The sequence below is a fragment of the Podarcis pityusensis genome (genome assembly GCF_964106645.2).
Source record: "Podarcis pityusensis genome assembly, chromosome: 17".
Classification (NCBI taxonomy): domain Eukaryota; kingdom Metazoa; phylum Chordata; class Lepidosauria; order Squamata; family Lacertidae; genus Podarcis; species Podarcis pityusensis.
The window spans coordinates 20121430-20180541 of NC_138042.1; the positions used below are offsets into that span (position 1 = coordinate 20121430).

Here is a 59112-nt window from a genome sequence, read left to right on the forward strand (position 1 = left end):
CCCCTTGCAACTCTACAATCCCCCCACACCCTACAACTCCCTCGTTCAGGTGTCTTGCCATCTTCAAAGGAGTCCTCTACCATTTCAGAGCTCCTGCAAGGAGATCCAGCTTGCACTGAAAACGTGAGCATGTACAAAATTTCCATGCTCGCTGCAAAGGAATCTCCTGCAGCTATTAGAAATAAGACATGATGAAACACACAACCCAACCAGAATTGTATTAAATCCGTTTTATTTCAGACAATAGTTTTCAAAACAAGTTTGCCGTGATCCGTCTAGGTATAGTGCACATAGTCCTCTTCTCTGATCCAACAGGAGAAATTGTGTGTGCTCAGCCCAGATTAAAAAATAATAATCGGCCTATCAGCTTTTTGAGAGGCAGAGCAATGGTCTAGAATCTAGACACCCCCCCCCCAAATGTCTTTGTTGTCAAGCAGCTTGACTGGTGAGATTTTAGCAAAGGCTCCCTGCATACACACTGTTAGATCAGAGCATCACAAGTCGGTAACATGATTACAAATAGATATTTCTGTTCTCTGAAGCACTGCTTCACCACACCAAACTATTTTTCAATGAAAAACGTGCTCTGTGCTCTTCTGGCTTTTTCAATGCCATCGAAAGTGAGGGGTCCTTTTGGCATTTCCACCAACGCGTTCTCTGCGTCAAGTATATGCTCTGCTTCACCTGGGGAGAAAAATACGGACATGTGTATATACGTTTGTATATTGTGAGAGCAAAATGATCACAAATCTGCCATTAACTAAGTGTTGTTTGTTTATATTAGATTTATATACTGCTCTCCATTGTAAGATCCCAGGGCGGTTCACAGAATAAAATACAGGATACACCAGACCATAAGACGCACCTAGTTTTTGGAGGAGGAAAACAAGAAAAAAAATATTCTGAATCTCAGAAGCCAGAACAGCAAGGGGGATCGCTGCTTTCGATCCCCCTTGCTGTTCTGGCTTCTGAGATTCAGAATATTTTTTTTCTTGTTTTCCTCCTCTTGCTGTTCTGGCTTCTGGGATAGCTGCGCAGCCTGCATTCGATCCATAAGACGCACACACATTTCCCCTTACTTTTTAGGAGGGAAAAAGTGAGTCTTATAGAGCAAAAAATACGGTAAATAATCAAAACAAAACAGCAAAACAATACCCCACTTCTCACAGACACATTTAAAAGGCTGTAGGATATTAATCAGCCCAAGAACTGGTTGAAGAGGAATGCTTTCGCCTGGCACCTAAAAATATATAATGAAGGCGTGAACCTTCCTGGGGAGAGAATTCCACAAACGGGGAGCCGCTGCAGAGAATATACAATACCTACCTTTCATTCTTTGCAGAAGTGATCCATAACCCATATCATACTGGTAGGCAAGCACAAAACTTAAAGGAACAATTGGAAGGAATAATCCAGGCTTTTTTCTTTTAATCGCCCTGTTTATTAAAAAAAAAAAAGTAAGTAATATCCTAAAGCTTCAAACAAAATAACACATTGAATCATAGCATCATAGAATTGTAGAGTTGGAAAGGGACCGTGAGGGTCATCTAGTCTAACCCCCTTGCAACGTGGGAATCTTTTGTCCAAGGTGGGACTTGAACCCACAACCCGGAGATTAAGAGTCTCATGCACAACCAACTGAGCTCTCCCATTTTGGATATCCTAATGGGATATCTTAATATCTTTTTGTAAACCTCTTATCGAGTTTTGTTTCCTTTTACAATGAAGTGGCATATACATTTAATTAGATAAATAATTAGACAATATTAAGATTTCCCCTTGTTAGCAAGCACTGGATTTAAGAAACCCTTTAGCTTTTTCTTTAGTTTATAGCTCAATTTTGGATAAGTATGGAAGTGATATGGATAAACAAGGTGTGATATTCAATAACGTTTTACTCAAAGTAGTCTCACTGGAATTAATGAACATGACTAAGTTAGGTCCATTACCTTCAATGAATCTACTCGAAGTAAAACTGAACTGAAAGCACCCAAGGTTTTATTTCCTCAGTACCTACTTTTCAAAAAGTCTTGGCTATTTTGTAGTCTAGTATCAGCTTTTAAGTCATCACATTAAGTGCTGTCACACTATCAGATATTGTGAACTACTAACACAGACGTTCCGGTTAATTAGATATATTATAGTGCTGTTATCAATAATGCTGAATGGCAGAGACACCAGAATGCCAATGTTCCTTTGTAAACTTCTAAGTAGCTAAATTATTGTCATCATCACCACCATCAATTTCACTATGAATCACGGTTGGCGTACATGATCAGTAACAATAAGTCAAGTGTGCATTTCTTAGATAAGATAGAATTTGTCTAGGAAAAATGGGAAAGAAAACACAATGGGTTGTATGCAACTATTTTCTACTCATGAGTGGACCCATTAATTTCAATGCGTTTACTCTGAGTGGGACTAGCACTGGATATAATCCAATAAAAACAAGGGGAAGAATTCAACATAGAGCTAAGTATGGACCATGTTGTTTGCCATCATGGACTGTTCGTGCTCTGCTTTCCAGAAAGGATATAGTTGCCGTTCTCTCTCTGATGATAAGAGGCGCCCTTGGAGCAGATGGAGATATTCCTACCCTTTAGCCTGGCTTTTGACATTTGACGTGCATGTTTTCAGAAGCCACTTCAGTTTTATTATTGTAAGGGTTGTTGTTTTTTTAAAAAAATAATCATCAGCTGTATGATCCTAGACAATTGTTTGGAAATAAGGGCCCTTGAAATCAACACTTGCCTACTCACAAGGAAACCGTTTGTTAACATATTTTACATCATGGGAGAAGAGCAGCCTTTTTAACAACATTCATAATTACATTTTATAACAATAAAACGAAGCAGAATAGATCCGTCCATTAGCTTCTCCTTCTCCCAAGTCAAATCCTTTGTCAAACATTGCTGGCTTTGCATGTTTTCTCAAGGGCCAGACTTCCACATTACATTGGAGCTCTGTGTTTGGAGATGTCAGTGTGATTTTCACTTTGTTATACCTGTGATTGGCTCCTCTTAATTTGCATTGGGGCTATGGAGCAGGGGGAGGTAGGATCTGATATTTCCTCACACTGTGACCCTGATCACCAGAACCATTTATAATATTATATACCAGGCATAGGCAAACTCAGCCCTCCAGATGTTTCGGGACTCCCATCATCCCTGACCACAGCTCCTGTTAGCTAGGGATGATGGGAGTTGTAGTCCCAAAACATCTGGAGGGCCGAGTTTGCCTATTCCTGTTATATATAATAGTCTATTTTAATTCCCTTGCTTTTAACATTTTATTATTTTACTGTGTGCCTTTTTGTTTGTATACTGTTGTAAACTGCTGTGATATATTTCTATGATACAGCGGTATATAAATATTTTTTTTAAATGTGTGCAGCGAATGACATCTGCTTGCACAACAGAACCTTCTTCCCTCTCCTCCCTCCATGGACACTCCCTAAGTCCCCCCACCCCAATCCTCCAGAGTAGATTTAGGGGGCACAAGGATAAGGGGAAATCCCATTGCACAAATGGACCTCATTCTGCACGCACACAACAGCTTGGCTGAGTGCCATCCACTGAGCAAAATTCAACTAAGTTATACCCAGAGTAGATGCGCTGGTATTAATGGACCTAACTTAGTCACGTCCATTAATTCCAACAAGTCTACTCTGAGTAAAGCTTAGATGACGGAACACACAGTCTCTCTTGCATTATTCAGAAAAAAGGGGCTGCATACCCAACTGTTAGACCGACAGCAGCAAGTCCGAAAAATGCTCCAAAATAATTGAGAAATTCCCGTGTCCAAGCAACCTGCATAGCCATCTGCCTCTCGCGCATTTGATTTTGCATCAGGAGTTGCCTTTCAAGCTGTAAGTACAAGAAAAAGACAACAATAATTTTATTTGTAAATTTAAGTAACTTTTCTACAGGACAGTTCCTACGTATCTGGCACAAAATGATTTTTGTATTAGTGTATATACTTGTTGTTATGGTTGATATGACCATGACGGGCAAAACAACAAACTACGTAAGGATATATTATTTGTGGCTTAAGAGCAGTTTGTAGTAATATCACAAAAGTAGTGCTTGAATTCTTGAATATGCACTTGCTCCAATTGCTGAACAAGAGGCTTCTTCTCTACTTTAATCTTCCTTTCAATGACTTTTATGTAAGATGACTCTCCCATGCGACCTCTGGGTATAGGGCGGTATATAAATTCAATAAATAAAATAAATACATTAGCTTCTTTTGGGAGTGAAAGGATATGCAGTTAAGACCTTAGTACTTCCTTCTGATTAAGGTTGCGGAACAACAGTTCCCACCACGTAGCACCAAATATCAATTAACACCAAGTAATTGATCTTGTGATGGTGACAGCAGCCACGAAATTAAAAGATGCCTGCTTCTTGGGAGGAAAGCAATGGCAAACCTAGACAGCATCTTAAAAAGTAGAGACATCACCTTGCCAACAAAGGTCCGTATAGTAAAAGCTATGGTTTTCCCAGTAGTGATGTATGGAAGTGAAAGCTGGACCATAAAGAAGGCTGATTGCCAATGAATTGATGCTTTTGAATTATGGTGCTGGAGGAGACTCTTGAGAGTCCCATAGACTGCAAGAAGATCAAACCTCTCCATTCTGAAGGAAATCAGCCCTGAGTGCTCACTGGAAGGACAGATCCTGAAGCTGAGGCTCCAATACTTTGGCCACCTCATGAGAAGAGAAGACTCCCTGGAAAAGACTCTGATGTTGGGAAAGATTGAGGGCACAAGGAGAAGGGGACGACAGAGGACGAGATGGTTGGACAATGTTCTCGAAGCTACTAACATGAGTTTGACCAAACTGCGGGAGGCAGTGGAAGACAGAAGTGCCTGGTGTGCTCTGGTCCATGGGGTCACGAAGAGTCGGACACGACTAAACGACTAAACAACAAAAAAATTGATCTTGTCAGTGCCTGACTGGATAGAAAAGTCTATATTCAAGGAGACAGTGTTGGATTGAGGCAGTTACTCAGAATATATATTGTACAGTCGTATCTTGGATCCCGAACACCTTGTGAGTCGAACGTTTTGGCTCCCGAATGCCGCAAACCCGGAAGTGACTGTTCCGATTTGTGAACATTCTTGGGAACCCAAATGTCTGACGGGGCTTCCGCGGCTTCCGACTGACTGCAGGAACTTCAAATGGACTACTGGAACGGATTCCGTTCGACTTCCGAGCTACGACTGTATATGCCCATGTGTCAAATTGGAATCCTTTAAACTCTTAGAATTTATCATGTCATGAGAACACAGCCATTCTAATGTGTGTAACAGAGTGGTGTGGAAAAAATTTAATGTATGTAGAAGCTTACGTAATCAGTTTGCTAAGAAAAAAGGGAAAATAAGGCTTATGGTTGCCGATAAAGGCGTATGGTTGGGCAGGTTGAACAACAAAGTACACTAATCTTCTTGGCATCTTTGAAATATATTTCTTTTTGTCCACCAAAGATATATAGGCATGTGAACACACTCCACATAGTAGTGTGCCCACACCTGCCCTGAGCCTGTAATAGCAGAAATCTGAAAGAGAACAGGAACAGGAACGAGGGCAGCCAGAGACAAAGACCAGAAACATGGAAGAACCAGCAAGTATGAACTATGCTATATAACCCTGGTCAGGCTCAGAACTTGCAGGCTAAAAATTACCAGAAGGGACTAATCATGTGTAATTCAACCTTGTAATTCTATTAGATTTTATACATGGAGCCTCAAAGATGATGATTATCTAACCCGTAAGCCCACAATGAGGTGCACGAGATCTCTGATTAAGGTATGCCTGCAGAGATATACATTATATGTTCCAACCTCTAGTACCAAAGCAGTGCATAATACTCTTTGTTCTCAAAAGAAACATGCCCCAACAAGGAAGAAAAATTACACCAGCCCACAAGCTGTGTAGGTATCTTCTGTCTCATTGAAACCAATGGTAGGGATTTTTTTTCGTTTTTAAAAAATGACCAAGTACAAAACCAATGGATGCCATTTTCTTATTTAAGCAGAAATATAACAGTGGATGATTCGGTTGCCGTGTCTAAGTTGTGCGGCTGTTCTAGAACTCTTTCAGCAAGGAAATTACTGGTAAGTGTAATATGATATTTCTATTGTTCTTTTGAAGTGTATGATGTGCCCTATTCAGGTGCTCTTTTTAGAGGGGGCAAAAGCACCCAAGCAGAAGCGTGAGTCAGGAGCAATGATCTTTCTAAAACCATCCGCTAGCAAAGGTTATCGTCATCGCTGCGCATTCAGTACATCTTGCTATTTGGTCAAGAGATTGTTGAGCTAAACTGTAGCTGACAACTGCACACACACACACGTATGGTGCTGGTTTCCTGGGTTTGCACTACACAGAAGTGTTATCCACTCCATGGCACTGAAAGCTTCAAGAACAGACCAGTTTGGCCAGTACACTGTCACCGTAACAGCACAGCAAAATGTTGCCTTGTGTGTCCTTGCATGTGCTCCACCACGAAGCTCACGGGGTGACCTTGGGCCAGTCACTTTCTCTCTCTCAGCCTAACCTGCCTCACAGGGTTGTTGTGGCGATGGAAGGAAGACGGGGAGAACCATGTACCACCACCTTGAGCTCCGTGGAGAAAAAGGTGAGATATAAATGGAACAAAAGAAATCCCCGCTTACTTCTGTATCGTTTTATGCTTTAGCAGGGGAGGCTGGAAACCTGTGATCCTCAGGATGTTGGTTGGACCACCAGCTCTCACCTGTATGGCTGCTGTGATGGGAGCTGGCGTTCAACCTCAGGAGGAGCACCGATTCCCAAACCCCTATGTTAGTAGAAAACATTTGCCCTATATTGAAAGCAGTGCAATTTGAACAGCGGCCTCAGTCCTGTATACCTGAAGGAGCGTCTCCACCCCCATCGTTCAGCCCGGACACTGAGATCCAGCGGCGAGGGCCTTCTGGCGATTCCCTCATTGTGAGAAGTGAGGTTACAGGGAACCAGACAGAGGGCCTTCTTGGTAGTGGTGCCCACCCTGTGGAATGCCCTCCCTTCAGATGTGAAGGAAATAAGCAGCTATCTTATCTTTAAAAGACATCTGAAGGCAGCCCTGTTCAGGGAAGTTTTTAATATTTAATGCTGTATTGTTTTTAACACTCGATTGGAAGCCGCCCAGAGTGGCTGGGGAAACTCAGCCAGATGGGCGGGGTATAAATAATAAATTCTTCTTCTTTCTTCTTCTTTCTTCTTCTTCCTACTACTACTACTACTACTACTACTACTACTACTACTATTAAAAGCGGCCGCTGTGGCAGCCTAAGCTTGAAATGTTATCGATTGCACAGTATCCAATATCCAGCATACGGGGTAGAGCCATGCAGCTCCGCCTTCTTATCTGGGACTCTTGCTTCATAACTTTCCCACTTAGGCATAGGGTTTACACTAGCTTCTGTCCTGCAGCACCCATAGACTCTGAAGGCCCGCATAATATATTGCATGAGTCAGAGGGGGGCATGTCCTTTCCTTGTCAGAATGCTCAAAAAGATATTTTGTGTCCTTGGGGCCAGTATAATGGTATTAGTGGTTCCGCCAAGACTGGCGTAAGATTCCATTGCTAGAGCATCTACTGTACAGTGGTACCTCGGGTTATATATGCTTCAGGTTACAGACTCTGCTAACCCAGAAATATTACCTCGGGTTAAGAACTTTGCTTCAGGATGAAAACGAAATACAGAGGTACCTTGGGTTACAGACGCTTCAGGTTACAGATGCTTCAGGTTACAAACTCCGCTAACCCAGAAATAGTACCTCGGGTTAAGAACTTTGCTTCAGGATGAGAACAGAAATTGTGCAGCAGCGGCACAGTGGCAGCAGGAGGCCCCATTAGCTAAGGTGGTGCTTCAGGTTAAGAACAGTTTCAGGTTAAGAACGGACCTCCGCAACCAATTAAGTACTTAACCCGTGGTACCACTGTACTGGGTATGGCGTAGGATCGTTCAAAACAATCATGTTCAAGCAAACAACATTTCTTACTTTGATAAAATACTATGCATCTGTGAATAGACTGTATTCATTGGTATAGTTGTTCAGACTGTTGGGTCCACCCAACAGAGGGTCCAACAGTTGCTGTATGTTCTGTAGAGGGAAATGAAGGGCAGATGGGGCTCATCAACCTGAGAAGGTAGCCCATCTAGGAGAAGGAAAACTCTGATCCTAACGCTCCACTGCTATAATGGTCTCTGGCAGGCGAGCAGCCTGATAAAGCAGCAAAGAATCTCTGTCAGTTTTATACAAGTTTATTTAAAAGAAAAACACATTCAGAGCATGGCAATCTGCCTGCTCTCATTAATCTAGTTGCTCAGTCTGATTTATCGTTCCTCCCCCAACAGGAAGAACACCCAAATCCCACCTTTTGTCTCCTTCCCTTCCGTTGCTCTTGGAGCCTCTCTAATCTCCTTGTTTTGGGACTGCAGGGCTGAGCTACCTCTTCCTCAGAAGACTCAGCCTCTGACACCCTCTTACCTGCTGGTTGCCTGGCAACGCCTTGGCCAACATCCAACTCTTCCACCCCTTGGGAACTAACCGCTTCTTCCCTGAAAAGGAGGGGCCCTGGGCTGTTCGGTCTAAAATAAGACAGACAGCTCTCATCTACAGAGGCAGCCTCTTCCTCACTCAGCTCAATTTCCAAGGCTGACTCTCCTGGTGTGCTGGGGGGGGGCACATTCCTGACAACTGCTTTACAGGATGTCTTTGGGAGAGGAGAAGGCTAAGAAGCAAACCCTACACAACTCCAGAGTGGAGTTCCTAAGATGGTTGGATTGGGCTTTGTACGCCTCCTTCCAGCAACACCTGGAGCCAAGCTGGTGCCAAACGTATTGCTCTGCTTTCCTTTGGACCACATCAGTGACGCCGAGAGGAGGGGTCTTGTCATTTGGGCAGCCCCTCCATACACACTGCCCAGGCTTGTGCTCTGGGGAGGTAACTTTGGTGCTGCTAATGTAGCGGTTTGACTCCCCCACCCCCCACCGGAGGCACACTCCATTGTCTCTCAAGACAACTTGTCCAAATTCTAACTACAGAAAAGCTACATTTGGATGCCTGGATTTTCAATAGGCAAACATTGCCATATAAATTCAGAAAAATCACCTAATTCACTTCATTTATCTTGTGTTTAAAAAAAAAACATAGAAAAAGATACAAGGTAATGCTGGGATGTTTTGCCTGAAGCTAAAATAAAATTAGTTATAAAAGTTTTCACTACCAGTTCTCTTTGCCAGCACTACCATTTTTAATCCACAAACTAAATGGAAAATTGCATTTGTCCACATAGATTAAGCTACAGCAAGACACCTGCAAGATAGTTATGACTTTTTTCATATTAGGCCTATATGTATATATACACATTCCCACATTTGACAAATTATTAAATGCCAAAATTTGTAAGCCATATGCAAAACTTGCAAATAATTTTAAACAGCGCATTTCCACAGGCAAAAGAGATGAACAACAAAGAACACCCTGCAGACTTTCTAATAAATGCTTTTTGGTCTCCAGCATTGGAAATTAGCACCTGCCTGTGTTTACTCTAGGATAAACTTCATAAAGTAATTTTGAATCCCACATACCATTTTTAAATACAGTCGTACCTTGGTTGTTGAACGGAATCCGTTCCGGAAGTCTGTTTGACTTCCAAAAACATTCAACAACCAAAGTGAAGCTTCCGATTGGCTGCAGGAGCTTCCTGCACATAATCGGAAGCTGTGTCAGACGTTCACCTTCCAAAGAACGTTTGCAAACCGGAACATTCACTTCCGGGTTTGCGGCATTCGGGAGCCAAAACGTTTGACTCGGAAGGCGTTTGGCTTCCAAGGTACAACTGTAGTTGCTGTTCTCAAGCTTACAGATTATACAGTGGTACCTTGGGTTAAGTACTTAATTCGTTCCGGAGGTCTGTTCTTAACCTGAAACTGTTCTTAATCTGAAGCACCACTTTAGCTAATGGGGCCTCCTGCTGCTGCTGCGCCGCCGGAGAACAAATTCTGTTCTCATGCTGAAGCAAAGTTCTTAACCTGAAGCACGATTTTTGGGTTAGCGGAGTCTGTAACCTGAAGCATATGTAACCCAAGGTACCACTGTACTGTAATTTACGATATCCAGAGAACTGGGTTTGAAAAAAGACAAGGGCTGGACCACCATTTTAAAATATATTCCTTTTATTTTAGGCACATTGGTGCTGATTTTCCCACAACCCACTCCTGAAAAGGGCTCCAAACTATGCAGTTAAGATGATGATATAAAGTTATTTCCAGTTCAACTGAGTCTAAGGGAGGGGTAAAAATGGGAAGGGAGGACAGGAGAGAAAAAGTCGCCCATCTCCTGTCATGGCTGCAGCTAGCAGCGGGGCCTTAGATGTGGTGGCTGCTCTCCCTCAGAAACTTCCACCACCCCAGAACGGCTCTCTTAGAATTTTGATCAAATCATGAGACTGCAAGGGTATATTTTTTATGTTACACTTAATAGTGGGGAAATCACCCTGATAGTCTAAATACATCCTTAAAGGTCATACATTTTTTGCAACAGTTCAACTAAAATATAAGCTATTAAATGTTGAAGTTAGAGGAGTTTCTTAAGATTTATAACAACGAAAACTCCAGCCTTCTCCTGCTACTCCTAAATTTTTAAAAAATAGTTACCAAGACCCTTTTGTCTACTATATTGACATAATTATCTTAATCAAGCACTAGAAATGTAGTAACAGAAATACATACTATCATCATATTCTGCAAACAAAAGCATCCTTTACGTAATTCAGGAACATATTAGTGGTCCTTAGCTAGAGAAAAGTGCAAAATCTCCTGGAATAACCATGTTTTACAGTCTTGTGCCCTTTGGACTTAATATAGGGCATCCTATTTGACTTAAGTTAGCCATTACTAACAAGTTAAACATCAGGAAAAAATTTCTGGCAGCGAGAGCCATTCAACAGTAGAACGGTCTCCCTCGGGAGGTTGTGGACTCTCCTTTCCTGGAGGTTTTTAAACAGAGGTTGCATGGCTATCTGTCATGGATGCTTTAGCCGAGATTCCTACATTGCAGGGGGTTAGACTAGATGGCCTCTGGGGACCCTTCAAACTCTAAGATTATAAGCCCTATGGATTTCAGTGTGTCTATGCAAAATCCACAGATCCAGCCCAATGTTGCAAACGTGCAGTAGGTTAATCTTCTGTACACCTTACGGTCTTCAAACAAAAACATCTTGGAGGTCCCGGACCACAGAGAGGTTAGGCTGGCCTCAGCCAGAGCCAGAGCCAGGGCTTTTTTGGCTGTGGCTCCAATCTGGTGGAACACTCTGTCACAAGAGACTAGGGCCCTGTGGGACTTGACATCTTTCTGCAGGGCCTGCAAGACAGAGCTGTTCCACCAGGCCTTTGGCCAGGGCACAGCCTGACCCCCTCCTTTGGCAATTCTCACGGAACTCTAGCCCAATGGTTGCCATTAATCCGATTTGAATTGATTTTATAATGAAATGATTTTAGTATATTGGATCATTTTACTGTTGTTAGCCGCTCTGAGCCCAGCTTTGGCTGGGGAGGGCGGGATATAAATAAAATATTATTATTATTATTATTATTATTATTATTATTATTATTATTACGTATCCTTACTCAAATATAGTTGCCATTAATATGAAATCTGGGATCAACTCTGCAGCTCATTATATAGTACTGGACAAGGCAATTTATTAGGTTCACAATTTACATCCTCTTTCACTGAAATCTTGGATGTGTGAGGGGGAGGGCAGGTGGCGAGAGAAATCAGAACATGAGTAACATAGTGGTTAGCAATGAGATAAAATCATTATCCAAGCTTCTTTCGGTGTGCTTACATGTTTAACAGCCGGTGCACTGCGAAGTGCTACTAACAGAAAATGTAATGTTCTTATTTCCTCAGAGAAGTTTTAAATTTCATAGGACACCCACCCGCCCTTATGCCAAAGGCACGATTCTCCTTCATTATAACTTCACAGTGTCACTGTCTGTTAGGATGAAGCTAACAGCTATGTGTTAAACCGGTGTAATTCCCATTATAGTCAGGAAACAGGAAGCACGTATCTTCTCTCATGCTTGCCCCAACATTTACTATTATATTCTTCAGCTACAACCCAAACGAAACACTGTGTGCGATTTTTAACAAGTCAACCTCTTTAGTCATATGGCAATAAGATACATGGCAAAAACATTTCAGTAGCTGATATTTTGTGACAACTGAAAGTGACACATCTAATTTAGTGGAAGACACCCAAGCAGAATTTATTGTCATTAAGTCATTTATCCATCTAACTTCTATGATTCTTTAGTACATATCTTTCTGCAGACATTAAAAAACAACAACAATGAACTGCAACATCAGTTACTCTTATTTTCTAACCATCTAGCCTCTCACTGGAAACAACACCCCTCTAATTCATTACTTTTGTTTGCTCGGGGGCTTCCCATAAACATCTGGTTGGCCACTGCTGGACTGGATGTACCTTGGCCTGATCCTGCAATGCTCTTCTTATCAAGGGACAACACTTGTCATAAGGAAGACTAATAAAAGCTTTCGGACATGGAGCTAAAGCGCCCCCTCCCTAGCTATTTATTTTTTTATATGCCCTTACATGCCACATGGCAATGTCACATCTTACTTAAGAGTACTTTAAGTGCTACAATCTCCTGGAAAAAGCCAGGCTTGGATTATACAAATACCACTGTTAAAACTAGGCAGAATATCATTCAGCTAAACTAGGAGCGTAAAATATTCTGTATTTTGGACCACATACTTTAAACTCTTCTGCCTCCAAGAGAGCCCCAAGGACTACTTTAAGGGAAGAAAATTTTATTTTGAAGACAAATTGCACCAGCAAGTTTAGAATGTGATTCTGGAAGCAGAGAATACGTAAACAAGCACTGCAGAGGTTTTCCCCCCCCTTAAAATAAACAACAACACGCAATTATCTCGGATATATTTGTATTACTTAAGTGTTCTGAAGCCGCACAGCAATGTATTATATTAACAGTAAGGTCTTCAGGATAAGACAATCCGATAACCTAATCAGATTTGCCAAGGAAGACAAAGACAAAATTAAATTCTACATGACAGATTAATAAGATCTGCAGGAAAACAGGATCCTTTATTACCTTCCTGTTCTTTAACCTGCTTCCTGTTCTCCTACTGGGAAGGTGGGGGGGGGCAGGTAATGTAAGATTCTCTTCCATTCACCCCCACTGTCAACTTTCCTCCCTCCCATCTGCTGGTCTTCACTGGGATCTTAACTTTAGGGCTGCAATGAGGGTGCAGACAGAAAAGAACGAAAACTATTTGTTCTTTTCTCTACACCACAGGTCTCTCTCAACTCCCAGCTCTCACTCCTCTTTCTTCATTCAGGTGTACGTATGCATCACACAAACAAATTTACTGTGTGATCCTAAACATGCCTACTCAGAAGTAAGCCCCGTTTAGTTCAATGAGACATACTCCCAGGTAAGTGGGTAGAGGACTGCAAGAAGGCACCTTGGCAGTTCCAAGGTGCATTTGTCTGGGAACAAATTATCTAATCCATATTTTCACTTCAGTTCCCAGCACCACATATGAGATGCATATCATTGTGGGGTAACCAATGCTGTATGCACAGTATAAAATCATTGCATTGCTACATGCTCTGTAATATAACAACCAACCTGAAGTCGAGAGTTCATGAGCATAAACTCCTGTTGACTCTTTAGGTTTTCATTCACAGACTTCGAAAATATGAAACCCATTTTGACCTAAATGGAGATAATATATACATATTTGCAACGATCATTAACACTGTTGAAATTTGAGCTACAAGTATTATTTTTCCTCCCATAAAGAAATGACTCTGTAATAAAACACACCAACCGTGCCAAATCTAACACTTGAGAAAACTACTTATTCAACCTTTGCACGTTATTGTCAACACTTCTCTTTATTTGTCATTTTATTGACACTAGCCCATCCAGAGAGGCAGTAGCCTGAAATTACATAGTAGGAAATGTGGGAAGCCTTGCTGTGGATCCCCAGCCTTGGCGCCCTCCAGATATTTGTTGGACTCGGATTCCCTTCAACCCCAGACAGCATAGCCAACAGCCAAGGGTGATGGGAGTTCAAAACACCTGGAGGGCACCAGGTTGGAGAAGCCTGTCCAAGAAGAAGGCTTTCTACAGTCTCAGGGTGGTAGAGGCAACTCAATCCTGGAGGTGGGGGGGAAATATACATCACCTACCCACCCACACAAGTCCTGAAAAGTAATTGGGGGGCGGGGAGCTGTACCCAAATGGCAGGGTATCTGTGGGGTGTGTGTATTCACCCCTCCTGCAACAAAAATAACATATATGTATATGTATGTGTGTGTGTGTGTGTTGTTTTATATACATATATACTGTATATGAGTACGTGCATTATTTTATATATATTTATAGTGGTACCTTGGTTTAAGAACAGCCCTGTTTACGAACAATTCGGTTTACGAACTCCGCAAAACCGGAAGTGGTGTCCCGGTTTGAGAACTTTACCTCTGTCTAAGAACAGAATCCGAACTGTGGAAGGGCACCGGCGGCGGGAGGCCTCATTAGGGAAAGTGCGTCTCGGTTTAAGAATGGTTTTGGTTTAAGAACGGACTTCAGGAATGGATTAAGTTCATAAACCGAGGTACCACTGTATACTGTATGTGTGCGTTGTTTTATATATGTGTGTGTGTTGTTATATACGTGTCTGTGTGTGTTGTTGTTGTTATTATGTGTTACAGGTAGGTAGCCGTGTTGGTCTGCCGTAGTCGAAATAAATAATATAAAAAATAATAATAAATCCTTCCAGTAGCACCTTAGCGACCAACTAAGTTTGTTACTGGTATGAGCTTTCGTGTGCATGAAGTGTGCATGCACACGAAAGCTCATACCAATAACAAACTTGTTGTTGTTGTTGTTGTTGTGTGTGGTTGTTGTTGTTTTTGTTGCAGGAGGGGAGAATAACAATACAGGGTGCAGAAGCGCTCCAGGTCCGAACGCTCCACACTCGCAGCAGCAGCAGCAGCTCCAACCCGCCCCGTATTCCGCCAAGGCCAAAGCGGGCAGCCCTGGAGAGCAGGCGCTGCAGAGACGCCACCCCCCACCCCCCACCCCCCGGCGCTGCCCCATGGAAGCTTCCTCCCGCCCCTTCTCCTCCTCCTCCCTAGACCCTCGCCCCCTCCTCCTCCCCCTTACCTGCCGCCTTCGCGGCCTCCCCTCCTCAGCGGCCTCCCTGCGTCAGCCCGGCCAGGCTCTCCCTCCTCTCCGCCCGAGCAGACTTTGCGCCTGCCTACCAAGGCACGCTTGTTTGGGGGGAAGCTGTCCGCGGGCCAGGAAGCGATGGGGCGTCATTTCCGGGCACGTTTCCTCCTCCTCCTCCTCCTCCTCCTCCTCCTCCTCTCTATTTCTTCTGCTGCTGCTGTTTCTTGAGCGGCCGACAGGCTTTTTGCCCGAAGTTTGGCATAAGTGGCCCCGTCTCTCGTCCTGACCTGTTGTTTGTACGGACTGTTGTGTATCTTCTAGGAATCCTAGCAGGAGTGGGAAGGGGCCACCAGGGTCATCCAGTCCAGCCCCCCCCCCCGCGATTCAGGAATCTTCGGCCCAACGTGGGACTCGAACCCAGGACCCTGAGATGAAGAGTCTCGTGCTCCACCGACTGGAGCTGTGGGAATCTTTCAATAAAAATAAATAAATGGGGAACGATTTCGGGGGGGGGGGTGTGGAAACTGCGGGAGGGAATGAGAGGGTGGGAGCCCCTCTTTTTTTATTTGCAAAATAATAATAATGATCACACACATAGGGTTGCTAGGCCAGGCCAGGCCTGCGTGTTGTGTTGTGTTGTGTTGTGTTGTGTTGTGTTGTGTTGTGTTGTGTTGTGTTGTGTTGTGTTGTGATGCTGTGATGTTATTCCCCAGCTACTGTTTAGGGGGCACATTTATGGGGAGTAAGCCCCGTTATCTTTCAGGCTTGCTTCTGAGTAAAGCTCGGGCTGTGAGGCTGCAATCCGTAAGCTTACTCACAAGCAAGGCCCATTTAATTTAATTCAGGGGTTGTAGGTGGGGGTGGGGAAATGTGTGTAAAAGAAGAGGCAAAGCTCTTCTACTTCGGGTAAAGGTAAAGATAAAGAGACCCCTGGCTGTTAGGTCCAGTCATGACCGACTCTGGGGTTGCGGCGCTCATCTCGCTTTACTGGCCGAGGGAGCCGGCATACAGCTTCTGGGTCATGTGGCCAGCATGACTAAGCTGCTTATGGAGAACCCGAGCAGCGCACGGAAACACTGTTTACCTTCCCACCAGAGCAGTACCTATTTATCTACTTGCACTTTGACGTGCTTTCAAACTGCTAGGTGTGCAGGAGTAGGGACCGAGCAACGGGAGCTCACCCCATCGCGGGGATTCGAACCACCGACCTGATCGGCAAGCTCTAGGCTCTGTGGTTTAACCCACAGTGTCACCCGCATCCCATTCTACTTCGGATATACCCTAACTGGCCAAATGAAGTGTTCTGTTCAGCAAAGGGACTTTTCCTCAGCCCCAGCCAGGATGGCCGATGGACAGGTGTACTGCTTTATTGGCTGAAACCAAAAGTGCATTCATTTAAAGCGCATGAGTTTCCCCAAAGAATTCTGAAAATTGTAGTTTCCCCTTCCAAGGCCTACAGCTCCCAGCACTTCTTAACAAACGGCAGTCCCCAGGACACTTTGGGGGAAATTGTGTGCTTCAAATGTGTGTTGAACGCATTTTAAATGCATGGTGTAGATCCAGCAGAAGTGTGAGAAATATATTTTAAATGCATGCATTTCGTACACCAAATCAGTACGGAAGTGGCTTTCCAGCTGCAAAAGGGACCAGAAACTAGATAAAACATGAAATCTTTAATTCTTTAGGTCAGATGCCCTGGATCAATAACATTGTAGTATATAGTTGTAAATTGCATGTATGCGAGACTATTCAAGATGCTAATTTAGTTTATATGCCTAGTCTCTTTAAAGTTTTGTGTTGTTATTGTTGTTGTTAATGAACTCACCTATGCACAGGCCTATAAAGTATTCCATTGCTTCCTTGAAAGTAAATGACACAGACCTTGTACTTATTATACACCAGATGGCACTATTTCTTTTCCATTGTGCTGCAGATCAGCTACTAGACAACTGAAATGTGCATGGTGATGGCTTCCAGGTTTTTAAAATCTATATAGGGCCACATCCGTATTATAATTTAAAGCACTATTATACTGCTTCAACCACTGTGGCTTCTTTCAAAGAACCCTGGAAATTGTAGTTTGTTAAGGTAGGGTTGCCATTCAAAAAGGAAAAACCAGTATTCCACCTTTGAAACCCCAGTAAGGCAGCCCTAAGTTAAGCGTGCTGAGAACTCTGTGAATTTTAGCTCTGTGAGGCAAATGGGGGTCTCCTAAGAACTCTGTTCAAAGGAACTCCTCTGGCCCCCATGCTACTTCTAATTTTTGATTCTAGTGTATTATTTATTCTTTAAGTGACTTTAAAGTTCTAATTCTCTTTTGTAACTGCTAGGTTACCCTTTCCATACTTCTGGTGCCCCCCCCCTATCGAATATCTTAATATACTGTCTTTCTGTGGTACTCATTCTAGCACAACCTATTTCCCTTTCCTTGTGTTAGGCCTGTTCCTTACTAATATATTTGCTCACCAGAGCCAAAGATTTGATGCAGGGCAAACAAGGATAATGCCCTGATAGTTTTTGTCTTCATTTTAACTCAGCAGTGATGGGCTCCAGATTTGATCAGAGCAACATCAGCAGGATGCGAAGAGGGTGCTTAATCCTTGCCCTATGGGCCGTTTCCCCAGTCAATATGGTTCCATAAAACTGCTTTTGTTCTGTAAAGTTTAAGGCCATAGGATTGCACATATTAATTCTTCCTCCTCTTTGGCTTCTTGCATACTCCTAACATCTGCAGTGACGGATGGAAGAGACAGTGGCGGAGGAAGAGGAGTGCGGGGGGAGTGCACTGCCCCTGGCATCGCGATCCCAGTGGGGTGCTATCGTGACTGCGCTGGGTGCCACGCCCCCACAGGTATCACACCACGCCCCCAGGACATGCGCCAGCCTCGCCCCCGCCTGCTCTCCACCCGCCGGTGTCGGAGCATGAAGCTCCGCCACTGGCTAGAGAAGAAGAGAAACTGAAGGTTCTGTTGTGCAAATTAATTTCCTTACAGCAGCAGCCATTTTTGGCATAAGGGCTCTTGTCGGGGTCCCAGAGTCGTCCTGCCTCCTTCCCAAAGCCGAGTATATTAATGATGATGTATGCTTTATGGTCAGGAAGGAGTATGTGCACGTGTTGAATTTCACATGCAAGTGTGACATGAACTAGCAAATTTTTTAGTTGTAAGCTTCTAGTGAAGTATTACTTCACAAATAGTTTCTTCATGAGACATGCAATATTGCACAGTCATGATTTCTTCTTCGTATTACTTTCTGTTTCTAACTGCAATTGCCAGTAAAGCTCCAACATTCTTTGGAATAAATTTCCCCAGAGTAGCTTCCTGGAGTTTGCCTATTTATAAAATAATTTCAGTTTCGTGTTTTTTTATCAAAAAAACAAAAAAATATTTGCAAGCAGCACAAGTCACTGAAGGCTCAGCAACTAAAGCTGCCATCCTACCAATATTTAGGAGTTGGCAGCATCACTTTATAAACCCTAGTTCAACTTGTGAGTAAAAATAGAATTTGTGTTTCCCTTTGGAAAATTAGGCCCAGCAGAGACTGTGGTGTCTTTATGATATATGGTTTATTTATACATATATACAACCTCAGCCTAAGATGGAGGGGTTCACAGCATTGCACCCCAAAATAATATTGCTTCTTCCGTAGCCACAGCCTTGGGTTCCAGCAGCGATCAGCCACAGCTCTCTGAGATTGCTGTGCAACTTGCCTTGCTTGTAAGTCACATCCCTCCTAAGTCCAACTGCTCTAAGCTAAGCTTTATCTGACCTGCTGGGACTGACTTGCTGGGAGCCTGTAGGGCCCGGCCCTGCCTCTTTCCACCTGGCTTGCGGTGGGGCCTGGCGGGCTCCATAAAGGACTGCTGCTGCTGCTACTCGACAGAGATGGATCCTTTTAAAAATTGTTTTTATTTAAAATTGTTTTTATTTTTTATCTATGTCATTTTAAATTGTCACTGACATTAATGTTGTATTTTTTAGTTTTAGATTTTATGATTTATGTGGAAATTGTTTTCCATTTGGTTGTGTACCTTTTGATGTGTTTTATTTATTGTTTATGACTTTTGTGAAGTTAGAAATTATGTAAATCTTGTCATGCTGTAAGCCGCCTTGAGCGTTGTTTTTACTATGGAAAGGTGGCATACAAATGATGATGATGATCATCTCCTGAGGGAGTCGGGTTCTATTCATTTGCCTTTTCACACCTAGTCCTTTGATCCTGTGTAATCTCAATGGCCCATTCACCTCACAAGGAAATTAGCTGGCCTTAATTAGACCAAACTGCGGGAGGCAGTGGAAGACAGGAGTGCCTGGCGTGCTCTGGTCCATGGGGTCGGACACGACTAAACAACAACAACAACAATAACAATTAGCTTTTCGAGGGACGCGTGTGGCGCTGTGGGTTAAACCACAGAGCCTAGGACTTGCCGATCAGAAGGTCGGCGGTTTGAATCCCTGCGACCGGGTGAGCTCCCGTTGTTCGGTCCCTGCTCCTGCCAACCTAGCAGTTCGAAAGCACACCAGAGTGCAAGTAGATAAATAGGTACCGCTCCGGCAGGAAGGTAAACGGCATTTCCGTGCGCTGCTCTGGTTTCACCAGAAGTGGCTTAGTCATGCTGGCCACATGACCCGGAAGCTGTCTGCGGATAAACGCCGGCTCCCTCGGCCAATAAAGTGAGATGAGCACCGCAACCCCAGAGTCGGTCATGACTGGACCCAATGGTCAGGGGTCCCTTTACCTTTAATTAGCTTTTCACACTTCTTGATTCCCTAGGATTAAACAGGTGTCTGATACAGTGGTACCTCAGTTTTCAAACGTAATCCGTTCCGGAAGTCCATTCGAGTTCCGAAACTTTCAAAAAACCAAAAACTGAAAGTGGAAGCCTCAAAACGGAAGCCTCAATATGGAAAACTCAAAATGGAAGTCATGTTTCCTGTTTGACTTCCGAGGCATGTTCGAAAACTGAGGCACGCACTTCTGGGTTTTTGGTGGTCAAGTTCTGAAACATTCGACTATGGAGGCGTTCGAAAACCAAGGTACCACTGTACACAGTTTAGTCTGATAGTGCATCTGCTTATATATTGCTAGAAACAGAATGCATGGACATTGGCTGGATTGGAAAAATTAACAGAGAGACTACGTGATACATTGAGCAATACAAGAGACGTAGGCTACTTCATTGAAATTTGGCATCCTCTTAAAAAAATATCCCATTGATAACCCTGAAGAATGACATCTACCATAAACATAAACTGGACTTTGGGAAAACTTACTGTAATTCACTGACCTGGGGTGGGGTGGGGTGGAGATGGTAACTTGGGATGAGCCAGGGACTTTTCATAATTGTGTTTATACACTGAAAAGCAATAAAACCTCTTACAAAAAGAAAGACTTGTCATTTGCTAACTTGGGTTTTGTCCTTCCCTTTAAAAGCTCTGAGGCTGCACCTGCAACAAGAGAAACAATGGGTTGTACTAAGACCTTAAAGAGCAGCCAACATCTTTAGATATCAAGCCAAACTTTCAATCCTGTCCCTGCTACTTGGGAGTTAGACCCAGCAAAGGGTTTTTGTTTTTTTTTTTAAATTTTTATTAAACAATTTCTACATACCAAATTATCAAACCATATAATCACATACATTATTTACCCCCTTTCCCCCCTCCCAACCCCCCAACCCCCCACCAAGGACTTCCCTCAGCTCCTCTCTCTGATTTCTCTGTACGTATTTTTCTCTGCGTGTTACAAAATTGTACTTATCCTTACATTATCTATCCATCACATTATCAACCAATGAATTTTTGTATGTTTATTCAAAACCTGCCAATTCATTTTGTTGCCTTTTTAAATAATTTGTAAAAAGTTCCCATTCCTCCTTGGTGTCACAGTTGTCCTTGTCTCGCAATTTATAAGTCAATTTGGCCAGTTCTGCATAATTCATCAATTTCTCTTGCCGCTGTTCTTTTGTCAGGATTTCCTCAATCTTCCATCCTTGTGCTATCAAGACTCTTGCTGCTGTTGTAGCATACATAAATAAATTCTTTATTTTCCTTGTCCTACAATCCCTAACAAAAATGCTTCTGGTTTTTTTTACAAATGTCATTTTAAACATTTTTTCAATTCATTGTATATCATTGTAATTTTTTTTAACTTCTCTACGCTCCCACCATAGACCCATCAAAGGGTTTTGATGCGTCATAGCTGACATTCAGCAAATGGGGAAGAGAATCTGCCCAGCAATTCTTCAGCCAGGACTGAGCCCATGCACACTGCATGCGAATACAGTATTCTCTCATGCAGGTGCCACAGTTTCTAAGCCTGAACTTAGCATCTTCTGAATCACTGCAGAGGTTTCCAGAACTATGCCCCTGGATAGAAAGTTAGGAAGCGAAAGCCTTTAAGGCTGTATTCAAAAGGCCAGGGCTCTGGCACAAGGAGTCGTACTTGCTGGGCACCTGCCAAGACCCCCACCCTCACATGGGTGCCATGAAGCCCCACCTCAACCCCCTCCCCCCACAATGTGCCTGTTCATTGTCCTCTCTGACCATTCAAGCAGTGACAAGAGGGAACAGAGCTGTATCTTCCACTATAAGATGCACCAGACCATAAGGCGCACCTAAGGAGGAGGAGAACAAGAAAAAAAATATTCTGAATCCCAGAAGCTAGAACAGCAAGAGGGATCTGACTTCTGGGATTCAGAATATTTTTTTTCTTGTTTTCATGCTGTCCTGGCTTATGGGATAAACGTGCACAGCCTCTCCCAGGCAGTGGGATAAAGAAGAAGAAGTAGTAGTAGTAGAAGAAGAAGAAGAAGAGGAAGAAGAAGAAGAAGAAGAAGAAGAGGAGGAGGAGGAGGTGTTTGGATTTGATATCCCACTTTATCACTACCCGAAGGAGTCTCAAAGCAGCTAACATTCTCCTTTCCCTTCCTCCCCCACAACAAACACTCTGTGAGGTGAGTGGGGCTTAGAGCCTTCAGAGAAGTGTGACTGGCCCAAGGTCACCCAGCAGTTGCATGTGGAGGAGCGGAGATGTGAACCCGGTTCACCAGAATACGAATCTACCACTCTTAACCACTATACTGCACTGGCAGAAGCCAGGACAGCAAGCGGGGCTCCGTTCCTGTCCTGAGGGAGAGCTGCGCAGCACACCTTCAGCGAAGTGGGAGGAGGAACAGAAGGGGCTCTGTTCCTCCTCCCGCTTCGCTGAAGGGGCGCTGCGCACCTCTCCCTCTCTGCGCAGCGCCATTCGCTCCATAAGACCTGCTCACATTTCCCCTTACTTTTTAGGAGGGAAAAAAGTGTGTCTTATGGAGCGAAAAATACGGTATGTGTTAGCGAAGACGAGATACGAAAATGCATCTGTATTAGGGGGAACGGTTTGCAAAGGTATGTATCTTAGGCAAAAATGAACATGCAGAAATGTCTATGTTGGGGAAATTTGTACAAAGATGCTGATGAATTTCTGTGCAGACTTTTTCTTCTTTTTTTGCAAACTGAGGTGGAAATGTGGAAGACTGAACTTAAGCGGTAGAAAATTTGAAAGTACCACCCTCGTGCATCCCTAGTGTACAGTCAGACTATGAGTAATCAGAAGCAAAGAGGAGGTGAGTCAACTTGGCATCTTGCCTGAGCAAGGTCTTCTGAAACCTGGAGTTGAGATTGCAGAAGACAATTGAGTTCCTCAGAGAATGTACCGGTAATTGCCTGAGTTACAACAGTCCCCATGATCCCCCATGAGTCATGGGACGTATGTTTGGCCAATATGAGAACACGAGATGGGCCACGGGCTGATCCTCAAGGCTCTTGCTATCTTCATATGTGTGCATAACATCCAACATTTCTCCAGTGAAAACAGGGACATCCTATTCAATTTTACTATTTATTTATTTATTTGTTTGTTTATTTATTTATTTAATTTGTATTGATTTTAACATATCAGTTATAAAATGTACCACAAAACTTATCACTTATACAATCTTTTTTTTTACTTCCATCAGCGCCTCTGATAATCCACCGTTTTATCTACTTCTTATACATTTCTTAACTTTATATTGCCTTTAAGTCTCTTAACAAATTATCCTTCCCCTATCTGTTTTTGCAGTACTTCCAATAATACTCCTCACAGAGCTTCTTGCAAACCTACAAACGTCGTCTGATCTTCACAAATACTTTTCAAATAATCCGTAAATTTACTCCAGTCTTTCGTGAATTTCTAGTCCCACCTGTTTTGAATTCTTCCTGTTAGTTTATCTAATTCTGCATAGTCCATTAACTTCATCCTCCATTCTTCAATCGTCGGCAGTTCTTCTTGCTTCCATTTTTGGGCCAATAATATTCTTGCTGCTAATATTTTATTATTTATACCCCGCTCATCTGACTGGGTTGCCCGAGCCACTCTGTGCTGCTTCCAGCGTATACAGAAACACAATAAAACAAACATTAAAAACTTCTCCCGATGCAGGGCTGCCTTCAGATGTCTTCTAAAGGTTGTATAGTGACTTATTTCCTTGGCTCAGGGGTCACATAACTCCATACCCGCCTAGGGACGTCCTAAGGAAACGTGCAGGATCAAATAAAAAACCGAGATGGCTTCTGTATTTATGGGACTGTCCCTGGAAAATAGGGACACTTGGAGGGTCTCCATGTGTGGATGTGCTAAGCCTTTTCTGGGATTTGGCCATTAGCTACTCGAAATGGCTCCAAGTGTTTCCCTTGGTAACCACCTTCTATACTTCTGTGTTCTTGAAACTGACTTTATTCCCATTCTGCCCGATGAAGGGTTCGGGTAAGCGTGCATGTTGGGGAAATAAAAATATTTTACATAGCTTGCAAAATGTTGTGTCAGTTAGGAACTGCCTTTGTTGCTCCTCAAGCAAATCCCAGGCATGACCTAGGACTGCCCCAGAGAGTGACTCGATCTGAAAGCAAGGGAAAAGGAAGTATTCTGTTTTCTCACCATGTAGCCTTTGGTTTTGGTTACCATTGTGCTCTTGGCTGGAGTAAAAAAAGGGTCTTGGTCTACCACTGACCTTGGTGTTGCTCTTACTACTGTTCCTCAGAAACAACTACTGTCCATAATCTGTTCCCTACTGCACCAATGCCCTTGCCCTTTTTAAACAGATCTAAATTTGCACACAATCATAATTTCCTATTTGTTATTACATTTCTATCTCGCCTTTCCTACAAGGAACTCAGGTATGGTTCCCTTCCCTTCAGAAGGACAGGAGTCATGCTGCCTTTTTAACTTAACTAATGAAGAGGTGGGAACAAGCAAACTGAGCAGGCATCTAAGTAACATTGGAAATGGCCATAAGTCTTCAAATACAGTGGTACCTCAGGTTACCTACACTTCAGGTTACAGACTCCGCTAACCCAGAAATAGTGCTTCAGGTTAAGAACTTTGCTTCAGGATAAGAACAGAAATTGTGCTCCAGCAGCGCGGCAGCAGCGGGAGGCCCCATTAGCTAAAGTGGTGCTTCAGATTAAGAACAGTTTCAGGTTAAGAACGGACGTCCGGAAAGAATTAAGTACTTAACCCGAGGTACCACTGTACTGAAGGTAAATTCAAAGGGGTATGGATTCTAACCAAATGTGGACAAACCTAACCTGTAGCTGTTTTTTCCTTGTAGAAGAGGAATTTCACAGAGTAGTAGGAAACTCAAAATAGCCTGATCATTAGTAATTTTTGTCTCCAACAGCAGTAACTGAGTTTTAAAATATTGCACAATATTTGCCTGTAAGATACATCATAAGCATAAATGAAATTCTGCACATCACTTAACTCAGGAGTAGCAAGTTCTCCAGGACACCATGGGTTTGATGTCTCAATAAGCAGTCATAGGACTGTCATAGGCTAAATTTGACAAGATGACTCTCAGGGTTCCTTTCAACTCTGCAATTCTATGTGTCTATAATGACTTGAGTGCTGGTGCTTAGAATGGCATATAATTGCCTCTCTCTCTCTCTTTTTAAAATAATTTTAATTCATTTTCCATTAAAAACCTTCCAATTAATGACAAATCAATTCTAATCATACCAAATCATAATACAAACAGTACAGCTAATTAAACATTCCAAATTAAAAAAAATAATCAGAAGGGGGCTTCCCATGTTCTGGATATGAAGAGATAATGTCCTTCATTTGTTTTCTGCTTTTCTTCCTTCTTGTTTTCCACTTTCATAATTCTGATCTTAACCGTCTTTCTCTTGTTCATCAGGCACTGGTGTATGACTCACTATCTTATTCAACAAAATCCATATATCTGTTAACCTGCAAGAGGCAAATTTTTTATTCCATGTTGTTTTCCATTAGTTGCTTTTAAGACACAGTCCCCTAGCTACCCATAATTGTCTCTCTCTACTGATCCCTGGCCGGAATTAAGATTGCGGGAAGAAATATCAACAACCTCAGATATGCAGATGACACAACCTTGATGGCAGAAAATGAGGAGGAATTAAAGAACCTTTTAATGAGGGTGAAAGAGGAGAGTGCAAAATATGGTCTGAAGCTCAACATCAAAAAACCGAAGATCATGGCCACTGGGCCCATCACCTCCTTGCAAATAGAAGGGGAAGAAATGGAGGCAGTGAGAGATTTTACTTTCTTGGGCTCCATGATCACTGCAGATGGTGACAGCAGCCACAAAATTAAAAGACGCATGCTTCTTGGGAGAAAAGCAATGATAAACCTAGATAGCATCTTAAAAAGCAGAGACATCACTTGCCAACAAAGGTCCATATAGTTAAAGCTATGGTTTTCCCAGTAGTGATGTATGGAAGTGAGAGCTGGACCATATAGAAGGCTGATCGCCGAAGAATTGATGCTTTTGAATTATGGTGCTGGAGGAGACTCTTGAGAGTCCCATGGACTGCAAGAAGATCAAATCTATCCATTCTGAAGGAAATCAGCCCTGAGTGCTCACTGGAAGGACAGATCCTGAAGCTGAGACTCCAATACTTTGGCCACCTCATGAGAAGAGACGACTCCCTGGAAAAGACCCTGATGTTGGGAAAGATGGAAGGCACAAGAAGAAGGGGACAACAGAGGATGAGATGGTTGGATAGTGTTCTCGAAGCTACCAGCATGAGTTTGACCAAACTGCGGGAGGCAGTGGAAGACAGGAGTGCCTGGCGTGCTCTGGTCCATGGGGTCACGAAGAGTCGGACACGACTAAACAACAACAGCAACTGATCCCTGGTCGGTGGGAACAAGCTGCCAGCAAGATACTAAACAGGGAATTTGGGGTGTGGAAGTTAGGTTCTAGTTCCTTAGACCCTTTTGCTGTGTCAGTCTGGAGCTAGTGCAACATGAAGCGACAGGAATATACCGTATTTTTTGCTCTATAAGACTCACTTTTTCCCTCCTAAAAAGTAAGGGGAAATGTCTGTGCGTCTTATGGAGCGAATGCAGCCTGTGCAGCTATCCCAGAAGCCAGAACAGCAAGAGGGATTGCTGCTTTCACTGCGCAGTGATCCCTCTTGCTGTTCTGGCTTCTGAGATTCAGAATATTTTTTTCTTGTTTTCCTCCTCCAAAAACTAGGTGCGTCTTATGGTCTGGTGCGTCTTATAGAGCAAAAAATACGGTACCTTTTTGCCCTGGTGAGCAGGAACCAGCAGAACTTCAGATGTGGCAGTGAATCCACTATTCCACACCTTCCTGGCCTCTCTTAGGATTGCTCAGCTTTTACAACATCTGCTTTATTTGCACATATAAAAGCAGAACACAGTGGAGGCATATGGGGTCCATCACCAGACAGCATAATCGCTAAACCAGCATAAGGTTCCTCTCGAGGAGAACACCTGTACTTCCAGGATGCTTCAGCCAACAAGCAACTTTCTCCTCCGTCTCAATTCTCCCCAAAATAAAAACTGGCTCCAAACTAGGACAGCTGGGACAGCTTAGTCAGTAGATCAAGAGGCTCTTAATCTTAGGGTTGTGGGTTCAAGCCCCATTTGGGCAAAAGATTCCGGTATGACTCTGTGAACTGTTCCCTTGCCTAACCTAGTGGGCTATCACCTTCTCCCAAGCTCTTTTTTTGGTGAAATAATTTTTGTTGATTTTACAAATACACAGCATAACTAAACACAAACTAATAATAAGGTATCTATATAAAGAGATTCTCCAAATCTTCGGACTCCCTCCCCCCAATCCCCTCCATGGAGTCTCCTTTTGAACATCTACATCTACAAGAGCCAGTGTGGTGTAGTGGTTAAGAGCGGTAGTCTCGTAATCTGGGGAACCGGGTTCGCGTCTCCGCTCCTCCACATGCAGCTGCTGGGTGACCTTGGGCCAGTCACACTTCTCTGAAGTCTCTCAGTTCCACTCACCTCACAGAGTGTTTGTTGTGGGGGAGGAAGTGAAAGGAGAATGTTAGCTGCTTTGAGACTCCTTAAAGGGAGTGAAAGGTGGGATATCAAATCCAAACTCCTCCTCCTCCTCCTCCTCCTCCTCCTCCTCCTCTTCTTCTTCTTCAACAACTGCATATTCGTCCACACTCCAGTTATTACATCAAACCATACTGTCCATAATAATTTTTACACTACAAGTGAATCAAAATCCCCCTCTTGTTTCCATCTGCTTACAGTGGTCCCCTAAGTAACTTACACATTTTTTCAGATTCTTTAACAAAGTTTTTATCCTCTTGGTTTCTGAGTTGTCAAGTCAGCCACCTTGGCAAAGTCCATCAGCTTGGTTTGCCTTTCTGCTCTAGTAGGGACTTTAACTTCTTTCCAGTTCTGGACTAGTAGCATCCAGGCGGCCATTGTTCCATACATGAAGAGTTTCTTCTGTTCCTTTAGTATATCGGTACCTGTAATTCCTAGTAAAACTTCTGGTTTATTAACAAAAGTTATTTTAAGCATTTTCTCCATTTCATTATACAGTGGTACCTCGGGTTACAGACGCTTCAGGTTACAGACTCCGCTAACCCAGAAATAGTACCTTGGGTTAAGAACTTTGCTTCAGGATGAGAACAGAAATCGCGCAGTGGCGGCACGGCGGCAGTGGGAGGCCCCATTAGCTGAAGTGGTCCCTCAGGGTAAGAACAGTTTCAGGTTAAGAATGGACCTCCAGAACGAATTAAGTTCTTAACCCGAGGTACCACTGTATAAAGGGATGTGGGTGGTGCTGTGGGTTAAACCACAGAGCCTAAGGCTTGCCGATCAGAAGGTCGGCGGTTCGAATCCCCGCAACGGGGTGAGCTTCCGTTGCTCGGTCCCAGCTCCTGCCCACCTAGCAGTTCGAAAGCACGTCAAAGTGCAAGTAGATAAATAGGTACCGCTCTGGTGGGAAGGTAAACGGCATTTCCGTGCACTGCTCTGGTTCACCAGAAGCGGCTTAGTCATGCTGGCCAAATGATCCGGAAGCTGTACGCCGGCTCCCTCAGCCAGTAAAGCAAGATGAACGCCGCAACCCCAGAGTCGGTCATGACTGGACCTAATGGTCAGGTGTCCCTTTACCTTTTCCACTGTATATGATCTCCCAGAAAGCTTTTATTACCTTGCAAGGCCACCACATATAATAGGACCTGGGAGACCAAAGTTCAACTCCCCACTCAGCCAAAAAGCTCACAGGAAGACCTTGGTCCAGTCATCATCTCTTAGCCCAACCTACCTCAAATTATTGCTATCTTCTTCTTTCTTTGGTGATCACTCGTAGCCGAGTAAGATTGTCTTCCCTGAATGTGGTCTTAGCAGTGTGTCCTATAAGAACAAAATAAGGAGGAGCAAAACCATCTACACCACCTTGAGCTCCTTGCAGGAAAAATGGGAAGGTGTTGTGGTTTTGGAAGCGTCAGTCTGGATAATGCCCTGAGTCCCTTCCTGTGTCCAGTGAAGTTTAGAATCTAGGGGAGTCTACTGAACTGGTCAGATGAGTTTCTTTGTAAGACAATGACCTTAGCTGGCCAGTTAAGTGTCCTCCTCAGCATCCCCAAAGAATCAGCTAGGTTTCAAGAGCTAGAAACTAAGTGACGGTGCCCTCAAGGCTAATCATCATCATCATCATCATCATCATCATCATCAAACCTTTCATTGGCATCACATACAACATCCAAAACAAATCAATATAGAACTACCACTTCCCCAGTGGCACAAAACATTTGCTCAAAGAAAGGAGGCAGGGCAGTCTATCGTCACATCTCTTGGTCTCCAGGGAGATCAGACGTCTGCAGTGTATTTTGACGACAAAAACCCAAATAGAGATATTTAGCCACTAACTTGGTGAGCTCCTGATCATCCCCCAGTAATAGAACATGTACGACCTCCAACTCTGGTTTCCATTTGGCGATACAGAGTTGATCTAGAAATTGTTGGTGGAGATCAGCGTATAGTTTACAATTAAGAACCATGTGTGTAAGGGTTTCCACCAGGTGGTCTTCACATGGGCAAGTTCTTTCTCCTTCCACCCTGCCTAAGAACCTTCCCCAAATGAAGTTTGATAGATTTGAATTAAACCCGGCCAGCGAAAATGCCCTTCTTTCTTGAGGGTTAAGCAGAAATTCAAGGTAATTATGGTGAGTTTCATGTGCCCAAGAAAGTTGAAAATAAAGAGGGGGACATGTTTTCTCTGCTGCTACTGTTAGTCCTTGGCGTTCAATATCCCACAACCTAGTTTTTATTATAGCCTTGGCAGATGGTAGGGACATCGATTGCAAAAGTTCCACTGACAGCCCGAGTTGCTGTACCTTCTGGTTAAACTGTTGTAGCGCTAGGGAAAGAAAGGGGTCTAACAAAACTTCGCTGAGGAGAGGATCTTTATCTGATGTAAGGCAGATGTTTAACCAGCATAGAAGAGATCTTGCCCAGGCGACAGTCTCTACCTTGTGTTGACACAAGGCTGCATAGGGCTCCAGGCTAGTAGGTGAGCCTTCTCCTCACCCACCTAACTGCTAGGTGGAAGAACAAGAGCCAGAGAGCAAGCTGGAAACAGGCTGGAAGCTGGAGACGCAGAGACAGGCTTGCTCTGTGCTGGATTCAATGGAGAAGCACAATCTGTTGGAGTGTTAATGCTGTGAGTCCAGGTTGCCCATATGAGTAAACAAAACCATATATCCTAAAGACATCACAGTCTCTGTTGACCTTCAGTCCAAGGAAACCAAAGGAAACCAAACTTGAGAAAGCACTTGAAAAACCCTGGGATTCTCTCGCCACTCAGAGATTGGAGTGGCATGTAACAATATAAATGCAATAATATGTTTAAAAATAAAATTTATAAATTCTTCAAATACCGATGATTAAAGGCACTTTTTAAATGTTACTTGATACGTAAGCTTTGTAGCAGCTATTTCCGAGTCTCACACCAACCTATGGAACATTTATTCATCATTATAGTGACATTTGCACTGTTTTTGAGCTTCAGCGTCAGAGTGGGTGTTGGAAATGCCTGACAATAGGCTTATATGACAACTGACCTTTTAAAATAAGGTTTCAGCAATTGTTGCTTCTACTTAGCCTGTCAGCACAACCATCCTTCTTGCAAACATGTTCCACAGCCTGATGAGTGAATTAAATAAATACTTCCGTTCCTAATGCAAGTTCAAACCAATCTCTTTTTTGTGTGACTCTTGGGAAATTTTTGCAAAACCATTTCACTGATAAAGCCGAGAGAGGGCTTATTTTTGGATAACTTTTCGGTCAACAGGGGTGGGAACGTGGGTGGAGAATAAAGAATTGGGAGTGTTCTTTCAGTGGGGAAAGAAGCTAAGTGAACGTTCAAGAGGAAGTTCCATTACCACCTGAAGCAGATGAGATCAGAGGCTTCCAATTGCAGTGTGCAAGGTAGACTGCCTTGTATTAGCTTGTGCAAAGGGCAAGGCATAGAACTGTACCAGTATGCATCAATATTTGTGTGATTTGGCTCTGGCTTTGCTTTAAAAAAATGCAATTTGTATTAACCTTTTCCATAAACGGATAGACACATGCACATATATGTAACCGAAAGAAAACAATAGGAAAGCATAGGAAAAGAAAAGAAAGGAAAAAATAACCATCAACAACTACCCCATTGAGGAAAGAATTGCAAGAAGCATACATTTTGTGGCTTAGGGCCCTCATATTTATGCGACCGCCTCTCCTGGTATGCCCCGCAGAGGACCTTAAGGTCCATGAATAATCACAGTTTAGAGGTCCTGGGCCCTAAGGAAGTCAGATTATCGGACTTCCGGGTTAGCGCCTCCGGCAATGGCGGATTTCCTCTGATCGGGAGGAATCCGCTCCGTGGAAATCAGGGTCTGGACCACCACGGCGAGGCGGAGACCCACTAAAAACCACAGGCGGGAGAAGCCTGTGGATGTGGGATTCGGCTGGCACCTTGTGCGCCTCCCCTACTCGCGGGGAAACCCGGTTTCGGGGTTCCGGAGCAAGGTGGGGTGAGTGGCGTGGTGCTTCGAATCGACTGCTTCTTTCACGGAGTGAAGCCGCATTGCTGTTGCCGGAGAGCGCTGACTTTTTCCTGTGGACAATTGGATTTTAAACAACTACCCATGAGTAGAACGGAAAATTGGATCTTTAAACATCGTAATTTGGCATCGAAATGGGAAGGTTTCAAACAGGAAGTCCGCCTTCCCCTTTTGTAAATAGATTGAAGCAAAGACGTTGCAAACTAAAGTCTGGAAAGCCTTTTGTAAAGGAGTAAATCTCCATCGGTTAAAACTACTAAACTCCCCTTGGAAGCAGGAGAAGAGGGGGGAAATTTTAGACTGCCTAAGCCTGCAGGAGAGAGAGCGAAGGAAGATAAATTACCACCGTTTTGAACCTGGGAACGGGCTGCCAGTAAGATCGACATTTTGGGAAGGTTCATTGACTGTGAATAACGTATGTTGACAGACAGCTAAATAAGAGAAATATATTGTTTCCATTGTTTCCTTTTGCACTTGAAAAGGAGCAAATGTAACTGAAAATCGAACTAACTTTGTTGCTGGATCTGTGTTTAAAAAGACGGATACAAATAGAAATTGTTTCCCCTAGAGGGAGTTTTTGAAACTGTTGCAGGAGTGGAGCTGGGGAATTTTCCAGCTGTAGAGATTAAAGACCGTGAGAAACAGAGATTGACCTTGGACAAGAATGTTGACAGAAGAAGCCTTAGTGATTGCATTTTGCAAGACAAGTGCTTTATTGGAACAGCTTCATAAGAAGACAGATGTGAGGATTATTAAAATTGACAATATGGGATAAAAAATGACTGAATTGGGACAAAAAGTGAATACCTATACAGAAACAACTCAGGATTTGACTCAGGAATCTGTTTTGACATGGCAAGCTGTGGAGAAGATGAAGGAGAAAGTTGTTGTTGAACCTCAAGTAATTCAAGTGGAGAGAGCCTCGGCCTTACAGAGGCAATATGATGAACATAAGCTGTTGCCCTTTACGACTGAATCCAGAGAAAGTCAGATTTGGAGGGATGGAGTCCCGCTTGGATTGGAGAAGGGAAGTTGGATACATCCCCTTATGCAGGTTTGGGATCTGGACTTGGGTCAGGGGGAGATTGGAGTTGTGGGGGCCTTTAGCTTTGGAGGGACTTTGAAACACGTTCTGAAATATTTTTTGGACTTTAGTTCTGACTATGGAGAATGGGCTGACCTGTCGAGAAGGAATAAAGACATTGTTAGGTTGGAGTTTCCCCGAGATCTACTCCTCAGTGCCAAAGGAAGGATATTAAGAACAAGATCAGCAGAAGACAAAGTAAAGCATATGTATAAATATGAAGAAGATCTGCAGAAGGGACATGGAAAAGAGTTAAGAGCCTCGGATAGAAGATCACCAGGTTGATGGACCATATGGAATTGATAGAAAGGACTGACAGAATCTGAGACCAGGGAGAAGAGACGGTGGAAGAAGATTGGAAAAAAGTTTTTTTTAAAAAAATTATTTAGAGAAATATTGTAAAATTAATGAGTGTTAGAAAAATTGTTGGAATGAAATTATACGGCTTTAGTAGAAATGTTATTAGGAGTTAAGTATAAATAAGTTTTAGGGTTTTAATGGTAAGATAAGGTTAAAATAAATTAAGACAATTAAATGACAGAAAACTGAAAGATGGAAAGGATTTGCTGAAATAATTAATAACTAGAATACAAAAAAGGGAGGTGTGAGGAGGTTGATGAAACAAGTTAATGAAAGATAAAGATATGGAAATATTGGATGTGTTTTTAATTGTTTTTGTTTTTGTTTTTGTTCTGATGTATTGTGTCTTTTGTTTTTTTCGTTTTTTTTCTATACGTACTGTAATGTATTGATTTGTATTGTTTACCTTTTCTTTTTCTTTTTTTTTTACTTTGTTTTGTAATTCTTAAACTTTTAATAAATATTATTTTTTAAAAAAAAAAAAAAAGGAAGTCAGATTATCTTCCACCAGGGCCAGGGCCTTCTCAGTGATGGCTCTGACCTGATGGAATGCTCTGTCCCATGAGACCAGGGCCCTGCAGGATTTAACCTCCTTCTGTCGGGCCTGTAAGACAGAGCTATTCCCCCGGCTTTCAATTTGAACTTAGCCTGATCTTTTATTCCCCTTCCTTCCCTCCCCCTCCCCTTTTTATGAAGATTCCCAACTCTGGGATCCCACAGCTAATTCCCCCCTGGTCTCCTCGTTGGCCCAAATAGGACTAACTTAGCCAGCTAGCCCTGGTGATCCTCTAATGTTTATTGGAGGGATTTCCCCCCTAAATTGATTTTTGAATTCTGAATTTATTGTTATTCACGTTTTAAAGTGTATTTTATGCTCTTTTTTGTTGCATCAATTAAGTGTTTTAAATTTGTTGTTAGCCGCCTTGAGCCCAGTTTTTTGAACTGGGAAGGGCGGGGTATAAATAAAAACTTATTATTATTATTATTTTGCAACAATGCAATGCCGTGTACATGTCACAGGAGCACTGCTGAGCTGGAGCAACTGATGATATTGAACAGGATCCAACAGAACACCTGTACCATGCTCAAAGTTGTCATGAGCCCCATGGAAACCTTGGCAGGACAGGTGGGAGGGAGAGTATAAAAGTGCTGAGCCTGACACAGGCTGAGTAGTTCATCTGGAGGCATCCCTGCCCCACTGATGCTAGAGAAGAAGAAGAAGAAGAAGAAGAAGAAGAAGAAGAAGAAGAAGAAGAAGACGACGACGACAGGAGTGCCTGGCGTACTCTGGTCCATGGGGTCACGAAGAATCGGACACGACTAAATGACTAAACAACAAATAATAATAATAATAATTTATTATTTATATCCCGCCCTTCTGGCTGAGTTTCCCCAGCCACTCTGGGCGGCTCCCAATCAAGTGTTAAAAACAGTACAGTGTTACATATTAAAAACTTCCCTGAACAGGGCTGCCTTAAGATGTCTTCTGAATGTCAGGTAGTTGTTTATCTCTTTGACATCTGATGGGAGAGACATTCCCACTGAGGTGGGAGAGCTGCCTGAAACAGCCCTTGCACTGCCTCCTGTCCATAAGGTTTGGTCACAGCCCTGTCCCAAGTTCTGCTGCTGATCAAGGAGGGGCCAAGAGTCTCCAAGGAACTCTTGCCTAAGAGCAGAAGCCACATACATAGTCTGACAAGCCATAGGTTAGGGAATTAAAGGGAAGTTCTCTTTCTGCAGTTCTCTTACTGCACATAACTGTGGCATTGTGGGAAGTCTTACTATGAGAACTATTGCTTCTTTTCTCTTGCATTCTGGGAAGTCTCGCTCATAATCTTTTCTCTGCTTCTGCACATGAGTCTGAGAATGTTCTGAACAGTTCCCATTGAGTTCATGAAACAGTGTATCCTGACCTGTTCTTAATGCATTGCTGACCACATCTATGGAACGTGATTGTTGTATTCTTTCATGTTATGTTCTCTCAATATTAATCTTTAGTTATAATTTAATTAGGAGGTTTCATGCCTGTCTAGTTCCAGCTCCGTTTCTCAGCCTTTGATCTATCAGTGATAAATGCTCATATGTAATTCCCGCCTTGTACCTATGTTAACCAATCAGCAACAAGATGCTTTGTGTTTGTATCAACCAATCAGCCACAAGCACACCTGTGGCAATGTTTGTAATATTCAATAAAAGAGAGTTCCCGGGGCTCGCCCCGGCAGACGCCTCTCATATGACACCTGCCACTTGTCTGTCGTGATTTCAACCCAACAGGGAATCCTGATGATCACAGAGTCAGGGGTCCAGAGGAAGCAGCAAGGTAGGGCTAGGAACCACAGGCGTTGTTTCCAGCATCTGACTGCTGCTGATAGTTCTGCTTAGGAAGGCCAGAGCTAACTGGTTCTCATCAGGGTCTTCTCCTCTGCGAAGGCGGATAAGCTGTAGGTGGAGTCATTTCGGCTTCTCCCCCTTCAGGTTGCTGTCCAGCAGGCAAAGCTGATTACTGGCTCATGAGGGGTTTCCCCAACAACCAGGGAGGCACCTGAGCCAGAGTCCGCCAGCGAGCTAGCCAGGTAGGCCCAGCGCCCATCTTCAAGGAAATGCCATTGGATGTTCTGGCAGGAGCAGATCCAGCCTACTTTCGAGAGTGCCTGCTTCAGACCTCCTGAAGATCAGGGTACTAATTTACACAAGGATTCTACCTATAGTCTAGTTGCCTCCCTGCTATAGAAGTTCACTTTGCAACATTTGGAAGAGGATGGAGTCAGTGATTGGAAAACGAAGAAGGGGAAGGGGTCAATGGGTTTGTCTCCTCTCTCTCTCTCTCTCTCTCTCTCTCTCTCACACACACACACACACACACACACATATATATATGGGGAGCATTAAGGGCAAGAACAGCAGGGGAGAGATAATGACTTACTGGATTCAAATCTCCTAAATACTGAATTATTGTTTTACTGCACTGTTTGCAAAACTCAGACTTATATCCACACAGCGGTACCTTTGTCCCCTTGGGAGTCCAGTACTCCTAACTGAGATGGTTCCCAAATCAATGAATGCTGTTATCTCAGGAAAATACTAACTCTAAAGAATTTCCGCTGGCTAGTGGTCGAGATGTGAGCAGGGACTTTCTGACAAAGGTCCATATTGCAAAACCTCTAGAGGATAAGAGTGCTCCCATGAGTCAGCTTTATCGTGTTATGAAACCATTATGTGGGAGTGATTCATAAAAGTATCTCAGAGGTGGCAATAGGCATTCAAAGGTTCCTGTCACAAGGGCCACACAAAGTCACCTTCCTCTACCTTCACTTTTCCTGATAAAGATTGGCCAGCCGCCACAACCCTTGGGACTGAGGGACTCAGATAAAAATCCAAAAGGGGTAAACCGGCATTATGTATAAATACCGTATTTTTCGCTCTATAACACGCACCAGACCATAACACGCACATAGCTTTTAGAGGAGGAAAACAAGAAAAAAAATATTCTAAATGAAACAGTGGGTGTATGATTTTTGTGGTTCATGCTGTGGCCACAGACATGTGATCTGACAGTGAGTTTGGAGTAGCCCAATGCAAAAATCCTGAGGATCCATGTGGATCCATGCTTTGTAACCACGTTTTTGCACCATTGCAGCCCCAGGCAACAGTGGGTGCGTGATTTTTTTGGTACAGACTGTAGCCATGGACATGTAATGTGATCTGATGGTGAATTTGGGGTGACCCAGTGCAAAAATCCTGAGGATCCATGTGGATCCGTGCTTTGTCACCACGTTTTAAATGGGGAGGGAAGGAAAGCAAAAGCCCCCCCCCCCAAGCCAGACAGGATATACGAAGTATGATTTCTTTTTTATTTACGGTATTTCTTTTTTGGCCACCTCTGTCACTGCAACCTTTGCTCTGTGCTTGCACACTTTTGGGCAATAGGGCATGTAACACACTTTTTTTCATCTGCCAAGATATAGAAAATCAATTTTAATGTCCCTATATAAAATGCCTAGTGAAGCAGAAGGGTATTACATCAGCCACTGTATTAAGGCTAAACGTTTGAAGAACAGCTCTCTATGGGGGGGGGGGAGACTAAATTCCATTTTCAATCAATTGTTATTGTGGCAGCAATTATCAGTGTATAGCGCACAATGAGGAAAAGAACTTTAAAAAATATATATAAAAAACATTCTCACGTTATACTTCAAAGAAGAGTATTAGGCTTTTAATGAAGGGGAGAGGAGAGATGCTGTAATCCTCCTGGCTCAGGAGATTCTGATTTACCAGCCGCGTGTAGAAAGTATAGATTAAGATATTTGATATACAGCATATAAATCCAGAGATTTCCATGTCTCACTCTGCAATCCAGCCTGCTGTTACTTACGAGCAGGGAAGCAGGGTTTCTCTTCCAAACAAGCATACTGTCTCCCTCCAGCAGTACATTGCTTGGAGAAGCTGTAATTTGGAGGGGGCCTGGGGGCAGGGCTCTCTGCTTTTGGAAAAGAAATGAGAAACCTACCATTGTAAAGCAAAAGTCCCCCCCCCCACCCAAGCCAGCCCTCTCTCTCTCTCTCTCTCTCTCTCTCCCACCTGCATGCTTTTGCTTTTCGGCTGCCTGCGAGTCCCTAGAGCACGGAGAGGAGGAAGTGGTGGGCTGGAGCCTGCACGCAGTGTGACTAGGAAAGAATTAGAAGGAAGGACTCGATCCTTTCCTTAACCCTCTGCTTGCCAGGAGGGCAGGGGATTCCCTGCTCTTTGTTGAGTTTGAGCAAACGCAGCAACAGAAGCGGGTGGGCAGTAAGACCCTGAGGCAGAATGCAGGAAAGCTTCCGCCTTCCCCCTTCCCTCCGCCCGCCCGCCCGATCTTTTTTTTGCTTGATTTTTGCCTATTTTGCCCCTGCGCTCCGGCGAGTCAGCGCCAGGGTCCACACATTCGCTCAATAACACGCACAGACATTTCCCCTTACTCTTTAGGAGAAAAAATCTGCGTGTTATAGAGCGAAATTTACGGTATATTTATCTGGTCCACTGAACAGCTTCACACCACTGATGGGCTCTCAGTCCCCGAGAGCAAAATGCAAATATTAGCACGTTATAGATTAACTTCTGTTGCAGGACTTTTAAGAGCTCTGTATACAACTTTTCTGTTTTCTGCTTAACATCCACACAAAGCACATGTTCACACACCACTTACTGCACTCTCACTGCATGTCCAGTGTCTGGTTCATCTTATTTTGTCTCTAAGCATGGTGTGAACTGATTTGCATAGGGTAAAGACTCTAACCACCCCCACCGTGTCCCCTGGTATGTAAACAAAAATAAATGAATTGAATTGCTGGTGTGAACAGCTAGCAGGGAAAGAGCTGTGAAATGCACTGAAAAAAGAACATTGTGCTCTAAGGCAGGGGTGTAAGCACACCTTAACAAAAGTAGGTGCCCGGCCTGCGTTTCAGTGTGTGCATTGTAATCCTGCTCTGACTGCTTCCTTTGTGACCTTCAGCCTCATCAATCTTGTTGTTGTTTAGTCATTTAGTCGTGTCCGACTCTTTGTGACCCCATGGACCAGAGCATGCCAGGTACTCCTGTCTTCCACTGCCTCCCACAGCTTGGTCAAACTCATGTTCGTAGCTTTGAGAGCACTGTCCAACCATCTCGTCCTCTGTCGTCCCCTTCTCCTTGTGCCCTCCATCTTTCCCAGCATCAGGGTCTTTTCCAGGGAGTCTTCTCTTCTCATGAGGTGGCCAAAGTATTGGAGCCTTAGCTTCAGGATCTGTCCTTCCAGGGGGCACTCAGGGCTGATTTACTTCAGAATGGAGAGGTTTGATCTTCTTGCAGTCCATGGGACTCTCAAGAGTCTCCTCCAGCACCATAATTCAAAAGCATCCATTCTTCGGCGATCAGCCTTCTTTATGGTCCAGCTCTCACTTCCATATATCACTACTGGGAAAACCATAGCTTTAACTATATGGACCTTTGTTGGCAAGGTGATGTCTCTGCTTTTTAAGATGCTGTTTTGGTTTGTCCATGGAGTTCTTCCAAGGCCATGAGGACAATTTGCCAGACACCTTTGGCGACCTGTTGGTGTTTATTGACCAGAGTCTCCTTTTATTCTTAGTGTTTTCCTATAGATTTCCCTCCCCATACCTAAATCTTGTTTGCTGTTGTTTTCTTGTACAGTATTATCTGTTTAATGATTGCCAAATGACTCTGTGTTGACATGATTTTACTTTTGTAATTGGACTATTTATTTTTAATAGATCTCCCCTGCTGCTTCATAATTTAAATGCAATTATCTTAAAACTTTGACTCTCCAGAACACAAACCTTTTCCCACCCCCATCTCCATCTGTGCAACTACAAAATATCCTAGTTAATGCAGTGAAAAAAGAAATGTTACAAATGTTTGTATGCATGCTGAGTGATTTTTTTTTCATGTGAAAAGAGATTATGTGTGTTGGGCAAAAAGCAAAACATCTCTGGCTATGACGCCTGTGATTTCCCCTCAGGCACATGATTGTGAGATAGCATGTGATTATGTCTATTTCCTAAATGATCTTCTGAGGAAAAGCCAAAGTAAAAACAAAAAGCAGATGTGCAATGAGATAACAGTTGCTCAGATACATGCATGTTTGCATGAAGGCAGTAAACAGTTCTTGCTTCTGTGACATCATTACAAGAGATGGATAAAGTAGCATCTTCAGCCACTTACCTCAAAGAAAATGAGTTACTTTAACAATGATGGTGGATCATTAAGCCAAAGTGTAGCCACTCAACTTGGAATTCAGAAATACAGCATGGACGCAACTTTTGCATAAACTAGCAAACCCTCCAAGTTTCCCTATTTTCCAGGGACAGTCCCAGATTTACAAAAGCTGTCCAGGTTTCTGATTTGATCCTGGAATGTCCCGCTTTTCCTTAGGCCATTCCTATTTTCATCAGAGAAATGTTGGAGGGTATGGAGTTAGGCTACCTCCCAAGCCAAGGAGATAAGTAACTATGCAACCTTTAGAAGACATCTGAAGGCAGCCCTGTATAGGGAAGTGTTGTTGTTGTTTTAAAAAAAGTATTATGTCTTATGTTTTTATATATGTTGGAAGCCTCCCAGAGTTGCTGGGGAAACCCAGTCAGATGGACGGGGTAAAAATAATAAAATTATTCTTATTCTTATTATGGAATAGGGTGCCCCAGGTTTACTCAGAGAAATGTTGGAGGATATGAAAGCGTGTTCTCCTTCATGGAGAGCACGTGTTGCAGTGGGGTCTATCAAGACATCCCACTGTTGCTGGGCGGGTGAAGGTAGTTGGCCACTGCTGTGATTGGGCTCCTCTTGTCGTTGGGGAGAAGTTGATGTTGCCATTTTGTGATTGACAGCCAGAACTCTTAAATTCCCTGCGCGCAGCGTTGAGCTGCTTCTTTTCGCTGCGTGCATCAGACCACCTGCCCACCCTCCCTATATTTAGGGTTGTTCGCATTGACCTTGCTATGCCTGTCATGGGGTCGTCTGCTTTTGGGGCAGGGGCCCGGTGGGAATTTTGTCCATTTGGCTGATTGGCTGGGAGCCATTTGGTTTTTGCCTACTGCGTAGCAAATCGTCACAACTTGTACGGTTGCGGTTAGGCATTGGTTTTATGAATTGTTTGGTGGAGGGGCATGGATTGGCTGTGCCTGCCCCTCCAATGCTGCTGCTGCAAGGGTATTCCATTAAAGGAATACAGGGGCTCACCATGCTTTTGTCCAAACCCCTGGCAAGGGGCTAGGGCCACGCAAGAGTCCATGGGAACATTTGGGGAGAGGTGAGGGCATGGTGCCCAGCTCCATCTTTCTCCCCAAATTGTTTTCCCTTTCTGACTTTTGCGGGGTGTGCAAATGTCAGTCTGTCCCTGTGCCTAAGCACACTCGCATTTTTTGTATTTTAATAAAGTTGTGGCCAAAATTATGCCAAAAACCTTAAACAAAAATTCTGTGTGAATTGTGTTTTATTGGGGTGGCTTGGGGACCTCGACATGCAACTAGGTCAGTAGTGGACAGACACCTTGTTTAATGGGGCTATTCAGAGTGGGAAATCCATGCCCCCATTACCTGTTGTTTGCTCCTGTGTTGAGCAGTGGAAGAGCAAGGAGCTGGGCTAATCTGAATAGTCTTGCCCTGACATCACACACTCCTTCCCCAGGTGTCTGCTGCAAACACAGAGCAAACACCTGCAAAGATTCGGGCCTTTGCCTGCACAACTGTACATGCCAAGGCTTACGCAGAATGGTTCCAGAATCTGGGGAGGTCTTTGTGTGTACAGCTTTTCCTTACAAAGGTGAATGCTGAATCCTCAGGCATAGTGAGAGGAACGTGTGATGCTGTAGTGTATCTGCTCTGCACAGGAGCCCTGTCGCTTGCGAAAAATCATTTGTGTCATGAAGATGCATGTAACATAACAAGGTTTTCATTAACATGCTGGATGCCAGAATAAAGGTAAAAAAGGTAAAGGACCCCTGGATGGTTAAGTCCAGTCAAAGGGGACTATGGGGTTGTGGCACTCATCTCGCTTTCAGGCTGAGGGAATTGGCGTTTGTCCACAGACAGCTTTCCGGGTCATGTGGCCAGCAGGACTAAACCGCTTCTGGTGCAGTGGGACACTGTGACGGAAGCCAGAGCGCACGGAAACGCCGTTTACCTTCCTGCCGCAGCGGTACCTATTTATCTACTTTCACTGGTGTGCTTTCAAACTGCTAGGTTGCCAAAATATACTTGGGTTAAAAGAGGGGACAACATTTCTTCTCAAAACACTTGTGAGCCCTTGAGAAATCTTTGGGGACTAAAACTATGAAAGCTGAATCATTAAGGATTTGGGCTTTTTGCAAATTTGCCACAGAGAATCCTTTGTGTCCCATTATATTTTCAAATATATGCATGCTACCATGAGACCTAGAACTTTGTTGTTGTTTTTTAAGGTACAAGAGTCCAAATTTTCAGGACTTTGAAAATCTGTACTTCACAATCCTTATTTTATGGTATACGAAAAGATTGGTCATTTACGTATCAGTGCACTTCCTAATTTGGGTGTGTAATGTGAAAAACTGGATTTATATCAGGAATGTTTGATTCATCATCGTTATTTCTTGTCAGCTGCCTGGATTGCTTGTCAACCACTTAGAGGTTTTATTACAATCAAGCAGTATATAAATTTTGTTAGATAATAATAAATATGTACATTATTGGTGTTTTCTTCATAGATGGACAGAGACAGCAAAGTAGGATGATAAGAGACATGTTACAGTGTCCTCATTACAACATGTTCATGAATCAGGATGTATTTTCTGGTGATATATTTATTATTTGGTCTGCATATTTGCATCATCATTTGCATTCAGACACTTGAAGAAGGAAGCTCTTGGCTCCATTTAAAAGAAGAAGAGGTTTACATACTCTTATCCAACTAAAACTAGTCCATTTGAGGCTGTTATTTCACCAACTCGTACAAACTATAGCACTCTGGGTTTCTTTTCCTCTTCCTCCTTCTCTTCTTCTTCTTCTGTTTTCCCTACCACCACCACCCCAAAAAAAACACATTCAGCACTTGCTTTTGCAAAGAGTCTCTCTGGGCTTGTTGTTGTTTAGTCGTTTAGTCGTGTCCGACTCTTCGTGACCCCATGAACCAGAGCACTCCAAGCGCTCCTGTCTTCCACTGCCTCTCGCAGTTTGGTCAGACTCATGTTTGTAGCTTCGAGAACACTGTCCAACCATCTCTTCCTCTGTCGTCCCCTTCTCCTTGGGCCCTCCATCTTTCCCAACATCAGGGTCTTTTCCAGGGAGTCTTCTCTTCTCATGAGGTGGCCAAAGTACAGGATAATCAGAGAAGAAAGCACAAAGTTAAGCCATGATCTTTGTCATTCATCACCTAGGAGTGCATATTGGATATTCAGGGTGCTGAAGAGCTGTCAGCTTGTTGTTATTTTCAAACAAAGCAGTGCTCCTGCTGCAGAAAGATGTAGGTCAGATGTGTTGCCATGACCCTTGATTACACAAGGAAGTACAGTATGCAGCTGCTTTGTTTTGCGTTTAGAATGCAGAACAACTGAATGCAAAAGTACAGCCCGCAAGAGTGACAATGAAAGAGAAACCACAAGCACTTCATTTCCCGAAAGAAGGCTGGCATCTATCCAACCACTTTCTTCAGAAAAGCTAGTTATCGGAGTTCAACATTTTATTCATGAGAGAAGACTCTGGCAATGAAGCATGATACCTTGTTCCTCGCTGGCTGTCTCAAGGCACATACATCAAGGAGGCACGCTTTTGCCTGGGACAACAAATTCCACTGTGAAGGAGATCGGCCTTAAATCTTGAGGTGAATATAATTCTGATACAGAACATCAGTATTTCTAATATGCTCTAGAACAAATAATTTGTCTGGATTGTCTGGCAGCTCTCTTGGAAAACATGAGATGTGAAGGGAATTGGTGGAGATTTATCATGGCCAAATCTTTAAACAAGGAAAGCAACATGTGTGTAAATTTTTATGTGTTTATTGACATTATGCAGTGGGCAGAAGCTAGATCAGAATCCACTGGTAGATCTCTAGGTGATTTGCAGTAGATCAGACCCCCAGTAGTCTAGCAGCCTCCCCCCAATCTAAAGTAGGGATGTGTGTCCATTATACTGTTAAAACACATTATTTCCCTCAAAGAATTATGGGCACTGTAGTTTGTTAAGGGATGGTTGGAATTTTAACTTTGTGAGGGGTAAAGTACAGTGCCCAGTATTCTAGGAGGGGGGATGTAGGGTTGCCATATGTCCTCTTTTTCCAGGACATGTCCTCTTTTCCAGGAGTAAAATTTCTGTCCTGGTGGATTTTTGGAATTTGCCAAAACGTCCTCATTTTTTTCTTTGGTACTAAAGGGAGCATGTGTGTGCTTGGGAATTGCCATTCCGGGAGTGTTAAATTGGACAAGAGCTGATTCAGACATGCATGTTTGGTTATTCTTTTACTTATTTTCAACAGTTGTCTCCTTCTTTCCCATAAAAGAAAACTAAATCAAGGTAGCAAACAACGTGATAGGAAATTAAAACAATATCAAACAATCAAATGCCTACAATAAGGCTAAAACAACAATAAACTCGAAGTCATATGCTGGAGGGGGAACCTGCTCATCAAAAGGAGTACTGTGATGAGGCTGAAGTTCCTTTCTTGTCGTCAACATCAGAAAGCCCCCATCCCATGACACACATACTGTGCTTAGGATGGAGGGGGAACAGGGCCTTAGAGGATTATCTCAATAATGAAGCTGAGAGCCAACATGACACACTGGTTAAAGCTTCTGGGCTGAGCCCATAGGTCCATAACGAGGATCCTGCAGGGTCAAGCCATCTTTCTTCTTCTTTGGCGATCACTCGTAGCCGAGTAAAATAGTCATTCCATAAACACGGTTTTAAAAGTGAGTCAGTAAGAGACTGTGGAGGCCAGTTCTGGACCCACACATCCTTCCACAGTGGGGACATACCGGTTTCCGGGTGGGAGTTGATCACTGTGAGGGTTTGCCAAACGTGCCTTCCTCTTAGCACGCTTCTCCCTTTTGTCCTGAGTTCAAGCTTCTTCAAAGTCCAAGGCACCTTTGGTAAAGGCTGTTCTCCAATTGGTGCGTTCGCAGGCCAGTGTTTCCCAGCTGTCAGTGTTTGTTTATACTACGTTTTTAAAGATTTGCCTTGAGAGAGTCTTTAAACCTCTTTTGTTGACCACCAGCATTACGCTTTTCATTTTTAAGTTCAGAGTAGAGTAGTTGCTTTGGAAGACAATAACCATACATCCAAACAACATGACCATGTTGAAGAATCATTGCATCTAAACAACATGACCAGTCCAACGAAGTTGATGTTGAAGAATCATTGCTTCATGGTGATCTTTGCTTCTTCCAGCACACAGGCATTATAGGGCTATCTAGGCAAGCATCTTCTCTCCCACATCCCTCTCCGCTCTCCGCCCCAGGCCTCTTCTTTGCTCTTCAAAATATGGCAACCCTAGAATAGTGTGTACTTATTTGGAATGTGCTTTGAAGTTGGTGGACACAGCCACAACAGAACCCTATGATCAGGAGTAGACTGCGGTGGAAAGGACCTGTGGTTCTGCTACTGATCACAACTTTTTGCCCTGAGTTTGTGCCCAGGGCATCTTCATTAATTCCTAATGTATGTCTGCTCTTTCCCATTGGTAGACTACAGGGTGGTAGTAAAAAAAATTCCCAACAAAGTCCCAAAAAACCAACGAAGTCCAAAGTCTGCCCCTCCTTCCCAGTTTTTAGACTATCCCATAACAAATGTTCTTTTATCCCATGACAGCTTTATTGTTGTCGTGTGTGTGTGTGTGTGTGTGTGTGTGTACTCACACACACAGAGAGTACATTTTTAATTGGGTTTTTTATTGTTGTCGGCCATGTTGTCAGCATTGTTTATGGAACGGCAAGGTACAAAGGTGATAAATTAATAAGCTAGCTGTGCAGAACAACACATCCAGGTAAAGCTGCAGACCGCTGTCCGTGTTAAATGTTCCACCTGGCCAGTTCAAGACTTGCTGCACACATCTGCAGCAGCATGGGCTGTGCGCATGGGAATCTGGTGCCTCACAGCAGCGGCTCAGAAAAGGTAGGGGAAGCAGTGGTATTCTTGAAGCAGTAGTGGTTCTGTGCTGATGGGCAGGAGTGCCAATTTGGCCCCATGATCGTGGGTGCCCACAGCCGTGGTTGCCATGCAGCATGCATGGCCCTGGCACCAAAATTTGTGGGTGCCCGGCTCCTTCATGGGGGCACCTATGCTGATGGGGATAGGTCAAGGGAGTTGGTGGCAGCAAAGTCAGCAGAACTCCTGGTTGGAGTTCTCCTTTCTCCTTTTTATCCTTAAACTCAAAAGTGACAAGTAAGAACGGTGGGCAAATTGCTGAGTGAGATCTATACTGTTTTTGGGTTGTCCCCTCTGTTCCCTTTGGGGAATTTGCATGAAGCATAGGTTGGGCTATTCAAAGCAGAGGTCGAGGTGAAAAAAAATGAGTTTCCAATCTTACTTGGCCTGCTCTCTCTCTTTATCATTCATGGCAGCATATTTGAGTCAAGGAATGTGTGCTTCTCAGCATGAGCAGAAGCTGCATCTGGAGAAGATATGGGGCAGGCTCATGTTATACCGTATTTTTCACTCTATAGGACGCACCCGACCATAGGACGCACCTTGTTTTAGAGGGGGAGAACAAGAACGAAAAAATTCTCTCCCTCTCTGCTCAGTGCCCCTTCAGTGAAGCGGCAGCAGAAACGGAGCCCCTTCCATTTCTCCTCCCGCTTGGCTGAAGGGGCGCTGCGCAGCTCTCCCTCTCTGCTGAAGCCAGGGGAGTCTTGTTCTCCCAGCTTTAGCAAAAGGAACCTGAAGCCTCCAGAGTGCAGCGGGAGCTCCCGCTGCGCTCCGGAGGCTTCAGGCGGCTATCCCTGAAGCCTGGAGAGCGAGAGGGGTCGGTGCGTACTGACCCCTCTCACTCTCCAGGCTTCAGCGAAAGCAACGCGTAGCCTCCGGAACGTGGAAGGAGCGCTCCCTCTGCGCTTCAGAGGCTTCGCGTTGCTATCGCTGAAGCCAAGGAGCCTGCATTCGCTCCATAGGAAGCACACACATTTCCCCTTAATTTTTCAAAGGGAAAAAGTGCGTCCTATAGAGCGAAAAATATGGTAATTAAGACTATCATGCTAACTATTGAAAATGAGCGTAGCTCAGTCCTGCATTTCCTTGCTTTTCAGCGCAAGGTAGCCTGATCAGGATGTGCTCTGAAGATCCTACCTCAGATGGCAAATATCGGGTGTAGCATTAAGGTGGAAAATGTAAAATAGATCTCATCCTTTGGCCCCGAATATTGGTGCCCCTTGCTGTGGTGGTGAGGGTTCAGCCTCCAAATTGGTTTCCTTGCATCTCCCCTGTCCGAGACCACACCACTGTTGTTGGTTCTTGGCTCAAAACCAATATCAAAATGCATTTTAAAATGTATATTTTGAGAGAGAAAGGTTTCAAAAAAAAAAAAGAAAAGAAAAAGACCGTATTTCCCCGTGTATAAAACGATGGGTTTTTTGCTAAAAAAATAGTCAAAAATTGAGAGTTGTCTTATACACGGATGGTGAATGCACAAGGGTTCGGGTTCTGGCTCTTGAAATACGGCAACCCGAACTATTTTTAAATTTGTGGTTCCAGAAAATTAGGGGTCATCTTATACATGGGAGGAATGTCTTATATATGGAAAAATATGGTATATAGAAAGTTAAGTTTAAAGTACAGTAATATCTCAGCAAACATCCATTCTAGTGAATGTTCGCGGCAAACTCGGAAGTACTGGAACGGGTTACTTCTGGTTTTGCCGCTCACGCATGCACAGAAGCGTTACATCGCACTTTGCACATGTGCAGAAGCTTAAACCGCTCCATGCGCATGCGCAGACGCGGCGCTTTGCCCTGCGTCCTTTTCGGCTAGCGGCCAGGGCTCCGGAATGGATCCCGGCCGCAAAACAAGGTACGACTGTACATATTTAAGTGTGCTTTTTGTGTGAGAGAGATCACACACACATGGTGATTAATGTGGCTATGGGATGAGAGAGACTTACGACTAAACACATATGCAAGTGATATGGATGAAAAATAGGCTGATTCATCCACTCCTGGTTGTCACGCCCATACTAGCTGACATCTCCAGTTGTAATGCAGCTAGATCAGTTCCTGTTGGTTAGAACATTTATTCTTGGAAGGCTGCATGAAGCATACATGCCATTTTGGAGTTAGCCAAGTATGTGTTCATGGAGCTTGGCAGGGGTGGGGGGCGAGTCTAGCAACTTTGGCACCTTATTACTTAAATTGCAAATTTTATGGAACAATGACTTCCCTTCTTCTCTTTCCATGGTTCATTTTACCTGTCATGCATCCCTGCATATTTTACTATAACCTTTCAAATCAGTTTTCCACTTTTACATCCATCAAAAATTATTTGCTCTGTTGAATTTATCTCAATGCTGCCAGTGCTTTCAGCTGTATACAGTTATTTTCCATTTGTTCAATAAATGTTTTCCACCCTTCTTTATATGTATGTTCTTCTTGCTCTCTTATTCTATTTGCCAAATCTGCAAGTTGTGCATATTCTGTCAATTTAAGCTGCCAATCCTCTTTAGTTGGTGTTAGGTTGTGGGTGAACATATCAGACGACACAGCGATTCTTCAAACAGCTCTTGCTTATTCACAGGCCAGGACAGAACTGAACTGAAGGGTCCAGTCAGCCTGCTTATATAGAGCTCCAGTACAATGTAACTGTAACAATTTTCTAAAACTATCCAATCTCTGAACGTCACTTTCGATCCCTTATTTGCATAACTATCTACAGTATCCCCCTGCTGGCCCAGGGTGAGAACTTCAGTACATAATAGTTGGGACTTCGCCCACTTTCCATTTTGGGGCTAACAAAATATGGGCCACAGTTGTTGCATACATAAATAATTTTCTCTGACATCTAGGAATTTCAGTCTGGGTTATCCCCAACAAAAAGGACTCTGTTTTGGGGAGCAAAGTAATTTTAAACATTTTTTTCAATTCATTATAAATCATTTCCCAATGCACTTTTACCTTTTTACATGTCTACCACATGAGAAAAAACATTTCCTCCATTTCTTTACACTTCCAACACATATCTGATTCTGTTTCATCAATCTTAGCCAACCTACTTGGAGTTAAGTACCATCTATTAATCATTTTCAGGTAATTCTCTTTCAATGAATAACATGCAGTAAATTTCAGGTCACTTTTCCAGAGTTTCTCCTAGAGGTTGAGCTCTATATTGTGTCCTATATCTATTGCCCAGTGTGTCATTGAAGCTTTAACCAGCTCATCTTTTGTTTCCCATTCTAGTAGAAAGTTATACATTTTAGACAAAAGTTTATCCATATTTTGTAAAAGTTCTTTTTCAAATTGTGAGCCATGTGTATTGTGTTTCTTACCCACCCGGAAGGGGTTACAGCAAAGCAATGAGGCAATTTAAAAACAGATAAAACTAATACTTAATACATCATCGAAAGTACAGTTTAAAACAGAGAATAAGGTCAGGTTCAAAACATGTATCTCAGCTGTCAAATTCTCTTCTTTTAGGGGTATATTACTGAATCATAAAGACATGCATTCTTTGGCAGAGCAGTTGTTTATATGCCACAATGTAGGATGTTTATCATGTCAACATTGCTTTTCAGATATGTCTAGGCAAATGTCCAAACTGCTGCCAGTTGTGCTACTGGAAATCCAGCTTCATATGATTGCAGGTGAGAGCTTTCATTTGGGCAGGTTTACAATGAAATCCTCAAAGAGTTGTACATTTCCCTTTGGATTTGAAGTCTAAGAGCTTCAGAGCTACCTGGAAGGGTTGGGTGGGTCACACGTTCCTGAGTGCCAGGGTCAGAAAAAGTCTACCATTAACGAATATTCAGCCATTGTGGATGGTGGATTGCAATTCTTGGCTGCTGGGCACTTTCCTTGCACCTTTGCAGTCCGCAGGAAATATTCCTGAGCCCTGAGATGCTCTTACTCACGTCTCCGTCAGTTTGGTGTCCCAAATGGGTTGTCCCTTTGGTCTGTAGTAACAGCAATGGAATGTGTCCTCATGGGGCCCAGGACATGCAGGTGAGCCCAGCCTCGCAGAGTGGTTCAGGGAAGGTGGTGTGAGAAGGACCCCTGGGCTAGACAATCGTCCAACTAGGAGTGCCAATGTGAATTAAATTTTTGGAGGGCCCACTTGAGCCCTGCCCTGCAAAATCGATCACATGGCACGGCATGTCGCACATCTGTTGAATGACAATACCCATCATCTTTTTGGGGGGAGGGCAGGCGAAAGGTTGGCTCCTATGCGTCCAACAAAGAAAGAAGATGTCTACAATCTTCTCCCGTCTCTCTATAAGCATCCTGAATGTGTTAAATGCATAGTTACTGAATATGCATGAAATTGGTCTTATGGGAGTTTGAAGTTTGATCCTGGTTGTGTGAAAATACTTTCTTTACTCAAATACTTTCTTTAAAAATGGCAGCAAATCATGGCATGTTTTTACAGAAACTCGTTTATTTATTTTTTTAAAATGATATTTATTAAAGTTTCAAAAAAGGTTACAAAAATAGGGGGGGGGGGAATACAAAATACAGAAAAGTAAAAACACTTAAAAACAAATCAATCTTTCCATGTCTTGTCTTTCATTTACTTGTTTCCCTGACCTCCTCACACCTCCCTTTTTTGTATTCCAGTTCAGTTAGCTAATTCAGCAAATCCTTTCCCTCTTTGTTTTTATCCTAATCCTTTAACTTAATATATTGTAACTTTAGATTCTCACCTGTTAACAATCCATTTTTACATACTCCTTTGTAACATTGCTGCTAAAACCACTTAACTTCATTCTGACATCATTCTAACATTCATTAATTTTACAGTATTTCTGTAAATAGTCTTTAAATTTCTTCCAATCTTCTTCCACCAACTCTTCTCCCTGGTCTCGGATTCTTCCAGTCATTTCCGCCAGTTCCATATAGTCCATCACCTTCATCTGCCATTCTTCCAGGGTGGGTAGATCTTGTGTCTTCCAATACTTTGCAATGAGTATTCTTGCTGCTGTTGTGGCATACATAAAGAAAGTTCTATCCTTCTTTGGCACCAATTGGCCGACCATGCCCAGGAGAAAGGCCTCTGGTTTCTTCAGAAAGGTATATTTAAATACCTTTTTCATTTCATTATAGATCATCTCCCAGAAAGCCTTAATCCTAATTTAAAGGGCCCAGTTCTTCATTTCCTTTTCACTGTAGTGTGGTGACATTGGCATGGAAAGGGGCTACCCTACTTGATTCCTCCATGTAGAAAGCAGTCATGTCAGTAAGTTGTGAACAAGAAGAAGACATACCAACCAGAAATACACACACTGTTGATATCAGACTTACTGGACTTCTTCTGTTCCGCATAAATCCTGGTGCTTGCATGATAAGATACTCATGCTTTGTTTCAACCTCTCAGCTTTATTCACAGTCAAAGTTCTTCAGCCACGTTACACTGCGGAGTACGGGAGTGATGTGATTATGGGATGTCACTTTCCAGTCCATTCCCCATTAAATTTGATGGGACTAAGTGTCTCGTGGCAAAGAAAGCTGTCACTGGGGGACAAAGAAGTCTACAAGCTCAACAATGGCCAAGAAGACCTCACCCATCAGGATTCTGATTATCATGGGAGAGCGTCATTGTCACATGAGGAGTTAGACAAAGGACTTTCTTTGCTGTCTATCACCAACATAAAGCTCACAGATGCAGGAGATTACATCTGTGTTGTTAAATACGAGGGAGCAGACTACAAGTACATTACTTTGGAAGTTGCAGGTTGGTAGCTGCAGAACTTACAATATATATATTGTAATACTGTATTATTGGACCCAAGCAGAGAGAATCTAAGAGAATGATTTGCAGCCTTAGTTTCCTCTGGAGGCAAGAATGCTGAACACACTCTGTCATTTTAATCCTTTGTTTCTTAACAAAGGAACTGATTAACACTTTCCACAGCTTTGAACTCACAGAAAAGGGCTCCTATGTGTATACAGCTATATGCAATGGTGGTTGTTCCACTAGATCTACATCTTTCCTGTCTTTTAAAAAAAGTTAATTATACTTCTTTCCTATCTTTAAAAAAAAAAGTTAATTATTTGCAGTTATTTATGTGAGAATTTGGAGAAGAAAAAAGAGTGGCTTCTGCATGTGCTGCAACTTTCAATATGTGTGTGTTATTGGAATTGCAGCGTTAGTACTGTATGTGTCTCTAGGTTTGAGAGAAGTATGCAGAGTTTGCAATTCTGTTTCCCGTCAGGAAAACTAACCCCCTGCTAACCTCCTGGCCCAAGCAGGATAAGCAAAGCAGAAAGCCTTGGCTTCTCGTTATGCCTGAACTAGATCTCCCGGTTTGTTTCTTCCAACGTATTTTAAAGATGTGCACATTAAATGCAAGATGTATGCAATGTCCCTTCTTGCTTAGTTCAAAGCATGGGTCTTCTATTATGCCATGATTGTGTAAATCAACCAAAAGGAAGAGAAATAGGAAAAGTGCCACCAAAATACTGCAAAGCGCTCTGTGATACTGTCCTCCACTTCTTGCAGCACCCTACAAAAGAATCAATCTACAGGAAAGAAGAGAGGAAGAAGATTTGATCTTAGCTTGCCATTCAGAAGGGTACCCTCTGGCTGAAGTTTCTTGGCACTATGAGAGGGATCTGAATGCCAGCATACATGCAAACACTACATTTGAAATGACAAGGGATGGACTTTTCAACATAACCAGCATCCTGAGAGTCAGACCAAGCACTCCTGGAAACTACAGCTGTGCATTCTGGAATCAGGAACTGAATCAGGAGACATCAGCCCACAAATCAGTGGTTTTGCAAGGTAAAAACTTGTGTGGTTTCACATTAATCTGTAGCACGCCCCTACAATCAGCTGGTCCCAAGGGTGAGTTAAATACCAATATGCACTATCACCAAGATGTACCAATGGATCCTCTTGTTATCATCACAGCACCTGGTGATTTTTGTAGCGTTAGCTCACTGTCCATACAAGAAACAGCTTCAATTGCAGGGAGAATTATTTTACATATTTTACATACATATTTTAATTTTCTTGTTTACAGATAAAACACCTCCAGCACATAACAGGGGGAAATCTCCCCTCTTATTCATCCTACCAATTTGTCTGCTGGCATTATTTTTACTAATAGCAATTGCCATTAAAGTCCAAAGGAGCAAGTCAAGCACAAAGCTGAGTACCCGAAAAGGTGAGAGACTATGGCAAGACTCGGGCTCTTGCGGTTATTTCTGTATGTGTGGGGTTTACTATATATTTATAATCTACTGGAAGCCGCTTTGGAGATATCTCAATCAAAAGGTGGAGTATAAATCATCAAAGCTAATGAACAATTAACTTTGGTCATACAGACGCTGACATTAAATGTGTCTAGTCTGTTTATGAATTAGGGGAGCACCACCCAATTTGGGGGTTGTCCAGACTTCCACTTGTCCCTTTGCCTAGAAAGTATAGGTCCAAGTGATTTTGCCTTTGCCTCGCAGATTTCCCTAGGAAAACCCACTCTTTACTGCTGAATCGGAACAAACAGCATTCTGTAGAAAACCCATTGCCATTGGTTCCATATTCAGCAAAGAGCTGGTTTCTCTGGCGGGAAGCAGTAGGACACACAGAAGTGTGGGCCAGCCCTTGTTTGCTTCTGGTTGTTAGAGTTGTACAACGAAACTCTTGTGCAGAAATGAATTTTATTTACCACAAGAAATGAGTTTTAAAGCTTTACTGCGGGGGGTGGGTTGGGTAGGGGTAGTCAACCCAACATTTAAACGTTGCAAAATGACTCCAAAAAAAGATACATTGCAAACCTAGCAATGGCTCAGCTGCATACAGTATTTCTCCCTCTGGTCCCAGAGAGAACTTAATCAAAATGCATCTGTCTCCTTTCTCTGCCTGTTGACATCTCTCTGTGTCTGTGTCTCTCTGTGTTGCAAGCAGACACATTTGCATGTAAAGACTCAGAAGTCAGATCTCCTGTTGAGTCATGGTGCAGTCCCAGGACTGCCTACAATACCCAGCAGAAAAACACCAGGGCAAGAGGCAAGGGGGTGGCAAGGCTGGCAGTGTAAAGAGACAAGCAGAGACCATCAGGTGTTCCCACTGGGGCACTTGTATTGTGTCGTCCTCCATTCTCCCTTTCTACCTAAGCAGCAGCAATGGGATTGACTAGAGCAGGGCTCGGCAAAGTTTTTGTGACTTGGGCCGGTTCACAGTCCCGCAGACGTGCCGGGGGGCCGGGAGTGCGCATGCACTCATGCGCAAATGCTGTTTCCGGCACTCCTTCTGGCATGGGGGTGTGCTGGCCAGCATCGTGGAAGGCGGTCCCTGCTCTGCTGTGCACTGGTTTAGCGCATAGCTGTCAACTTACAGATTTGAAAATAAGGGACCAGCAGCCTCGAAAATAAGGGAGCAGCAGCCAAAATAAGGGATTTTGCTTAGCTTACGAGTTCCATCAGCCCCCCCCCCCCGAGAGGGAGGAAGAGAGACTCTCGCGCACGCCGCCCGTGAGCCCGGCATGAGGTGGTTGCGGTGCCGCGGCGGTCGCTAAAGCGCCGCCCTTCTGCATCCCTCCCCATCCCCTCCTCCCTCAGGCCGCCTCCTCAGCCACTGCCGCCACTGCCGCCTCCGGCTTCCCCTGGCAGCGCGGCAGACGTCTCGCAGGAGAGGGGCTGCCTGCCCACCCACCGCCACCCGTCTCCTCACGTCGCGCCCCTGAGGGGGAAAAGGGAGAGACGGAGATGCGGCAGCTCGTGCGCGCGCTCTCTCGAGGCGGAGGACCTAGAGCCGCTGCTTCCCTCCTGAGCCGGGCGAGCATGAAAGCCGGGAAATTTAAGGGACATCATCTGTCCGGGACAGCAGCAGCAAGACACAGCGATGGGATAAGGGAGTTTCCCGCCAAATAAGGGACAGTTGACAGCTATGGTTTAGCGTGACACATGGGAGTCGACTGAGTGGGGGGGGTCCCCAAGCGGACAGCGGGGGTCCATGGGCTGGTTAGATGACCCCCATGGGCCGCTTATGGCCCATGGGCCTTAGGTTGCTACCCCTGGACTAGAGGTTGGGTCAGTGTTTCTTTCCAGCAGGCTGCCAGCTCAGTGCCAGATTTACGTATAAGCTAAACAAGCTACAGCTTAGGGCCCCACTCTCTTGGGGGCCCCAAAAAAATTTAAAGGGGGGAAAAACTGGATGTGCATTTCCAAAATATAAGATAAAAAACAAATAAAATAAAACCTACATACAGCAACAGTGTTTTCTGTTGTATAGGCTCCTATGATGTAAGTTATTTGCCCCGCCTGCTAGTCCGCTCCCCAAAATATCACTGGTTTGCTCATTTCTATATACAGGGTGCCTACATTCTGCATGGACTGGTTGCAGGGCAACATGGGCAAATGGCTTTAGATACCTATTAGATCCATAAATTACCACATAGCATATATTCAACACAAAAAACAGCAACAATTTGTTGTTGACAAAGGACAGCTGGATATATAAAGGGCCCCATTACCTTCAGTAGCTTAGGGCCTCATCAAACCTTAATCCTGCCCTGCACCAACTACTGCATTCTAACCCTCGCTAGCCAATGGATCTGTTGGTAAGGGTTGCCCAAGAAGAAATAAACAAAGCAACTTAATAATGACTATTTCCAAACTCTTGGCTTTCAATGGAACTTCTTAGCCACAACTGGTTTTAGGATCTCCTCCTCCTCCTCCTCTGCCTTCTCCTTCTGTGCGATAGTACTTGGAGTGTTAAGAAAACCGAAAGTGTTTTGGGGCATTTCCAGATTTCTCTAGGAATAGATAACAGGAAATATCTAAGGACAGCTACTTCCTGTTGTGGGGATTTACAGTTTCACTGATGTTTTAGCACGATGATAGATTTGCTAGCGTATGGTTGCTAGACGTCCCCATTTCCCGGGGACAGTCCCCGGATTTAAAAATTTGTCCCCGGACACAATCCGTCGCCAGAATGTCCCCAGATTTCACTTAATGTCCCCTGATTTATATTTTAAGTGTTGTAGATTTATTAGTAGGGAATGAAGGTTGCGTGGTTGGTTCAACGGCACAAGACACAGCATATGGGTACTTCCGGTGAGGCAAAATGGCGGGTGCCACGGCAGTGAGCAGCTCCTGAAGGCAACCAGAGCCAACTGCGCTACCAGGCTGGCTCTGGGCTGCTGAGGCTGCCACTGCCGCCGCCACTGCCAAGGGGAAACCGGGGACGCCTGGCGCGTCAACTGGGGGAACCGCTGACACCACCCCATGACCCAAATTGAGCCTGGAGCAAGAGCACCCGGCCGACTTTCCAGCAATGCTCCAGGGCCAGGAAAACACTGGAGAAGGGAGAAGGAGGAGAGAAGAAGGAGAAGGAAGAGAGAGAAAGGGGAAGGAGAAAAAAGAGGGGAGCCCTGACCTTGCAGCGCCACTGCCGCTGAGGAGGAGAGGTAGGAGAGCACTGGGAGGGCAAGGACATGTGGCTGAGCCCAGGCCCGACCCGAGCCTACTCCATGGTGGCTAGTGCTCCAAGAGAGAAGCCCAGAGGAAGGCCACGCAACAGAGCAGACCACAGAAGAGAATATATTACTTCTTTTTAAAAAAAACAACTCCCCCCCCTTTTCAAAAAAAAAAAAAAAGTGTCCCCGAATTCTTTGAAAAAAATCTGGTAACCTTAGCTAGCGTTGCTTGCAAATTGCCAAGCTCGGAAGCTCTCTTTGTATAATCTTGCATGTTTCTAGGTAAACACCTACCAACATTTTGTTCACTTTTCATATTTCTTCCCAGGAAAACGAAGAAAATTCCGACCGTTTTTAAAGGGTATGTAATTTTGATATAATTCTCTGGTACATTTAAAAAAAAAAAAAATTTAAAAACCACACCTGCAGCTTTAAGCTAATCTCCAGTGAACTTTACGGCTAAGCGGAGATTTGAATCTCACTCAAACCAGTCATAATCCAGTATGCTTCCACTGCACCACACTGAATCTTACTGGAAGGAAAAGGTCTGTGTTAGTTTGTGTGTTGTGCACCTGTATATGCTTATTTGTAAATAACTGTGGAGCTCCAAGTTTGGGTTTCAAATTGGATTTGGGTCCACGAATTAGGCGATGCCCATATGTATGCTACCTACGGTTTCTCCTTACACATGGAGCATGAATGTGCATAAGATAAAATGAAACTCAAGCTGTGTACATGTGGATTTGTGTGCTATTTCTCCCTTTTTGGGGCAGAATGATTACACAAATCATATGAAACCCACATCTCATGTTACAAGCTCTCTCCACACCTTCATGTTGTATATCCCACCACCACCAAAAGATGTTTGGTTGCGGAGGGCGGGAATGTAAGATAGGACCCTTTTTTGTGGCAGAACCCAAGTTGTGTAATTCACTCCCTCAGGAGGTGAGACTAGCTCCATCCCTGATGGTGTTGAGGCAGGCTAATGTTCTTATTCCACACGGCTTCTAATGGTTGTTAAAAGAAGATGGAAAGTTTTCAACTCTGCTCCTTTTCCATTCGAGTTTTAATTTTTATTTCACCACTTTGTGGTTGTTGTTGTTGTTGTTGTTTTAAAAAAATGCGAACCACTTTGAGAGGCAAAAAAGTTGTATAAACAAAAGAAGGGGTCTTTTCTGGTAAGTGTGTGAATTGGCCCTAGTTATTCTTATGAACTGAAGTGCTTGACTGAGATATGCCTTCCCACAATCTCAATTGCCCACTCAGAGGTGAATTTGCCTCCTAAATTGGCCATAGGATGGGCCAGATTGGTATCGTCATCTGGCCCATCCTAATGCTGTTTAGCTGCTTCTCTGTTTATAAAAGTATTTACATACTGGCCAGTTCCTACAACAACAACAACAACATTTATTATTTATACCCCGCCCATCTGGCCAGCCACTCTGGGAGGCTTCCAGCAGAGTATTAAAATACAATGATTCAACAAATATTAAAAGCTTCCCTAAACAGTGCTGCCTTCACATGTCTTCTAAAAGTCAGATTATTTCCTTGACATCTTATTTCCTTGACAGCTTATTTCCTTGACATCTGATGGGAGGGTGTTCCACAGGGCGGGTGCCACTACCGAGAAGGCCCTCTGCCTGGTTCCCTGTAGCTTTGCTTCTCGCAGTGAGGGAACCGCCAGAAGGCCCTCGGCTGGACCTCCATGTATAGCAAAGTGTTGCATAATATATCCATGGTGATGTTATTGCTTCTGAAATCCATGGCATTGTTTCCATCCAAACTATCAATCTGTTCAGTCCACTCACCTTCTCAAGGGAGAAAGGAAAGGCATAGTAGATTTACTTCAAGGACATCTGAAAAGTGTGTGTTCAAATCGGTGATTAAGTTTGTGAAAAGGAATCGTAATTCTCATCTCTCTTCACTATTTAAGCTTCTCTCAGAACAATTCCCACCCCCGCTATTTCCTGTGTCAAACCTGAAAACTACAGATGTGACCAGAAATTACTCACGGTCCATCAATCTGAGAAACTGGGGGTTCTCCCTGTGTCAGTTTCTGAATTATGAAGTGTCATATGTACCAAACACAAAGATGGAAACCTTGAATTTGGGGGACTCTGGAACACCCGGTTAAAGAAAAGGAGACAAAGGCTTTACCCGTTTACCACTTGTCTAAAGTTCTTTGTCTTTCTGCTATTCTAAGGAGATTTGGATCTTCAAACCAAGGATCTTACTGAGGTGACTGTTACAGACTGAAGAGATAAAATGAAGATGGGAAACTGTTCTTCTGAGCTGCCTGCAATTTTGCACTTTCCACTTAATTCTGCTTTTAGAAATGTATGAGGAAGCAATGGTGCTTCAGAGGTAAATAGGGCTGACACTTCTGGTTTTTGTCAGCGCAGCAGCATGTGAATTGCTGATCGTCTTTCTAAAACTACAGAAAATTGTGTTGCTGGTCAGCACTTCAAGGGGTTATCTGAGTACATCACATACATTCTGTGACTTTGTGTACCATTTCTCTGAATCTCCCTGCCCTTAATTTCCTCAAAATGTTATGTGTACATGCATAGATATGTACATCAATTTATGCATTAAACGTCCGTTGTTATAATAGCTGAGTTAACTTCTCTTTTCCTCGAAGTGAAGAGCAAAGCAGCTGCATGGGGGCACTTAAGATTCAACCATGTCTCATCTTATCAAACCGAGATTGTGACCATCCAAATGCAGCCATTGCAACTTGCAGCTGAAAAACATGATGCATTATTATTTTTTGCTGGACTGAACAGATGGGGCGGGGGACTAACAGCACAATCTTGTACAGTCATACCTCAGGTTATAGACGCTTCAGGTTGTGTTTTTTCAGGTTACGGACCGTTGAAACCCGGAAGTACCGGAAAGGGTTACTTCTGGGTTTTGGCGGTCGCGCATGCGCAGAAGCGCTAAATCACGCTT

At 43.6% G+C, this 59112-nt stretch overlaps 2 protein-coding genes across 3 annotated transcripts; one reads left to right on the forward strand and one right to left on the reverse strand.

The window, feature by feature from the left end:
• Positions 1–285: 285 nt before the first annotated feature.
• On the reverse strand, positions 286–15399 carry PLGRKT (plasminogen receptor with a C-terminal lysine). The gene is made up of 5 exons (XM_080987979.1): positions 15256–15399; positions 13714–13800; positions 3736–3866; positions 1327–1436; positions 286–684 (listed from the first exon to the last, which is right to left on the reverse strand). Exons 2-5 carry the CDS (start codon positions 13792–13794, stop codon positions 563–565), a joined length of 444 nt encoding a protein of 147 aa, XP_080844105.1. The 5' UTR covers positions 13795–13800; positions 15256–15399; the 3' UTR covers positions 286–562.
• A 27864-nt stretch (positions 15400–43263) lies between these two features.
• On the forward strand, positions 43264–58771 carry LOC308466756 (programmed cell death 1 ligand 2-like). 2 transcript variants are annotated; one of them, XM_080987926.1, is made up of 7 exons: positions 43265–43425; positions 49318–49386; positions 51114–51470; positions 52239–52523; positions 52765–52908; positions 56489–56521; positions 58364–58771. In XM_080987926.1, exons 2-7 carry the CDS (start codon positions 49320–49322, stop codon positions 58414–58416), a joined length of 939 nt encoding a protein of 312 aa, XP_080844052.1. In that variant the 5' UTR covers positions 43265–43425; positions 49318–49319; the 3' UTR covers positions 58417–58771. The 2 variants fall into 2 exon arrangements, with proteins under 2 accessions (XP_080844053.1, XP_080844052.1); XM_080987927.1 differs by lacking the exon at positions 56489–56521 and having other exon boundaries at positions 43264–43425.
• Positions 58772–59112: the final 341 nt, after the last annotated feature.

Excerpts from the sequence above, each read along its gene's own strand:
- PLGRKT (XM_080987979.1), bottom strand. The coding sequence starts at position 13,794 with ATGGGTTTCATATTTTCGAAGTCTGTGAATGAAAACCTAAAGAGTCAA. Across the intron at positions 1,437-3,735 it reads GCTGTCGGTCTAACAGTTGG|GGCGATTAAAAGAAAAAAGC; the intron begins GTATGCAGCCCC and ends TTTAATAAACAG. Across the intron at positions 685-1,326 it reads ACTTCTGCAAAGAATGAAAG|GTGAAGCAGAGCATATACTT; the intron begins GTAGGTATTGTA and ends TTTTCTCCCCAG.
- LOC308466756 (XM_080987926.1), top strand. The coding sequence starts at position 49,320 with ATGTCTAGGCAAATGTCCAAACTGCTGCCAGTTGTGCTACTGGAAATC. Across the intron at positions 52,909-56,488 it reads AAAGCTGAGTACCCGAAAAG|GAAAACGAAGAAAATTCCGA; the intron begins GTGAGAGACTAT and ends ATTTCTTCCCAG. Across the intron at positions 56,522-58,363 it reads ATTCCGACCGTTTTTAAAGG|GAGATTTGGATCTTCAAACC; the intron begins GTATGTAATTTT and ends TGCTATTCTAAG.